The sequence below is a fragment of the Nyctereutes procyonoides genome, unplaced genomic scaffold (genome assembly GCF_905146905.1).
Source record: "Nyctereutes procyonoides isolate TBG_1078 unplaced genomic scaffold, NYPRO_anot_genome, whole genome shotgun sequence".
NCBI lineage: Eukaryota > Metazoa > Chordata > Mammalia > Carnivora > Canidae > Nyctereutes > Nyctereutes procyonoides.
In genome coordinates this window covers 32,727,380-32,799,468 of record NW_026575044.1, presented here as the reverse complement: position 1 = coordinate 32,799,468, position 72,089 = coordinate 32,727,380, and the positions used below count along the sequence as shown (strand labels likewise).

The following is a 72,089-nucleotide window of genomic DNA, read 5'->3' as shown; positions in this document are numbered from 1 at the left end:
TGGCGCCTGCCTTTGGCCCAGGGCACGATCCTGGAGACCCGAGATCGAATCCCACGTCAGGCTCCTGATGCATGGAGCCTGCTTCTCCCTCTGCCTGTGTCTCTACCCCTCTCTCTCTGTATGACTATCATAAATAAATAAAAAATTTAAAAAATAAAAATAAAAATAAAAAAAATAAAACACACTTGTTTTTCTCTCCTGAAATCACTATGAAGTTGAAAAATAAATGGCAAAAAAGGGGATTTTTTTTTTATTAAGCAAATCAATTATTGCTCTTTTCTTCCTGTATCAAATTGTTCTTTCCTATTCCATAATAGTATGTTCTTCTAATTGAGAACTTGGGCTTACAGGTCAGAGCTTAACAGAGGTCGAAATCCTGACTTTGAGAACAGTTCTCATTAAATAACTCCATGTCTTGAAAGTGTTTTCATATGATGTGCTTTCAATAAGTGGGAGTTATTATGGTTCTAATAATACTGTGAATGTCTGAGTCAAAGATTTTGTTTTATTTAGTCTGTATCTCAATATAGTGATGACACATAATAAGTATTCAAAAACATGTTTATTAAATGACTGAAATATTAAAAAACAAAAGAATCTGCCAAAGTGGTGTGATAATCTAATTAACATATTTGAACACTGTAAACAAGTGAGCTAAATGAGCTAAATATTTCTCTGTAGGATGGATATGCAAAATATAGGTACCATTTATTGTACATGTACTATATGCTAGGAATTATTAGATGCTTTGGACACACAATCTTATTTGATCATCCTGAGAAATCTGTGAGACTTATGAAGTATATATTTTATATTCTTTATTTTAAGGTAAGATATATTGAGCTTAAGAGAATTTAAATAGTTTATTTGCAATTAAACAAGTAAATATTGCAGAACTGGTATCTGAAGGCAAGTCAAAAGTAATGAAAACACCATGCCTTTCCTTATATACAATATCAATGAAAACTACTTAAATGTTCTAAGTGTTCTGGTCAATTGTAAGTAACCAAATTAGAGGGTTGAGGAATAATTGGCCTTATAAGCCATGGTTATGTAGACAATGCTTATACAATTCCTCTGCACATATTAGCCCTTCTGATTAGTCTTTGCTAATCTTACTTGAGATGTTTAATTATTGTTCGGATTAATAATGGTTATCATTTCAAATTCCTCTTGGAATAAGTTTATGATTATTTTAAATTGAAGATGAGTTTGCTCTTAGAAACTGTTGATCATGTAGAATAATCTTCCAGTCAATAATATTTGAAATACAATGCCAAAATAGAATTTCCGAAATGCTACTTAAACTAATTAGCTTTCTATTTGGTTAAGAATTAAAAATCCCATAGTGGCAAACTATTACTGTTACCCTAGAGAAGCTTTATCTCTCAGAAAAGCTGAGAACATTCATGCTTCATATTTATATTACTGTCTAATCAATAGTTTTATGGATATTTTATTTTTAGATGGCATTAATGATTCACAGACACATTTAATAACATGGAGAAACATTGCAAAAATCATTGTTGGTTAAATGATGGAGAAAAACAACAATCATTTTGTGGTCCAGTGATTTCATTTAAACAGCATTTTGATGCATTAGGTATATGTGTTGATTTAGTAAGTCATGGTATGGGGCTTCAAATTAAATAATATTAACATGACCTTATTTTTGGATTTCAAAAAGTTTAATTAAAGGCTTTATTTTTTTAAAGATTTTATACATTTATTCATGAGAGACACAGAGAGAAAGGCAAAGACACAGGCAGAGGAAGAAGCAGGTTCCATGCAGGGAGCCCAATGTGGGACTCGATCCCGGGTCTCCAGGATCATGCCCTGGGCTGAAAGTGGCACTAAACTTCTGAGCCACCAGAGCTGCCCTCATTAAAGGTTTTAATGAAAGAGTTTAAGAGCTTTTATTTCACGTCTAGGGTAAACAAAGAAAAAATAAATGACATAACTTAAAAGTTCTTTCCTTTGGCAGTATTAATATAACCATTATCTATAAGGAAATAAAATATAAACCTATATAGAATACTTTGCCATAGATGATAAGGTTTAATAAAAAAAATAAATTTGTAAACTTATATTCAAGTTATGTTGAAAAATAACAAAAAATGTGGTGGAGATTTCAGTCTTCTCAGATTGCAGAGCTTTGCAAGCTCCAACTCATCTTGGTCTTTTTTCAAACCGTGGTACTGTAGGAAGTGGGAAAATTTTTGTAGGATGTGTAATGGCAGAGAAAAGATTAGAGTCTAATGTAAGGATGTCTTGATTTGTGTCCTGGAAGTAGTACCTATTTTCTCAATAACCATAAGCTAGATGGTATCTTTGCACTTCAGAGTTTCAGATGACAAATAAAGATAATAGTAGGGGAGTGCACCTGGCTGGCTCCTGGTAGAGCAAGTGACTCTTGATCTGGAGGTCACAGTGTGAACCCCACATTGGGTGTAGAGATTACAAATAAATAAATAAATAAATAAATAAATGGTAATAGTAGGGTATTGGGGTAGAAAGAATAGCAAAAGGGAGCATAGATAATAGAGACTTTTAGTAGAGATTTTAGTAAATAATTTCAGTGAAGGACACAAATGCTGATGATTTGTGGGATTACAAATGAATGTCTGTTGCTGAGTGTTGCTTTCTTTTTGACTGTTTCTTTTATAACGGAGTATGGTGATGGGAAAGAAAGGTAGAAGGCTTATCTGATGACGTGAAATCTGGCCACTGATTAAACAACTGGATATAAGAAAAGGCTATACATAAAGCATTCTGCTTCCTACTGAGAAAGAAGAGTCATGACCAAGCTGTGTTCCTCATAGTTGTATGCAGTCACCATGACCTTATAGAGCAAGATGTGGAAGGTCTGAGACACAAACCAGAGGAAGCTGCACACAGCATTTGTGCAGTCCCGGGCTCCTCCCACAGACCGCCATACATATTGCCATGTTCTTTGTGTTAAAAATCCAATTGAAAGTCATTTAACTCCATCTTTCTGTCAAAAAAGCACTTTCATTTAGCTTTATGGATATTAACCATAAAGAACTCTACGCCTAACTATTGTTCATATGGGTTTATTGACTCATGCATATCTCTTTGCCTAAATCCAGCTCTCTATAGGTTCCTATGTTCTAAGTATGTCTAGGTCTTAACCACTTTACTTTGAATGAAAGCTGCCAAGGTGTCTTATGTGTTTAAATACAAAGAAACAGAAAAGAAAACTCACTTTTTATCTCCAAGCACACTTGCCACATGACATTTTCTGGGATCTCACAGTTCTACATGATATCATTTGGTCCATTACTTTAATAAAAAGATTCCTTAGAACAGCTACAGTTGTGCTTTTCAGATCTAATGTTTTCTCTTTGCTCATCTCCGTTATGAGGCTGCTCTGACCTTGACAGCTTCTGTTCCATTACTGAAATATTACGGCAATAATTCAGAAACACTATGGTTAATATAAAGTATATAAAGCAACATTTAGATGTCTAGAGATTTGAATGTTGGGACTCTCTACATTATCTTTATGGGTTTTAATAAATCTCAGTTCCTAGGATTATTGGCATCAAAATTTAAAACAAACAAATTAACAAACAAACAAACAAAATCAGATAGTCAAAACCAGAATCTGATTTTTCCTGGAAGAGAGAAATCTCTTTGTTTCTGCGAGGGCAGTGTGTATAAGTGTGGAGAATACACAACAGAAAATCATACCTGACTTCAATTTAAAGTGACGAACAAAATTTTGAAAAATAAGGTTGTATCTATACTAAACACACCTGCCATTTATTGAGACATTTTTCTTTCAGAGTTCTTTTTTTATTCCTGGAATAGAGAAATATGTAAAAAGCTCAGAATTATGTACAGATTCTAGTTGGAATTAAGGACACATATGGAGGGGTTGGGTTCCTAAATCTCTTGATCATGGTCCTTTTGTTGGATGATAGACTGAGAGGGTGTGGCTGTTCTTACAGACATCAACCATTAAACTACTTTTGATTTTCATATGCTTGTACAATGCAAGCATTTAGTTGTTAGTCAACTAACAATAATTTCTCTTTATGAATATCTAATTCACTCTTATTTCCAGTAGGGTTTCAGAAACTTTTCATGACTCTGTGTTACCCCTAGAAAATTAAATTATTCCTTAAGTACTCCTCAGTACTCTTTAATGATATCTAATAGAAGCCTAATGGAACTCAAACTCACATTTATGATAATTCAATTATAGTCTTCTGTTTCTCCTGCCCATTTTGTTCTTTTTTTTTTCTTTGTCACAGTCTTTTATCATAAAAGACTAGCTCCTTCAACCCACTACCATTAGAATGTAGAACATACAGGGCAGGGAATTTTGTCTATTTTTTCATTGCAGTATTTCCTGAACTGCCTGAAGCCTAAAGCAAACGCACAATAAATATTTGTTGAATGCAATATTTGTTGAATGCAAGAATAGTCCTTCTACATGTCAACGGAAGGAACTATGTGGCAGTTTCTTATGGCCTCCCGTCAGTGTCTGGCACATAATAGACATTAAATATTGTTTACTGAATAATATACTTGGTTCCTGAACAGATGAATAAAAGCAGTGGATTTTATGCCCTATCTTAGCCATGGACACTTGGTGTTTCATAACTCTACGCCTAACTATTGTTCATATGGGTTTATTGACTCATGCATATCTCTTTGCCTAAATCCAGCTCTCTATAGGTTCCTATGTTCTAAGTATGTCTAGGTCTTAACCACTTTCTCTGATTACCAATCAACAATTCTGGTATGCTTTTTTCTCATATGATAGTTAGTTATGTCAATAAGATGAGATTAGATTTTGCATTTTTCTACTCATTGCATGCATCAAGCAATCATTTACTTATTTATCCATCTCTTTTCAAAAAAGCAATAATCTCTTTTTTACATTTATCTATTCTTTCATTTTATTTTATTTTTTTATTCTTTCATTTTAATAATCATTTACTCAGTGCTAAATATCATTTATTAGCAATTTACCTGATTTAAAAAGTTGATTATCACCAAAATGAAAGAGTTTTCAAAATGCATTATTTCCGGAATCTTTAGCTATCTTGTCAATACTCTTATCCTGCTGTATGCCTATTTTTTTTTTTGTCCTGCAGAATTTGGAAAAGACATACTTTCCTTTTTGTTCTAGCCCAAATTTTCAGTTCATTGTAATGTAGAAAGAAACAAGTGTCCATCATTCTCAAATATATTATCACTGGAATTAATTCAGATAGCAATGTAAACATTTAAATATTATATACCCTCAAAAGAATAAAATAAAATATTTACCCTCGATTCATATCACCCCAGGTTTGTCCATTAATAACACAAAAGTTCAAGAAATTTAACTTAAAATAAAATGAAACAGAACAAACCCACTTGTACGACTGAGTCAGGTTATGGCATCTTTCCTATTCATTTTGTTATCTTTAGTATATAACATGTTGCTGGGACATGGTAGGTACTCGATAACTGTTGGTTTAATGGATCAAAGTATGAACATATTGCCTAAATGGACTAGAATTATTTTTATCTTATATAATCACATCTACATAATCCTGTATTTGAAAGGTATAAACTTGTCATTCTATAAAGATAAAGTGATGAAAGAAACTTCTATCATTCTATATCACCTCTGAAATATTTTATTGCCTATAATTATATTATACTGTATATTATATATTTGCATTATTATATTATGCATAATATAGAATAAAGAATAATACTATAATAATAACTATATATCATACAGATAGATATATCCTATTGCTCTATAAAATTTTATATAGCCAAATTAAGGAAAGAAACTATTTCCCCACTGTTGCTATTATAGATAAGTATTCTTCATGAAAACTCATATAAACCAAGAAGATTTTGTTATAGTGAGTATAATACAGAAACTAACAAACCAAATCAAAACATAAACCCTTTATTAAGAAGATTCATGAACACTGTGATAGAGAAATTGCAAGGTACTTAGACACAGTTAAGTGGAAGCAGAACTGGGTGCCAGTAATTTTTTCACAATTTTGAGTGGCATTTGGAAAAGCATTGCTTATGCCATTATTTTTTTCCTATATACATATATGGGGACAGAAACAGAGAGGTATTTCCCCTTTTCAACTGGAGAGAATTTTGGAGAATTAGTCATGATGAATGTCAGGGAAGACTCCTCATATTATTTAGTATTTTTGGTCCTAATACTTTTTTTTTAAAGTATCTAAACTCTTTTTTTTTAATTTTTATTTATTTATGATAGTCACACAGAATGAGAGAGGGAGGGAGAGACACAGGCAGAGGGAGAAGCAGGCTCCATGCACCGGGAGCCCGACGTGGGATTCGATCCCGGGTCTCCAGGATCGCGCCCTGGGCCGAAGGCAGGCGCCAAACCGCTGCGCCACCCAGGGATCCCGGTCCTAATACTTTTGATGGGATGAATAAATTCCACCTGTTGTCTATCCCTTCTTCCTCTGTTTGGGAGTGTGAATCTGACTGGTCTAACTTAGGTCTCTTACCTTGCCCCAGGTCAGTAAGGCAAAGAACATAATTAATAATCCTATCAGACTACATCTAAAAGCAAATGGGTAATTTCTCAAAAGAAAATTGAAATCTTAGGAAAGTTTATGGATTCTCTATGGTCAAAACCCAACAAATGTCCATTATGTTGACTGAATGCAAAGGTAAAGAAATTAGAGTTCTTTGTATCATATCATCTTTACTTCATAACTCACATTCTTTTTTTTTTTTGGAGAAAGTACAGATTTATTGTTGACATTTGTGATTCTGTGAGTAGCACAGGTTTTGTTTCTAGTTTACGCTACTGTCGCAAGAAAGCCTGGGTTACAGAGCATATATAAAAGAATATACATACCTGTGTTTTTAAAAAACTTGGATTACCTGTCTTAATGAAGTTATCAGTGTCATCTTTATATACCATGAATGATGTCAAGATTCATAGTATAGTAACATTCATTTATGACCATGAATTCAGGTGACGTGATTCATTTCTGTATTCTTATTCTCTCTCATCTTCTGCTTAGTTCAGCTACTTGTTGCAAAAAAGAGGGAAAAGCCAGGTAGAGAAAAAAAACAGTCAGATGTATGACAAAGCAGAGAATCCTCTCAACTCTACAATTATTCTAGCTTAGTATCTCTCTATCCTTAAAGAAAAAAATAAAGCACTAGAATTATTACATATAATCTGGCAATTCCACTTCTGGGCATATACCCAAAATGACTAAAAGCAGGGTCTCTAAGAGATATGTGTAGACCTTCACTCATAATAGCATTACTTACAATAGCCAAATGGTAGAAGTAATCTAAATGTCCATTGACAAAAGATAAACAAATGTGGTATATCCATACCCTGGAATTATTATTCAGTCTTAACAAAGGAAGGGAATTCTGAGAGGGGCTATAATATGTATAAAACTTGGACATATTACGCTAACTGAAATAAGCATGTCACAAAATATTATATAATTCTACGTACATTAAGTATCTAGAGTAGTCAAATACATAGAAATGGAAAGTAAGATTGTGGTTGCCCAGAGCTGGGGAAAGAGGAATAAGGATTTTTTCTTTAATGAGTATAGAATTTCAGTTTTTCAAGATGAAAAAATTCTGGAGATTGGTTGCACAATGATGTGAATATACTTGATACTACTGAACTGTACATTTAATAATCATTTAAATGATCACCATACTATTAAATAAATGAAATATCCAAGACTGTGTTCAAACACTATGATGAGGGAATACAAGCCTATTTCCATATTTCTAGATTCATAATGCCATAACAGTTTATTGGAGTCTTAACATTACCTTAATTACTTTAAACAGAAAATGTTTTTCCTAATAGTTGAAGTATTATTTTAATATTTTCATTCAACAGAGATTATTGTATACGATGTTTCCTAGAAATACTGGGACATGCAGATTCTTCTGGGAATTAATCTGTTCAGATAAAGGCAGGTATTTCTGGGGGGAAGTTATATTATGCATAAGATTATGCTCTCTTATACAGAATTCTTTTCCTTAGGGATAGTTTACCCTATAAATGCTTTCTTTAACTCTTGATAAACAGAATGAGCAGTCTCCAAATACCCTGATTGTCCTTCAAAAGGGCCTGGAGGAAGTGTCCATTGTCTAAATATCCTGGATGCTCTAGTTATTGTTTTGGCAAATGCTAGGTGCTTTTAGATGAAAGAATATCTCTGATCTTAGAAAAAAAATTAAGCTGATCTTATATTTGCTAGCTACCTAGTGTCTTTTAGAATCATTTGTTATAAAACACATAAGAGAGAAGACAGAATTTTGAAATACATTTTACCTACAATTTTCCATATTAAAAAGCAAGTATACACATACACACAAACACACAATTCATTACAGTCCATCATTTGCATCAATGATTAAACTAGTGTAAAAGGATAGTGCTGGTGGTAAGAAGTAGAACTCTATAGTAGAAAGGATTTTAAAATTACATCATGGAAAAGGGATAGCATTTGTCTATAAACATACAAGGAACACTGAATTTATTCACATAGCAAATTATATATATCCATATATCAAGAAAAATGTAAGATTTTATTTTGTAAAGGCACTACTAAGTAATCCACTAGTGTCTTCAGAGTGCTTCAGTGTTTAAACCTCAGTATGCTATGGTTGACCATATAAAGCTGATAAATGTGTTTCAGAAGGGCAGTGAATCAAGGTCATGCTTCCTTAGTTCCATATAGTCCAACCTTCTTCCTTCTTCATTGCCTCCAAAGTAGGAATGAAATAGAGAAAAATTATGTTACAGCAATACCTATAAAAACCGTGAATGCAATGAGATTTTGCTGGAAGAATATAAAATATGTCACAAGCAAGCAGCGTAGCCAGGCATGGGATTTCCAGCCATATGGATGGGTGTTGCTGCTTCTGGGTTTTTATTCCATACTATTTTAGGGGCATTTCTGAGGTATCATAAACTTCTCTGAATGAGAAAATACATATAGGGCATGCTCATTGAAACTTGAAGTCTCTCTGTCTACCTGTGTGTAAAGTAATAAAATGAGCCATTCTAAGGAATACAGCTATAGTGGGGATACAGCTTATCTTTTAAATGGTAAAAACCCTGAATAGGAATTTCCACTCTGCTGTACTTGCCATGTTAATATGTTAAGGATATTTCACACTTGTTTTGCTCATTACTGTCTGCAAAGTTTCATAGTGATAACATGGAAGATTATCTCCTCTAGTTATTTCCGTTTCAATTTAAGTGCTTTAAAAAAATAATAATTTCACCAACCATACTGTTATCTTTCTTTACTGCAGCTATACAGTAGATTAAGTTAAGGCTTTAAGGGATTCTTTTTAAGAAAGTTCCAAATCTCTTTTCATGATTAATATGCTGCCACACTTGCCCTAGGTAGAAATATTCCATCAGTCCATTTCTGAAAAACATGATGGCACTGTTTTATTGGTATTAAATTGCATTCAGTTTAAAGTATCTCAGAAGAATGTTAATACCTTTATTTTCAGTCTGGACATAGAGGTACACAACACATTAATTCAAATCACAAATGATACTAAATTGAGTGATGATATGAACACCCAGAGAACATGAGCAGATACTAAAAAGAGATCCAGAGAGAAATAACCAAATAGTGTTCATACTTCTTAATGCCATTTTAAGTATATAGAGAGAAACATCCAAACACTGATTACTAATAGCTGGGAAATATTTTCTGCATGAATACCTCACAAAGAAACATGTGGCTGACAGAAACAGAAACAAAATGGGCGCAAATTTATATTTAAATAACAGTATAAAGGAAAGTTTAACAAATGCGATTGGCAGATACTGAAGCACCCCATCAGGGTCTTAAGAAGTGATTGTTCCTTTCAAAGTAATAATATTTTCTAAACATGGCCCATCTGTTTAATTAAGCTACTGTATTAATGCAGGAAGATCACCAATATGGAGAGATATGGTCATCTGATAAAACAAGTCTTACCACTGCAATCAATAGGACAAGACTGACAAGGAAGGAGTGTGACAAAACTTATGTTTATGAATGTACTTCAGCATAATGGCAATCCAAGTTAAAGGAGATGCTTCATCACAAAACTATTGTAAGATATACATGAAAACCGGTATGCTGTAAGGAGAACCTAATTAAATGTGATATATGGAATACTATTACGGGAAGGTGATAATCTCTATAATTTAATAGCCAGTTTAAGTGGTAATTTCCATATCTGCCATTGATTTGTCTTGTTTATATTTCAATTTGGATATTTTTATCAGTCTATCACCAGTTTGTTGTTTTGAAATAAAATTATTATAGACCCTGATTAGAATTTGTTTATTAATACTATTATAAAATACAAAAGGACACCATCACATGTTTTCTGTATTGACCATTTCCGCTTGCTTCTGATATTTTCATATAATGCAAAAAGAAAAAAAAGGTGCAGCACCACACTTAGAGTCGGATTCTGAGAGTTAGGCAAAAAGACTCTTGGAGTTCATAAGAAAGTGAAATAAGCTGTAAAAACCAGGAACTCAGATAAATCATTCAAATTACTCTCCGGTTAAAGTTTAACATTCTCCATACTCACTGAACATCCAGAATTTAGCCATAATTATGAAACACAAATTTTTCTTCCAAACTCCAAAGAAACAAACTATACCTTCAAAGTTAATGAGTCATTTAGCATGTTTCATGAAAAAAGCACAAAAAAAGGAATGCCATTTATTCCTTATTTTGGGAAGCAGGACTAAACCTAAAATGTATTTCCTTGAAATCTTAGAGTATATTACTTTCCCCTTTCTTCTTATGGATATATAAAATCAATGTAATTTTTGGTATTTGAATTATCTATTTCTGCCTACTTATGGTAATCTGAGTCAACTTGTGAAATTGTCTTTGAAAGTGCTGATTTAGCAAATTTTTATTTTCCAGTTTTTAAGAATTGTAAGATGCCAGTGGGTTTTAGAAAGGGAATTGAAAGGAAAATAGAAAGTAAAGAAAATAAAAGGAAAAACAGAAAAGAAAAGAAAAAAGAAGAAAAGGAAAGGAAAGAAAAGAAAAGAAAAATAATTACTATATAAACCCCTTTATTACAGTTTCAAACAGAACCTAGATGTTTGGGCGGGTCAGCTCAGCCAATCCTTCCTGATAATGAATTTAATACATGTGATAGGATAGGAGTTGCTACGTGGAAAGGAGGATGGGAAAGGAGTTCACTAGGAAGGATCTGTGAAAATATGAAAATAAATATTTGTATTTTAATGTATCTGTTGTGGTTGAAATGAGACTTATTTATGCTACATTGGAGTCATTACATTATCCCAATATTCATTCCATCTCCAACATGTATATTGGATCCATTCACTTCTATTGTAAAAGTTTCTTAAATGATTTTCCTACTTCCATTCTCTCCCATCTATCAGTCCTCTAAGTTTCCAGATTTTTCTTAAAATATAAATTAAATCATATCACACCTGTGTTCAAAATTTTTCAAGGTCCTTTCATCACTTAAGCATAAACTCAGTGTCTTAACAACCTTAGAAATACTGCCTTGTCTTGGAGCTAGCAGATTGATATCTGTCTCATTTAACTTGCTCAGAGATCACAGAAATCCAAAGCAGGGAAGTAATGCCCGTCTGGTAGTAATTAAAAATAACAGACTTTCTTTTTAATTGAAAATAAATTTTTAAATATTTATCTCCTCTTTTCCTAATCCAGTTTTGGTTTTCTGTTGAATACAGCTTACTTAACTTTAAGTAGATCTCTAATCATTCGAAAGTTATTCTTTCACTAATATAAGCTATTATAAACACAGAGGTTAGATACACAAAGATAAAGGATATAGTTCTTACCTCAAAGAATTTATAGTCTACTTGGCTAGACACACACACAATTAAAAGAATATTATAATCCAGTATGATACATGCCATGATAGATATGAGCCCTGGGTGTTAACACAGTACAAAATAAGAGAATCCTACCCAGAATAGTGGGGTAAAGCTATAACTGGTGACACTTACTCTGAATCTTGAAATGCATGTACCAAGTCTAAAGACTGCTGGGAACAGATTATGAATAATATTTTACACTGGGCTGGAAAGTATTCTATTTGGGAGGGATTCTTAAAGTACAATGGCATGATGAGGAGATAAGAAGTTACATAGATAGACACATTACAGGTAAATACGCAGAAGATAGATGATGGATAGATAGACACAGGTTTTTTATTAAGAAATATTTCAAAATGAAATTATAATAACTAATTCAGTAATTATACATCCATGTATCTACCACTTAATTTTCTTAAATTATAAAATTTTACAGTATTTGCTCTAGATTCATTTTTTATTTAAGTAATATTATAGCTATTTTTGAAACTACTTGGTTACCATCCCCTATCTCATATTCTTTCCATCATGATAACTCATAATCATGGATTTGATGGATGGATTTTTAAATTCATATATATATATATTATATTCATGAATTTATAACACATGTAGTCTCAAATATGTGTGATTTTTTAAAAGTATGTAAAGCATTAATGATATTTTTCTTTCTTCCTTTCTCCATGTGACTTTTGTTTCTCTTGTCATACTTGCCTCCCCTAGGATCTCTGCTATTACAGTAAGTAGGAGTGATAGTAACACTCATTCATGTAACCATCCTGATTAATCAACTGTTTCTAATGTACCACCATTAAGAACATTACTGACTTCAAGATTTTGATCCTATATGAGGCTAAAAAAAGTTTCTTCTAGCATGCTGAATACCTTTTAAACAATCATGAACTATTTTCCTGCCTCTATGAGATGATCAAATGGTTTTTTCCCCCTTTAATCTATTAATGCGTTGATGTTATCCTTCCTGCTGTGGCTTCTTGCTACCAAGATAATGATAATGATGATACTCATTAGCAGGAAGGTACAGGAGGTGCACAGAACACCACATGATCCTGGCGATATCCCCCTCCTCTCACCTCAATGCCATCACTGCCAAGAAAACTTCAGGTGCTCCTGGCAAGCTTCTGCCACACACATGTTCCCCTTCTTATGACCATGATTTGCCAAAGTCCAGCTCCCCTTCCAGGAGCTTCCCCTTCCAGGAGCTTCCTCTTCAAAGTCCAGGGAGGTTATTATTAAAACTCATTATCTACTCCCCTTCCAGGAAGTGACCATCAACATGATGAAATTGATGGTCTTATGTTCTTTTTATATCAGTCACCACTACACCCAATATTACATATCTCTGATTCATATAGTCTTGTACATCTCTTTTGTCTGATGTACATTTCCCCAGCACTTTTGCATCCTTAAACACCTCTACTCTGGAACTCAAGAACTATCATCATAAAAATCTCCTAGCCTTTTTTTTGGAGGATCTTTTTATCTTCTTTCTCAGCATGAAATCTGGCTCTCCCCTGAGGACACATACTTTACCTGGAAATCTCTCAAGTATGGTCTCTCTCAGTCATGGATCATGGAGATTAGTGCAGTATCTTCCCTATTCTCCTGGCTATTTCTAGTATACCATCTCTAATCTACTCCATAAATCATCACTCCAGTTTTCTGAAACTTATGACATCAAACTTTGCCATCAGCACCCCTCCTTGTTTGGGTTATATACCAATATCCAAGTCATGTGCTCTGGTCTTGAAGATGTTAGTGCTTTTCTCAATGGCACTACTTCTTTCACAATTTATGGTGCCTTTATGACTCTTCTTCAAGCATCTTGACCCCCAGTTCCTTAATTTCTTCATCTATATGATGTCATACTTCATCATATTATGGCTACATTTACTATCAACCCACAGATACTTAGTAGATTACCTGACTATCAAGTTATCATCTTTCCTGCCTTCCATTAACAGTATCCTACCTTCTAATGCTGAACAGGGCCAATTACCTCTGCCAGAATGTGTCTCCTTTCTTTGCCTAGTTGTTTCAATGCATGAGGAACTTGGAAGTTGAAGAAACCTCCCCCTTGTAAGTAGGGCCAGCCCTAATCCAGAGGCAGCCCATCCAGTCTTCTTCCTGAAATTTTAGCAACTAAAAGCATTCTGTTTACAATAAGAAAACCGTTCCCCCCACACACACACCCTGATTGGAATGTCCCTGAATAGGTTCATGTTGACCCTCCCCAAAATCAACCAGGATACCATGCGACTCCCGCGGTTCTTTTGTCTTTAGGCAGTTTCTTTCCTTTTGCCTTTTAAAAGATCCCTGTAATTGCTAATCGGGGCTCTTTTCCTCCTCGGAGGCGGAGAGCCCATTTGCGCAAACGTTCAATAAACCCTCTTGCTAATTGCATCTGCCTGTCTGGGGTCTGGGTCTCTGGGGCGTCCACCGGGCCACGTTGGCACCCGTGAGCCAGGGTCCAACAAAGTGATCAGGTGGCATTTGAGGCCTTTTTTCTTGGGAACCAAGACCTCTAAACCTCCATGATTTCCTACTTATTGGAGACACAGTGCCATGTAAAATGACTGACCTAGAGTGTATACCATTAGGGATAATAACTTCCCATCCTTCAGGTATCTGCTTTAAGCAGGCTTTATTTTTTTTTTTTTAATGTCCTAATTCTTTATCAGGATAAGATATAACTCAGCTGGATCCTATGGTCATGTTAGCCCTCTTTGGCTATAATGTGAGTCCCTTGTTGCAATGCAATTTTATGTGGGATCCTATGTCAGCCAGTTATTTTTTTAATATTTTATTTATTTATTCATAGACACAGAGAGAGAGGCAGAGACACAGGGAGAGGGGGAAGCAGGCTCCATGCAGGGAGCCCGATGTGGGACTTGATCTCGAGTCTCCAGGATCACACCCCAGGCCGCTGGCGGTGCCAAACTGCTGTGCCACCAGGGCTGCCTCCCCCCCTTTTTTAAAGATTTTATTTATTTATTCATAGACACACACACACACACAGAGGCAGAGACACAGTATGTCAGCCAGTTAAACACACTGTAGGCTCTCAAGAGTGGTGCTGCCAGCAGGAAGGAAAGTCACATGCACAATATTTACATATCCCAGTCAAGATAAATCGCCGTGTTTTCCATGGTGAAAGTAATTAAAGTATCACCATGTGGTTATTGGATGTTCTTGAGAGATGGTTCCATATATATGGCTCAACATTGATTGGTCTCTGTTAGTAGTAGTTTGGGTATTTGACAGTGTAGTAGTCTTCAGTCAATGCTCCTATTGTGCTAGCTTTGGCTGATGATTGAGCAGGGAGTGGTGGCAATGATGGAGACTGGCTGTTGTCAACTGGAAGAGCCATTCTCTCTAATTGGTTGTTTAGTACCTCTTTTATAGTGACTATTTTGGTTGTCCTTAACCTGCCATATAAAAATTTTCATATTTCATAGCCTCTCTGTTTAGCCCTTCCACATACTTCCTCTTCTGATCCCTCGTCCCCAATCTAATCTTTCTCTGTACAGACTGTGACTAACCAGCCAGGCCATTTGCTCCTACCCATGAGATTTATACCTGCTTCTCTTCCCACACAAAGTAGCTGACTTAGTGGGAGAAGTTTTCTTCCTGCTGCCTATTCAGATCACTCCTGAAAGTATTATAGCAATAGTTTACTTCTGGTTTGCCCTCATATAGTTTTTCGTGAGTTAGACTTGACATTTCTACCTTTCAAGGTGGCCACAAAGGGTCTCCTCATATGGTCATAGGTATGACCTGAGGAGGAGGTACTAGTGTGGATATAGTAGGAAGCATGGGAATCTGGACAAGCTGCTCTTCAGGCTTAATTGTGCCCTTTGGCCCTGATTACATCCAGTTTGGGATATACTACATCCATTTTAGAGTGTACTGCTTCTAGGCCTGCTTGAATTTATGAGCGAGTGGGTTCTTACCTCATTGTCAGTACATGTCCCCTGCACTCTATATCTGCCAGATCCTAATATTTTTGTGGCTAACTCTGTGTTGCAGATGGCATGGCCTGGATCCCCATCACCAAGGATCAACTTTGGGACTCTCCTATTGGAGCTTACCACAGATTCTACACAGTATATTTTCTTCCACAGATACCTCTAATGATGTGAGAAACAAAGGCAGAAGGAAATGTAGATAAAACTAAACGTCCATATAACCTACAGCCCATTGGCAAATACTTGAGGCAAGCAGAGTATCCTGTTCCTCCAGGAAGCTAGCAAATGTCCTAATGCTTTGCTAGAGAGAAAAACAACCTATGCTTGACAATAGCAAGGCCTCTAGTATCCTGTGAGTCTTCTTTAGCATATGAAAATCCTTTTGGAACTTCCCTTTACTTCCTCCAACCCCAAAGTATATAATCAATTGTCCCTCACAGTCCTGGGGCAACAGCTCTTTCTGCCCACAGGTCATATCCCCATGCTTTAATAAAACCATCATTTTGCACCAAATGTTTCTTCCTTGACCATTGGCTCTGGACCAGATCAAACTTCACCAACATTCCAAAACTACATCACTAATACTATAGGATCTTCCATGTTGTATGACCAAAGTAGCAGAGTAGCAGAGTAGCTTCCACCACAGACTAGATCCACTAGATCCACTAGATACTACTCAAGTATGGCAAACTTCCATGTTATTCAGAGAAGTAATCACAAGCAAGAAATTTGCTGCTTCCAGAAACCATAGAGATGTATGAAACTTTGGACTTTCCTTTTTTTAAGCACAGGTATAAATTTAAATAATTTGTTCTTTCCTTTGGAGTAGACATCCTCTGATATTCCTGGGCCCTTATGAACTTCAATGACGTGTTAGATCCTTGAATATTTATGTAATTTATTTCCCACCTTTTGGAACTCATGTCTCTTACCAAGGCTTCCAATATACATACCACTTCTTGCTCTTCTGGCCTAATATAATATCATCAAAATAGAGAACTAATGTGATGATCTGCAGAATAGCTAGATAGTCCAAATTCAAGTCCCTTTGGACTATATATGATAGTGAGTGGGAATGTTAACATAGCCCATGAACAAAACCATACATGTATATACTTTAGTTATTCACCCCAAGTGAATATGAACTATTTTTGTTCCTTCTTCCAGACTGGGATAGAACTAAATAAGATCAAGCTTATTAATCTGCTCTAGCAAATGCATCATAGTTGGCACAGCAGCTACACACAGTTTGAACTACTAATTAGTTATATTTGCAGTAATACAATGCTCTCTAGAATTCATCTCATATTTTCAGGGATCAGAATGAAAGAGACATATAATATCACCAGCTAGCATTATCTAGACTTTAAAGAGAGATGCTAATTCCTGCCATTGTTCCTGGAGAGAAATGTTTTTTAATTACTCCTTGTCTTGATGTAAGGGCAGATTCTGAAATTTCTATCTGACCTTCCCCACCCATAGCTTTTATTCCAAGGCTAAGGAATAAATGTGGGAGTTGCCCTGGATAATTCTCATGTTTACCTATGATGAGGACATACAGAGACACTCCAAATTCCCATTCATTGTCTCATAAATGATTGCTGGATTGTTTGTTCTTATTGATCAATCAGAACAAAATGCTTATTGACAAAATTCTCCTTTACAGGATCTTCACCCTTCAGCCTACATGAGCACTGGAAATGGAAAATCTCTCCTTAACACCCTCCTTCACTTGTCCTGTCAACTGAGCTCAGGGGAGACATCAACTGTCTGGTCAAGCCATCCTCTAACCCCAATCTTCCACACTCAGTTCCTTCTAGCTTTGTTTACTCGTCTCTAGAAAAAGAAAGCTCTTTTCTACTTGAACTCTGAGATGCTTGTAGATCTCATATTTGGAACCTTCTCCCTATTGTAAATTCTTGTACCCTAAAAGCAAGAATGCCCCTCCTCTTATGGAAATGCACTTGTTGAATACAGTGTCTTTTTTATTTACATTTGGATTTTTTTATTTGACACCCTTATTTTTCAAATGGTTCCAGGTCAGAAAGCTGGTCCATAAAATGGACAAAAGATCATGTCACCTTAGTGGCCCTCAGTTTCATGATCATCTACCCTTGATTCATTTTTGTTGTAAACAAAATATCAATATATTTGTTGATACCCCATTTGTTTCCCCCAGAGAAACTGTGTTCTGTTATCTCCATAGCTCTCCTGGGTCAGGGCCATCTGGTTAGAATTGTGAACTTATCACTAATTACATAATTGCATCCACCTTACTTGTGATGATTACATGGTACCACCTGCCCTCTTCAGTTTTGACATCCTGTCATTGCCATTGAAATCAGAAAGGCAAGTTTTCAATAGCATCTCTCATCATTTGCCCTGAATTAAGATGACAGGTACTGCTGAGCTTGCATTGATTCTGAGGCCCTTTTCCTGGGAGCATTCCTTATTATTTTGGTAAACAGAATGTCCTACAGGCCTTCCATGAGATGTTTATCCACTCTAGTATGTCCAATTCTCCGAGATTTTAAAAATCTCTTCTTCTACCATATTTCAAACAATTCTGGCATTTCTACTTCATTTAGTCTGGCACTATTGCTTCTAAAAGTAATCTAGAGCCATAGTAGTGGGTTCATTGCAAAGGTATAGAATTCTATATCAGAACAGAATGCTAACATACTGACAGGATTTCCACAAGCAACTTTATATTTCAACACCTTTGTTCCAACAGCCTTAGTATTCAGTCCTATATATTCTCTTCTAGCTACTGCTGGTATTTATTGGCTAGGTGCTACAGCTCCTTTCAGTTATAAATCCTCTCTTTTTATAGCAAGCCCATCCCCAACATTTACCTGGCTGGACTGTGTTATTGGTTTTGTGGACAAGAAGAGGATGAAAGCAGAAAGGAGGCATGTGTCGTCTTTCAGGGTAGTCACTGCCTCACCTTCAAGCAAGGGAGTCACCACCCTTTAACAGAGAACAGTGCACAGAGAATTCAGGGAAATCTGAGCATTCAAGACTTTCTAGTATGTCCATCCAGATGTTTCTATTCCAAATATTAGCGTCTCACTCCTTTCCTATTCTCACCTTAGTGGAGCAGCCTTGCCTAGGTTAAGATTTTAATCTTCTCTGGAACTCTCCTAGAGTTATGTGCTAGACCCTTGGCTTTCTATTTTCTGCCCTCTAGCTCCAAGAAGTGAAAGTTATGTTTTGTGCTTCCAGTGAGGCATGTTGGTGCTCACAATTTGCCCTAAATTTACAATTAATTACTCTGAGCCTTTCTTTGTCTTTCCCCTATAAATAGCCTTGAACAATAGACATCTAATTCCATAGTTCTTATAATTACTACATCCCCCATATCTCTCAAATGCCTGAGATAGTGAGCCCTCCAGTGCATCCTCTACAAAAGACTGACAAAAATATGGCATTAAAATTAGCAAAAGCTTTAATAACTGCACAGGAGCATCATATCAGAGGCTTCTGATGCTCCACATCTCAGCAGCGATGTGGTTCTCACTACTAGCTGGATGGTGAGTGTTCAGCTGAACTCTTAAAGTACAACTTTTTTGTTACAACATACTATAAGTTTGAGTCTTTGGGAAACAGCTACTAACACAGAGTCCCTTGTGTAAAGGTGAATTGTATAATTTACTGACAAAACACACATTCTGACAAATTTAAAAGTACAGAACTCATATAAAGTATATGTTCTCACAACACAAATAAATTAAACTGGAAGCTATTAAGAGAAGGATATCTGGAAAATCCCCAAACAACACATTTCTAAGTATCCCTGGATCAAAATCTCAAGGGAAATTAAATATATTTTGAACTAAATGTGTTGAAAGTAGCAAAAGCAGAGCTTAAAAGAAAATTTATAGCATTAAGTGCATATGTTTGAAAAGAAAAAAATTATAATCAATAACCTCAGCTTCCACTTTAGGATGTTAGAAAAAGACGAATAAATTAAACTAAAGCAAGCAGAAGAAAAGGCATAATAAAAATTAAACTAAAAATCAATGAAATTAAAATAGAAAAACAATAGAAAAATGTAACAAGTTAAAACTTATTCTTTTAAAAGATTATTAAACTTGATAAACCCATAGCCAAGCCAATCAAGAAAAAGAGAGGGCACAAATTACCAATAAGACATGAAAGAATGGTCATCACTACTGATCCAATGGATAGGATGATAAAGAAATACTCTGAACAATTGTGTCCACAAACTTAATGTTAAGTGAAACAGACTAATACCTTAAAGGAGATAAGCAACAGAAATTTTCAGTACAAATGATAAGCTAAGTAGGAATTTTAACATTAAGTAAGCTGAATTGATAATTAATAATCCTCCAAAAAAGAAAGCATTAAACTCAGTTAGTTTCACTGTTGATTTCTACCAAACATTTGAGAAAGAAATAGTATCAGTTCTCTACAATCTCTACAATCTCTTCTCATCATTATTGTAATACCAAAATCATATATAGCATTTATAAGGAAGTACAGACCAATCTCTCTGAACAACGATGCACAAATCATCAGCAAAATATTATCAAACTGAGCATAGTAGTGCATTAATAATAGAACACATCCAAGTAGGATTTATTCCTGACACAAGGCTGGTTTGACATTCAATAATCAACCAACCTAATCAATCACACTAACAGGATAATGAAGAAAAATCATAGGGGATCCCTGGGTGGCGCAGCGGTTTGGTGCCTGCCTTTGGCCCAGGGCGCGATCCTGGAGACCCGGGATCGAGTCCCACGTCGGGCTCCCGGTGCATGGAGCCTGCTTCTCCCTCTGCCTGTGTCTCTGCCTCTCTCTCTCTCTCTCTCTCTCTCTCTGCGACTATCATAAATAAATTAAAAAATTAAAAAAGAAAAGAAAAATCATAATCTCACTTCAGTTGACTAAAAAAGATTGAAAATATACAAAACTCATGTATGATAAAAACTCTCAGTAAACTAGAAAGGAAACTGAGAAGAGAGGAAACTTCTTCAGCTCAATGAAGAATATCTATAAAAACCTCCAACTCATAATTAATATGAGAAATTAGATGTTCTCCCCCTAAGACTTAAAATAAGGCAAAGATGTCCTCTCTTATTACTCCTATTTAATATCATACTAGAAGTCCTACCGAGTGATTAAAACATACATGCATACATAAATTGGATAAAATGTAAAAAAACTGTGAAGAAAAATTAAAATTATCTTTATTTGCAGATGGCATGACTGTCTAGGTAGAAAAATATAAAAATATATATAGACAAATTCCTGGAACTAACAAATATATTCCTGAGTATACTATCTCAGTGTACAATGTCTATATAGTAAAGTCTATTACTTTCCAATACACTGGCAATTAGCAGTTTGAATTTTAAGTTTAAAAAAATCAATGCATTTAAAATAGGACTTAAAAAAATAAAATACGTATTAAGTTTAACTAAATAAGTGCAGGTTTTGTACACAGAAAATTATAAAACATTGATGAACAAAATCAAAGATGATCTAAATAAATGAGATACTGTGTAATATAGATGGAAAGACTCAATATTTATATTCATTAAGTAATTTACTGTCATATTCATAATAGTGAAATTTGGAAAGCAACCAAATATTTGAAAGAAACCAAACAAAGGATTAAGAAGGAAAATGGTTCAGGTATGAGACTTTCATGTTTGCCAAGAATTCATAATGGCAGGATGAAACATCATAATTAAAGGGGAAATTTACAAAATTGTACATCTTCTTGGGATCTCAAATGATGCATTGAAAAAATATGTAAGGAAATACAGAAAAAATATTAAGACTCAATACTTTTAAAATGTCAGTTCTCCCTAACTTGATCTAACAATTACATGCAACCCCATCAGAATCCCAGCAAGCTATTTTGTAGATAGTTTGTAGATTGCATAACAGCAATCTAGTTAGTAGAGAAAGGATAGACTTATAATGAATGGCACAAGAACAATTGGATATCCATATACAAAAAAAAAAAAAAGAAAGAAAGAAAAAAGGAAGGGAGGGAGGGAGAAAGGAAGGAAAGAAGGAAGGACCCTACAGTCCAGCAATTCCATTTATAAGAATCTGAAGCAATCGGGATCCCTGGGTGGCGCAGCGGTTTGGCGCCTGCCTTTGGCCCAGGGCGCGATCCTGGAGACCCGGGATCGAATCCCACATCGGGCTCCCGGTGCATGGAGCCTGCTTCTCCCTCTGCCTGTGTCTCTGCCTCTCTCTCTCTCTCTCACTGTGTGCCTATCATGAATAAAAAAAAAAAAAAAAAAGAATCTGAAGCAATGATGTCCAATCCTGGAATTGTATCAGAATGACTTGATGAACTTATATAAATAGCAATCTTCCATAACATCCTATTAATACATAATCTCTGATCATGGGGATTAGTCATTAGAATTATTTAATTTTGATGTGTGAAAAGAGACAGGTATTATTGTAGCATTTTGATAATGCTGAAAAAAATGGAAAACAGATGAATGTCTAAATATAAGCAATGATAAACATAATTTTGGTTTACTCAGTCACTGGGGTATCATGCATCAATTAAAATAAGTGAATGAAAGTTACATTCATCAATGTGGCTAACTCTCAAAAATGTAACATTAACTGAAAAATGTAACATTAACTGAAAAAAATGAAATGTAACATTAACTGAAAAAGCAAAATATATGTACCATTTATTTGTTTATTTTAATTTCTAAAAAGATTTTATTTATTTATCCATAAGAGACACAGAGGGAGAGGCAGAGACATAGACAGAGAAAGAAGCAGGCTCCCTGCTGGGAGTCTGATGCAGGACTAGGCATCCTGAAATGTACCATTTACTGAACAAAAATATTTTTTGTGGATACTATATATGTATAAAATAATAAAAACTAGTCATAAAATTTTAAAAATGGTCAGAATAATAGTTATGTCAGAATAACTATTACACTGGAAGTATAAGGAAATATAAGAATGGTAATCGATACAGTACACAGGTGATACTACTTATTTGTAACATTTTACTAGTTTCTAAAAAATTTAATGAAAATTTGAAAAGATATTAAGGTTCAACAAATCTAGATGCTAAACACAAGAGTGTACTTTATATCTGTTACATAAAGGTTGGTAATAAACACACGGCATTCTTTATATTTTGCACACCTGAGTGTTTTCTTGCACACACACACACACAACCACTCAGATTCAACACAAAGTTTCTGAACTGGATAATGAGACAAATATATTTGGTGAGGGAATGGCAGGTGGATAGAAAATGGGTTACAAAATGTTAAAGCTATCATTAGGGAGGCATAAGTGTACAGTAAAGTGAAGGAAAATCAGAGCCTTCCATAGAAATCAGGCATTTGTACCATTTTCTAATAACCGAAATAGCAATCAGCTCTCAAATCAGAATAGATGATAATATATATACAAAGTAAAATCAAGGAAAAAGTTTATGTTATGCAAACAGTACTATTTAGTGATTTTCTAGTAACAGCTCCAAAGAACACTAAACAGAGTGAGATAGCTAGATATTTCAAACAAAGATGAAATCAATGACTATTGGTTGAAAGGAGAAAATAAAAAGTTGAAATCTGAATTCTGGGCAGCCCCGGTGGCCCAGTGGTTTAGCGCTGCCTTCAGCCCAAGGTGTGATCCTGGAGACCCGGGATAGAGTCCCAAGTCAGGCACCCTGCATGGAGCCTGCTTCTCCCTCTGCCTGTGTCTCTCATGAATAAATAAATAAAATCCTTAAGGGGGAAAAAAAAAGAAATCTGAATTCCTTAAATCAAAGGTAGATTTTTGTCTCAGAATAACTCAATAATCTCATGGTAAATGTTCATAAAACACAAAAATTGAATAATTTTAAACAAGAATATTATGTATTTCCTACCACTGAAGGCTTTGAGAATGATTTACTCTCTGGTTTTTGTTGTATTCTAATGACAATATTGAACATATCTTTTAAATAAAAAATACTATAATAATAAAAAACTCTAATAATGAAATAGACGAATACATAAGAGAGAAGTAAAAATTAGGGGCTAGAAAAATATCTCCCTAACAGACTAACGGGAAAAAAGGAGGTTTTCAGATGAAAACATTAAAGAACTTTAAATAAAATAACACACAGAAATGGTTAGTAGAAAAAAACCACAAACCTAAGACAAAAGCTTCAGTGACTTGCCTACCTGGAAAAAACCCAAGCACAGGTTGCAACTTCAGATACTGTACATTAATATATAATTTTAATATGCAGCCCTATGGAAACTAATTTGCATGCTATAATTACCTTTCAAACTGTCTTTCATGAGATAAATACTCAGCCATTAACAAACTTTAATGTATCACATATTTTTACTAAATAAATTTGCTTTATGATATTGCTTAATCTTTCTAAGGAAATGGCAAAACCCCCTTATGCTTCATTAAGCACAAAGAATTGGGAATATTTAAAGTTTTGATTCCAGTGTGAAATAATACTTCATAGCAGTAGCTAAATTAATGACATTGCTTTTCAAATAGCTTCTACACAATAACTCTCATCTTATTAAAATTATTAACTTTAGTTAAATTAGGTCTTGGCTTATGTGAAGCTAGCTTTGTGATAATCAAGATGAGAAATGACAGGGACACAGGAAGTGCGTAGGGAGATTAATGTTTATACTGGAGTCATCTTCTGATATTTAGTCCCTATTATTTCTGAGAAAGGTAGAGAATCAGTCCTTTTATATATAAATAGAAATGAAAAGTAATTACATTCCTCAACCTTTAGAAGAAATTCATAAACTTTCAGATATATATATATATATATATATATATATATATATATATATATAGGAGAAAAAATTAAAAAAATGTAAGCCTGAGTGAAAAGTTATTTTCAAGAGGCACAAATGAAGGATATTAGGACCTTTAGATATGAATATAAATGACAAGCACCTGGCATAAAATGTAAAAGGAGCAATATTTTGACAAATTCTTGCCTGCCTGATATGTGATCTGCTATACAATCTGATGTCTTTGCTTTTCCACGTGAATCTGTACTACTGAGGTCCCAGTACTGTGATCTGTGTGCTGGCTCAGACAATGGAACCTCTATTGACAATTAACTAACATGATTCCCACCTCCCATCTTCACCTTTGTGCTCATATGACATGATCCTCTCCACTTTCTTCACAGGGTGAAGTTTTCCTATACTCTAATGTTGAACTCAAATACCAATTATTCTAAATGCTTTTCCAATTACTCCTATGTATAAGAAATCTTACTTTCCTGTGGATCGTAACAATTTGTTTTTATTTACCTTATTATTCCTGTCAGCCACCAGGCTACTGCACAGTATGTAAGTGTTAAATAAATAAGTTTTAATAGAATGAGGTATTTTAATTAGCAAAATATATTTTTATTTGAGGTTAAAAGTACAAAAACAATACATAAAATCATTTTCTGCATGTACCCCAGAATTATAATTGTTTTTATATAGTATAAATATATTATACAGAAGTTTACATCTCCCATTGACATAAACTATTAAGAAGTATTTGCTCTTTCACATTAGTTACAGCTTATTAAATGAATAAGAAGGAGCAGAGAAACTGAAGGTAATTTACAACAAATATGACTTTACATTTTATACTTAAGAAATGATTTGGTTAAGCAAAAAGCAAAACAAAACAAAACAAACAAAAAAAAAAAAACAAAAACAAAAAGAAAACCAACCTGTGTTTTTAGGTCAATCATTTGAAGATAGTCATGAAAAGTGAGGTCCATCTCTAATTTTTTTTGTTTATTTTGGCTAGTTTGTCTCTATTTATGCTTTAAGGAAACCAGCCATTGGAATTGACTTCAGAATCTTCAATAAGCTATAGCTTTGGGGAGACTATTTTCTTTTTTGTATGACTATATATTTTAAAAATCTACTTATTGGGCAGCCTGGGTAGCTCAGTGGTTTAGTACCGCCTTCAGCCCAGGGCGTGATCCTGGAGACCTGGGATCGAGTCCCACTTATGGTTCCCTGCATAGAGCATGCTTCTCCCTCTGCCTGTGTCTCTGTCTCTCTTTCTCTCTGTATCTCTCATGAATAAATAAATAAAATCTTTTAAAAATAAAAAATGAATAAAAATAAAATAAAAATAAAAATCTACTTATTAAAGCAAAGAGTCAGAGGAAATAAGGAATGTAAGGAAAAGTTCAGTACTACTTCTCTTTAGGTACAGAAAGGAGAAAGAAAGATGAAGAGATTTCACAAAAGATATACCCACCCAAGTTGTGGCTCTACCTAAGATCCTGGATTCCCCCTGCAGATCATTTCTGTAAAGAGATGCTTTTATTAATTTGCTTTTATCCACTTTTATGCTTTTTCCTTCATTTTTGAAGGGTAAACTGTTTCACACTCAAAGCTATCTAATATCATGGTTATTTCTTCTACACTATAATAGATGAATATAGTACTGAGATTAATAAGGGAGATCCTGGAAACATACCACCTACATTGATTCCTGAGTGTGCCCACTCCAGGTCTGTGATATTACCCAATAATGATTTAAAATTGTGCCAAAATTAGGGTCAAATCTTCTACTGATCTCCCTCCTGCTTCAAGAATGTTCTTTTAAAAATTTATGTCTGATATCCAGTGAAGATATAACAGACAATTCATACTTTGATACCCTACTTTGCCTCAAACACTTAGCAACCATATATAAAATATGAAAAAAAAAACAAAGAGGCACAGATCATCATAAACAAATAAAGGTAAATGACTTCTGGTATTGTAAAATGGACAAGGATTGCAAAGCACTGAGAGGGATTCATGGGTCTCCTGGTTTTCAGACATGACAGCTGGCAACAAATTTGTGTCTATTATTGATAGTTACTGAGAGAAGGACTTCATAGAAAGTTGTGGCAAAGATATTGATCCGTCCTTACAAATGGGCATTAAATAAAGCTCCCGACTAGTTTCTTAGCCATTGTTTATATCTTCAGTATAAGCACAGGACAGGAAGCTACAAATACTCTTATAAGATCTGACTCTATATTGGAATTGGAGATGTAAGATGAAGGCAAACAAGATAATCTGAAAAATCCTCCTACTTTAACAATCCCCAGAAATGCTGGATTACTACATAACATATATCCTTCAAAACACATCTCTCTCTGTGTCTTTTCTGTCTCTCTTTCTTATATACACACAAACATGCACACACACACACACACACACACACACACACACACACACACTTGGAGATCCCCAGGAAATGAAATAGAAACATAGAGATGGAAATCAGGAGAGTAGTAAAATTATTTGGGAGGTGATACTCTGCTTTTTTAAAAATAGTGTTTAAATTGCTATATGATCTATATATTATCTTTTTAAAATTTATTTATTTATTAGGGAGAGAGAGAGCAAGCATGAGTGGGAAGGGCAAAGGGAGAGGGAAAAGAAATATCAAGCAGACTCTGTACTGAGCACAGAGCCTGAGGCTGGGCTGGATCTCACAACCTTGAGATTAGGACCTGAGCTAAAACCAAGAGTCAAGTGCTTAACAGACTGTGCCATCCAGGCACTCTGTCTATATTCTTAGTTACATTGACTACAGAAGAGGTAGGGAGAAAGGCTTATACCTTCCTAAAATAGACACCAAGAACTGAATTTCCCATATAAAGCTGGAACACCCCCCCCCCAAAGGTTTAAATCCTTAGGTTTGAATAAATTCCCTAGATGAAAAAATTAACCACCAGGAAAGACATTGCAACTATTTTTGTCTATCTTGGTCTAGGCTTTGTATGAGAAAAAGATCTCCAAGAATTAATAAACACAAACTTCAAATAGGTTTGTGGATTAGAGTTATACTACATGCATGATCAGAAAATCCAAAGCTGAAGACTAGCTTGACAGATACCAAAATTTATATTTGCAAATTCCTTCTGGAAGAGTATGTTCTTACTTTAGGTCTTACAGACTTGACAAGATGGATTTCAAAAGAAAATAAGTCTGAATTCCTACACAAGCCAATCTAAGCAGGTTTCAGAAGAGACAAATAACAGAATTAAAATATTAAAGAATTGTATTATAGTAATTAGATATAATATTAAAAGTAGGTTAAAATATTATTTAAGGTTACACATGAGGGGAATAGCATACAGATAAAAAGATACAGGGATTTTCAACTAAGGGATTTGAAAAATAATCAAATATAATTTTTAGGAATCATTAAAAACCAAAAACCTGTTGGTTAGCAGATTAGTCATTGCTAAAAAGTGAATTAGTGAAGTCAAGGAATAAAAGATAAACAATGCTACAATAAAAGACAAAAAAAGAAAGACATATGGGAGGAAAAATTAACAAGGCCAACAGAGTAATACAGTATAAAATGGGTCTCATTCAATTAGTAAACAAAAGAAATACATTTAAAATAATCACTGGTAGAGAAGGATTTGCAATTTTGTTAGTTACTTTCTGCTTGTTTTATAGTTATTTTGTCACTCATTTCCCCTTTTGTTGACTTCCTTTTGTGTTTCATTGTTTTTATATTGATATGCTTTAATTATTTTCTTTTTCTTTTGTTAATTTGTATAGATACACACACAATGGAATATTATTCAGTCATAAAAAGGTAAATCCTGCCATTTCCAGCATAGATGGAACTTAAGGACATCATGCAAAGTGAATTAAGTCAGAAAGAGAAAGATACTGTATAAATCTCCCTTTGTGGGAAGGTTGTGTCAGGATGTTGCACTGGTTTGTGTTACTAAAGCTGGGTATATTCTGAAACAAAACCATTCCAATCCCTCTAAAAGTCCCATAGGCATTTTCCATAAAGACAGAAAAGATAATTCCAAAACTTATATGTAATTCAGAAGGCCACTGACAGAAAACAAAACAAAACAAAACAAAAAAAAAAAAAAAAAACTTAAAAAAAAAGAATAAACCTGGAAGCATCACACTTCTTCAGTTCAATATCTATTTTAAACTATAATAATTTAAACAGACTGATGCTGGAATAAAGTAGACATTTAGACCCACGGAGCACAAAAGAGAGCCCAGAAATAAAGTCATGCAAAAAAGGTCAACTGAAATTCACACAGGTGCTAGGAATATGTTGGGAAAAGGAAAGTCTCTTATGGATATTGTTGGGAAAACTGGTATCCACATGTGAAAGAATGAAGTTGGACTCTTTACAAATGTATACAAGAATTAATTCAAAACAGATTAATCAGTTAAACTTAAGATTGAAACTGTATGACTTACAGGAGAAAACATAGGGGGAAATCTTCATTTCATTGGTCTTGACAATGATTTCATGGATATGATACCAAAAGTACAAACAACAAAAGCTAAATAGATACATGAAACTATATCAAACTAAAATGCTTCTGCATAGTGAAGGACACAATCAATAGAGTATAAAGGCAACCTATAGAATAGGAGAAAATATTAGCAAACCATAGATCTATTATGGTGTTAATTTCCAAAACACCTAAGGAGCTCCTACAATTTAATAGCAACAAAGTGAACTCATTTGGAAAAAAAAATAAAAGTGAGGAAAGGGACTGAATAAACATTTCTCTAAAGAAGACATACAAATGGTCAACAAGTATACAGGAAGATGCTCAACATCACTAAACATCAGGAAAAAGAAAGCCAAGTCACAATGAGATATCACTTCATACCTATTAGAAGAGCTATTATCCCCAAAACAAAAGACAGTGAATGTTGTTGAAGTTGCAGAGAAATTGGAAATTTTATGCACCATTGGTGTGAATGCAAAATGATGCAGCCAGTCCGAAAAACAGGACAGAGATTCTTCAAAAAATTAAAAATAGAATTGCCATTTAATCCAACAACTTCACTTCTTGGCATTTTTTCAAAAAAAACTGAAATCAAGATCTTAGCACTCCATGTTCATTGCAGCACTATTCACAATAGCCAAAATGTAAAACAATTTAAATATCCACAAACCAATGAATGGATTAAAAGCATGGTATATATGTAAGAGGGAATATCATTCAGCCTTGGATAAGAAGGAAATCCTGCCATATATAACGACATGGATGAAGCTGGAGGCCCTTACACTGAGTGAAATCAGCCAGTCATAGAAGAATGAATACTGCCTGATTCCATGTATATGAGGAATCCAAAATAGTCAAACACATAGAATCAAAGAATAATCGTAGTTATCAGGGTGTGAGGGAGGGGGAAACGGACAGATGCTAATCAATGACCACAATATTTCAGTTATGCAATTATGCATGTCTGCTGTACAGCACTGTGTCCATGGATGATAATAGGGCGTTTGCAATTCAAAAATTTTTGAGAGGGTAGACCTCATGTTTAGTGTTTGTACCACAATAATAAAACAAACTCTGCTATGAACACTGGTGTACTAATTCCTGTGTGGAAATAAATCCTCAGTTGCAGAGTGCAGCTAGGGATTTGTAATTTTGAAATGAACAATTTTCCAGAGCAGCTGTACCATTTTACATTCCACTAGTAATATATAAATGATACCATTTTTCTACTCTTATCCAGCATTTGGCATTATCACTATCTTTCATTGTAGCATTCTGATAGGTGTGAAGTGATATTTCACTGTAGTTTTAATTTGCATTTCTTTCATGGCTAAAGATGTTGAACATCTATTCATGTTCATTCATGCATCTATTCATGCATTTGACATCTGCACATCATGTTCAGTTTAATGTCTATGTAATGTGTCTTGCCCACTTTCTGGTGGGATTGCTTGTTTTTTTGAGGGTTTTAAAAATATTATTTTATATTCTAGTCCTTTGTTGACTCCATAGTTTACAAATATTTCCAGTCTTTTCTTTTCTTTCTTTTTTTTCTTTATTTTTCTTTTCTTTTCTTTTTTCTTTTCTTTTCTTTTATTTTCTTTTCTTTTCTTTCTTTCTTTCTTTCTTTCTTTCTTTCTTTTTTTTCTCTTTTCCTTTCCTTTCCTTTTCTTTTGTAAAGATTTTATTTATCTATTCATGAGAGACACAGAGAGAAGGCAGAGAAATAGGCAGAGAGAGAAGCAGGCTCCTCACTGGGAGTCCAATGTGAGACTCCAACCCATGCCCTGAGCCAAAGGCAGACGCTCAACTGCTGAGCCACCCAGACGTCCCATCTTTCTTTCTTTTTCTTTCTTTCTTTCTTTCTTTCTTTCTTTCTTTCTTTCTTTCTTTCTTTCTTTCTCTTTCTTTCTTCTTTCTTTCTTTCTCTTTCTTTCTTTCTCTTTCTTTCTTTCTTTCTTCTTTCTTTCTTTCTTTTTCTTTCCTTTCTTTCTTTCTTTCTTTCTTTCTTCCTTTCTTCTTTCTTTCTTCTTTCTCTCTTCCTCCTTCTTTCTTTCTCTCTTTATTCTTTGCTATTTTGATCATGCAGTGTTGCATAAATGACTACAAATTGTATGTTCTGTTTAACAAAACATTTCAGAGTCTGTTTTAGTCAAGATACTATAGTTTAGCTGCCTACTCTCTAGCTACTCCTCTAATGCCATACTCTTAAGATCTTGAACTAAATGATATCCCTGAGTCTTAGGGCATACAGCCAGCATTTTGTCCTATACCATTTCTAAAGAATGAACTTGGTGTGTATGTTCTCTTGGTAGATATATAGATAAATTAGAAAATTATTTATCAATTTTATCTCTTCCAGTGATGAAACGGGTTACTCAATCCATAAAATGAATGTGATAAAAGGTTAAGATGATTTATATTTCAAAATAATGTAGACAATAAGAAAACTATATAATAGAATGAAATTACTAGTCAAAATTATGTAAATGGTTTTCCTAGTTACTTTCAATAGTAGTGAAAACATTTGAGGGGTGGGAGTTTCTCCATACAGTAAGATACAGAAGAAATTAAAAAGTGTCTAAAGATGATCCTACCACATTTTAAGCATAAAATATTGTTTCTTAGTCTACTCAAATTGATGGAATTTTAATTCAGCAACAAAAAGTATATTAATTTTAAGCTATCTTGAAGAAAACAGTCAAGTATTAGTATTTAGCAGTTATTTTATAATTTTTAGAGCTTGACCAATGTTTATTCTAAAATAGAATTCATTAAATAGACATATTTTACAGGTGGCTTACACTAGCACACTTACCAAAACAAATTAAAGTATTGTGAACATTTGTGAAACTCCCATGATTCACATAAATATAAGTTTATTTTCCAGTCCTTCCCTGGCCTTATTCTTCATAAGTGAAAAATTGACACATCATAACTCAGCCACCGAGAAGAGAAATGGAGCTAACAAGACCATTTCTGACTTTTATTTTCTGTATTCAGTATAAAGTTAATAGTGTGTTTTTGCTGAATAATCTTTAAACAATAGCTCAATTAAAACCATAAGTTTTATAGATGTCCTCTTAAATATATTTGTACTATTTAAGAACACAAGTGTTTGCATTCGTCTAGGAAAGTTAGTACCAGCTTTCCAAATTAATATATCTAAACCTGAGCTGATGGGTGAGTTAAAACTTATATATCAATTCTTACTAATTGATAGATAGTGGAGCTTTGTACTGAGAGGTTCATACAAGTATTGGCTAAGGAAATAATATGTCTGGAGCATATAATGAAGAAAGATTGGCAGAAATTCATTATACAATTACTGATTATAAAGGAGATTTATTTAAAAGTTACATATATGTGTATATATATATAAATATATATATATATACTAAATGTGGGAATAATGCTGATTTTTTATTATTACAGCTACTAAGATAGTTTCTTCAAGGAGGCAAATGTTGTTTTCATTGTTACCCTTTAAAACAGCTATATTTAAGCTATGTTTAAGGCTAAGCATTTAAAAACTCCATAGAATTTTCCAATAAAAATTCTTAATTTGAGATTCTGAGCTTCTTTTCTAATTAGAGTAATTATTTATTTGCTGTAGGTTTCTCTGTGTGCATAATAAGTGGGAGCTTTTGGGTGTGTGCATATATGTGTAAATATACGTTTATATATGGGTATGTACAGACACACACAAACACATACAGACAGGTACTTTGGCCATGACACAACTATGTTTGTCTTAGTGCATCAGTAATTCTCATAGCAGCGGAAAAAGATATGTGGTTATGCAAACTATTAAGACCTACTACAAAAAAAAAAAAAGACTTACTACATATGTTCTTTTCCTTTATTAATCCTTTAAGGAAAATATATTGAATTTTTAAGAGTTGAGGTAAACTATTCCATACAGATGGCCTATAATATTCCCATGGCTCTTATAGTTTATATTATTTTAATAATATCATGAGTTATTATAGAACTTTATTTCATTTTATTTTATTCATTTCCTTACTTTCTTATAAAATTCATTTCTGCTAAACCAAGTCTAAGTTTGCTTTAAGTTTATCTACTTTATATGATCCAATGTATTCCTACAGAAATTTTCTTCAATTTTCAGAGCAGCTTGTATTCAAAGTCTTGGTCTACCAGCCTCAAACAAAATACAATTTTGGGTAAACTACTTAAACTTGTATCACCTAATCTAGAAAACGTGGATTACCATCATTGGTAAATGTTCTCAACCCAGAAGCTGTTATGAGGATTAAATCAGATAGTCAAGGGGCACCTAGGTGGCTCTGGGGGTCAAGTGTCCTATTCTTGGTTTCAGCTCAGGTCATGATCCCATGGTCATGAGATTGAGCTCACCGCCCCCCTTTGTCTCTTCTCTCTATCTCTCTGTATCTCTCTCTCTCTCTCAAAAAATATATATGCATATATTTGGTATATGTGTATATATATATATGTATATATTTGGTATCTCTCTCTCAAAAAAATATATATGCATATATTTGGTATATGTGTGTGTATATATATATATGTGTGTGTGTGTATATATATATATATATATATATATATATATATATATATATACCAAAACAAAAACAGACCATTAAAAAAATCAGATGGTAGTTGCAAACTAGTAATCAGAAAACCTGGCATATAGTCAACAAAGATATTTTTGAAATTATCATAAGGTCAAAACTTTCTAACTCAGAGGGAAGGCAGTAAAGTTTTTTCAATATGAAAATTTTGAATGTAATTTTTTACATATTTTAAACTTGGTGAGAACTATAACTAATGATTTAGCCCCAGACATCAGCTTCACCCTCACATTTATTTATCTTCTTCTATGCTTTGTGGAATGAATATTTCTTATCATGTTTCAAAATTATATTTCCCCCAAACTATACTGCATAAGAACAGAGCAGTGAAATGCATCACTATTTACAAAATTATATATGGCAGAAAATACTATCTATAGTGTATAAGTTGCTTTACAGGCAGTTTCTGAAATACTAGAAAGTTAACAAGTTTACATGATAAAAGGTTATACATTAATGTAAATTATTTCATTTGGTTTTAATGAACTATTTCCCAATAATCCTTGCTTTCATATTCAGAACTGGGGTCCTCTGAGTTTTCAACACCCAGAAACCTTTGATTAATGATTTTCCAGTCTTATCTACTCATAAACACACCTTAAGATTATCTTTTGACTTATCTGTCCTTCTAGAGGAAGACAATAAAGCATTCATAGTGGCTTGCTATGGCTATAAAAAGGTTCTAAATCCTTTAAACAAATGGTTACAATCTCATTGTCTCATCTACTTCATGGTGCTATAGCCTCCTGTCATTGAGTGCTGTTGAACTTGTAGTGTCTCAGAGTCACAGATAAGCTTTAAAGAGTGGAGATAACTTTTATTTGTTACGGACAATAAAACCAGCATCTTCACTGACTATCTGACAAGGAGGCATCTGATGATGCAGATCCAGTCAAGCAGAACACAAATCGAAATAGTGTCTGAAGGGCAAGGTAGTAAAGGCATACATAGTATAAAATCTACACAGTGAAATTATATGGCAATGACAGAAAATTAGAGAACAAGGAACAAAGGCTAACACAGATTCCATCATGGGAAGATGTAATAGTAAATATAAGTCTTCCCATCAAGATCCTCTGATGATGTCCACTCAATTCATTTTTAATAAAAGAAAATAACTGTTTAGCTTTATATTTCTCAGGCCTCTCACTCCTATGTAAAAGTCCTAGTGTGTGTGCATACGTATTCAATTTTTATGAGTCTAGTGTGTAGGTATATTCTGAATTTTCCTGCATAACGTGTTAAATTCCATATTTTGGTTTTGGAGATAAACACATCTATATGCATTGCACTTCATATGATTTAATGACTATTATTATTATTTTTAAATTGTTGCTTTTTCATTAATGATGGGTTCCATTTTGCCCTTGTAACCATTTGGGTGAGGGCTGGAAGGGACCTAGAATGTTGAAGCACAATTAAATCTTCATAAAAGACATCACAACATGATATCCCCAGGTAATCAATTAGAGCAATTAGCAACTTCCACCATGAGGATTTCTTTGGATATCCCCCTCAAATGCCCTTAAATTAGCTCACTCATAATGTGTGGATGGTTAAGGTGGTTGTTAATGTTTTGAATTTTTTTTTTTCTAGGAGACATAACTGAAGACATGCCAAGAAGAATTAAGTATGGTTGCTTGAGAACAAAATAGTGGGTCAATAAATATATTAAATATATGTCATGTTAATGGCCATGGTTTTACTTCAAAAAAAACCTGATTCTTACAGAAGATAAAATATAATTATATTTATAACTATAATATTAATACACAAGTATTAATCTTTCTTAAACTTCTTTAAAAATATTTAATGTGAATGCTTCCACTGCACATTGTAGAAAAAGGCAAGTGAAAAGGATCTTTGCTTTCTTTCTAAGCCTTTCTTATAAAATCCAAGAGAGTAAATGGAAGGTACTATTAGCTTGAAGTATTAAGATAACCATTTAAGTTCTCAATTTCACCCTGTGAGATTTGGCACAGAGTCACTAAGTCTCTTTATTATTCCATTTTCCCTCAGTTTCTTTGCTATGACATCTCTGGCTTTCTTGACTCCATTATCTTCCAGTGACACCTGACTGTGGGTGGAAAGGACAATGAAAACATAAACTTCTGGAGGAACTATCGACAGCAACCTGGAGCTGTCACCTGTCCATGTCTGCTTCCTGGCTCCATGGTAAACTGTTCTGGCTGATGACTTTAATTATTTCCTTACCCTGCTTCTTGGGACAACTTCCGTGTTACCTCTATAAAGAATACTCCAAATAACTCACATCTGTTTCCCCTGGTGTGGGTGCAAATTAGATCCAAAAGATCAGTGAAATCTAATTTCAAGTTTAAGTCCTAAACCCTTGGCTGGAAACTAGAACAAATTTTTTATTCCTTTCTTGTCTTTGACTATGCCACTCAATATTTCAGCAGAGTAAGTGCTTTTCTTTTCTCTTGCTCTCTCTTTTTTTTTTTTTTTGGAGAAGGGGTTAAATCTGATTTCAAAATGTGCAAATTCTGTTTTAGTTCTTAGATGCTCAACTCTTCAGGACTCTTCTTGCACTCCCTGTTAAAATTTGATCTCTGTGAAGTCTCTGAATATGTCATTTTTGGTAATGAGAATTTCTTTTTTTTCAGTCCTCTTTCAAGCTGACCCCTCTTAAGGAGAGCAAATATTTTAATTAAGATGAATTTTGCGTGGAAGTGTCAGTGTTTCCTTTGGTGATATATTATCCTGATTTTGTCCTATCCTTTTTATTTGTCGCTCTCTTTTTTAAATGCCTGGATAAATAATTACTCTATAGATTATATATTTATATACTATATGATATAGTTATTACATACAGTGTACTTGCAAACATAATACCTTTAAAAATCTATCTTTTATGTGAATTATTTTTTCAGTGAGAAAGAAAAAAACAGAAATTGTTCTGAACATTCATATTCTTTTTCTTGAATGTAACAATGGGGATCATCTTCTGAGAATAGTGTTCAGATCATCTAAAATCTTATCTAACCAGACGTTGCAGCCTTGTAACTCATTGCATTCTTTCTAGTTTCTGTGCCTCAGACATACTGAGCTACTCAGACATATCACACATTGTCAAGATTCCATATTTTGTTCATGCATTTCTTCATTTAGGCCCATTGTTCCCTGATAATTTATTTGGTATTTAAATAAAACGGAAGGGGGATCCCTGGATGGCGCAGCGGTTTGGCTCCTGCCTTTGGCCCAGGGTGCGATCCTAGAGACCCGGGATCGGATCCCACATCGGGCTCCCGGTGCATGGAGCCTGCTTCTCCCTCTGCCTGTGTCTCTGCCTCTCTCTCTGTGACTATCATAAATAAAAATTAAAAAAAAAAAAAATAAAACGGAAGGTCTCTAATCATAGATTATTGGCAAGTTCTCAGACTGAGAAAATAAGTTTATTTTTTTATTTTTTTTTATTTATTTATGATAGTCACACAGAGAGAGAGAGAGAGAGAGAGAGAGAGAGAGAGAGGCAGAGACACAGGCAGAGGGAGAAGCAGGCTCCATGCACCGGGAGCCCGACGCGGGACCCGATCCCAGGTCCCCAGGATCGCGCCCCAGGCCAAAGGCAGGCGCCAAACCGCCGCGCCACCCAGGGATCCCAGAAAATAAGTTTAAACAGGCGTCTTTTTTTTGCAGGGCTTCCCAAAATTGCAATAAACTAATATGTACTGTGACTATCCAAAAAGGAGATCTGATACTGAGCATTTCACACACATATTTGTTCCATGTACTTCTTTGCTCTTTAATGAATATCTATCAACAACTTCAGGACTTCCTGCAATCAGGGAAAGACACCCTGATATTGGCATTAAGGAATCACAATGGAGGGGGGTCTGAATTGTAAATAGATTGCTGCAGTGGTATTTGGAAAGGTAGAGGGGTGCAAGGAATGAATTTTTATTGTGGAAGTCCAAAAAGGTATGGCATTAAACTAGGATTGTAGCAGAAGGGATGAAGATAGAGCATATTGGAGACATTTCCAGGTGATAAAATCAATAGAAATGTGTAGCTCATTGAATGAAAGGGGAAAATAAACTCAAGAATGACACTCAGCATTCTAATTTATGTAAATTGGTGAATAGTGGCTGTCAATAATGAGACTGGCAGAAATTTGTTTTGAGAAGAGAAAGGTCACTTTGGTTCTGGAAATGTCAATTTTGAGCTTTTAGTGGAAATCCATGTGGACATATTCAGTGGATATATCTTACTTAAAAGTGAGATTTAAGACTTAGGAGTTTGGCAGAGTGATGTGGGCTAGAAATAGTGTTTGTGAATCACCATGTACCTGTGGAGTTAGAAGCTATATGAGGTTACCAAGTATTAAAATGATGTTTCTTTTGGTCCTTGGTTTAAAGGTATTTATCCTTCTGTAATAATGACAATCATGGACAACTAAAATTGAATTAAATTGCATTTCTTGAGGAATTTTAAAAAATGTTTTTGATTATTTTCATCTTAGAAACAAGAAAAAAAGAATAATACTTTTTCTGGATTCTTGGAGGCCAATATAAACTCTATGAAGAAAGCCAAATAATCACCAAAAAAGAGATTAGACTTTATTGAAGACGATAGCAGGTATCATGGATTAAGACATCTATGGCTTTTCATCCTGCTTGTATGGATCATACATTACATTGAGACCTAAAAGCGCATCATTAGAGACCCTTGCATGACAATGAACATGGAGCTAATAGTAGCCAACAATAGTCAAATGTAAATGAGTCCTGACATACTCATTACCAGTCATATCTATCCTAAGGGTAAATATCTATCCTCAACTGTGATCCAAGGGTGATAAATTAGTGAGAGATGAGTTACTGGTACCAACACTTCTTCATATAGTACACTTCTTAAAATATTTAGAAAATGTTTAAGTGGGTAATTTAGATTAGACTGGAAATTTGCAATATATATATATTTTTTCGCATCTCCTGATTTCTACTTGAAAACATCATTGCCTTCTGGAACTAGTATGTAAAAACTGACCTAACATTCTCTTGGATTCTTAACATTAATTTTATTATTGACCTGAATCTATATGAGAATAAGTAGCAAAAATTTTGTAATTTATTGGAGTTATTTATAAGGATTGTAAAGCTGTTTTTCTTTTATATTCATGTAAATAAAGCATCTATAAACTTGGTGCTTTGTATTATAACAAAAGTGGTATGTGGGGGGAAATCATTCAATGTGAATACAGAAACAAGTAGAACTAATTAGGGACTGAGATTAGTGAAAGCATTTTATTTTTATGTCATTTTTAGAACAATTCAATTTATTTACTTATACTATAAAGTGAAATATTTAAGGATGGAAAATGGCTCGTTACAATAGATAACAATACATTCAGGTTTTTTGGCAAAGAATTAGGGGGAAAGAGAAAATGATTGCTTGGAAATTACATGCAGGCAGGGGGAAATTTAATGCCATGAGGTCCATTGCAGTTAATTCTGAACAAGACGGAGAATTAGCATGAGCTGTTGACTAACTCCACCAAATCCAAACACAAGAAACAAAAGTGAAACTAGGTTTCTCATAGTCAAACATAAAGCTATGTGTCCCCACAAATTTTGGGGATAATGAAGGTGGTTATGTCACACTGTGAAGAGTTCTAGGGCCAAACGTAACTGAGCATAGATGTTGTACTTAGACTGGGAAGGTGGCATTTCTGGTTGTGATATTTTCTATTTCTCCATTACTTTAGGAAGATAACTAATGGCCCCATTCCACTTTGGGGCAAAAAAAATAGCAATATCCTAACATTAATCAGAGAGTTGGTAATTTGGGGCTAATGTAGCCTGGCTGGGATAAGGAACCTACAGTAACAAGCACAGATTGGTGCCCAGCCTTGAGTGTTTCCTCCACTTATGTAATCAAAATATTTAATAATTGTCATTAGGCATAGTCACTGACTAGTCAGAACAAACAATGGCTACGGAGGTAACCCATGAAGAAGTGTACTATAATCTACTCCTGACTGATACAAGTGGTATCTTAGAGTGGTGGTTATCGAAATCTCTTCTTTGCCAGCCACTATCTCTTTACTTATAGAAAAGTAGAGTGACAGGTGCAAATGGGGAAACTCAAAACAGTAGCTTTTAAAAAAATATTTTCCCAATCAGTATAGTTGTTGTGGTGTATGATAGCTAAATATGAATCTTACTTCTGTGTCAATCCAACTCCCCTCAAATTCCTATTAGTAGTCTAGTAAATCCCAACAGATGGAGGCTGCACCATCAAAGATCAGTGACTATAAGGAGTTTCTGGGAGGTTTGCTGCAGGGTAATTTTGTCTTGTTAGGTGTCACAGAGTCAAGGAATGACTGAACTCAATTTGATACCTCAAAGGGTCTCTCCAATTCCCAACCACTCCCTCTAAGGAATTCTGAGCTGTTTCCAAAGGAGGAATGGGTAAAAATATGTTAGAATATTAGAATCAATGGAATATGGTACACGTGGTGTAGGAAGTGTGTATATATTTTCATAAACTATATATAATGATTGTACCTAAAACAATTTACTGAGGAGGAAGATCAATCCAACATTCTCCTGGCAGATATCTAAAATAAATATATTTTTAAAAGTGAGACAAGAGGGATCCCTGGGTGGCGCAGCGGTTTGGCGCCTGCCTTTGGCCCAGGGCACGATCCTGGAGACCCGGGATCGAATCCCACGTCGGGCTCCCGGTGCATGGAGCCTGCTTCTCCCTCTGCCTGTGTCTCTGCCTCTCTCACTCTCTCTGTGACTATCATAAATAAATAAAAATTAAAAAAAAAAAGTGAGACAAGAGATACAAAATTTAGGAAACTAAAGCAGAAGGGTCAACATGTCTATAATAGAAGTCTCAAAAGAGACAAAAGTCATAAACAAAAAAAGATGTTAAAAGAATTAAGTAGTTCCTTCAATTAAAGAAAGATACTGCTTTTCAATTGCAAATTGGTGTAGAGTCAAAACATGATATTATTTAAAAAAAAAGAAAAAAACATTACAAAAGTGAAAATATTATGGGGAAATGAAGATATAAAAAGGGTAAATTCTAAAAACAAAGAGAATTGATTGCTCTCAGACTTTTCAGCAGCTTACTGGATGCATTATGACTATCAAGTAATATTTTCAAATTGGTAAAGAAAAGGAATTTTATGAAAGGAATTTTATAGGTTGATAAACTATCATCTAAATCTGATAAAAATAAATGTATTCTCAACTTAAACTTAACTATCCACATTAAGTTTGGTTTTATCTCCCAGGTGAAGGCTGGTTTTGAAATCTCAGCAAATAAAGAATGTGCCAAAGTTTTCTAGGGTTTTATTGAAACACACATATATTAATAAACATTTAAAAAAAATCACAGAGGAGGGGTGTCTGGGTGGCTTAGTTGGCAAGAGGCTAATTATTGATTTCAGCTCAGGTCATGACCTCAGGGTCATGAGATGGAGTCCTGCATTGGGCTCCGACTTGAGATTTCTCTACCTCTCTCTCTGGCCCTCCACCCACTTGTGTGGTTTCACTCTTGAAAATAAATACAAAAATATTTTTTAAAAAATCACAGAGGAAATTAAGGGTATATTTTAAAGATTATTTTAATTATATAACAAAACTTTGACTAACATATTAGAAGGTAGGAAACAATACAACATTAAGCACAAAATAAGATGGGAGAAGTAATTTCTAATATAATAGGAATACAGGAACTATGGGTCAAATCAGTAAAAGAGAGACCTCTTGGATACAAATATATAATCTAATATTTAGCTTAGAAAATCCTATTTAAGCAGGCACATAAAAAGCTTAAACTAAAAGATAGGAAAATGTGTGCTAAAAGACATTAGGTTCAAAAAGCAAAATTAAGATAGAAACATCAGGGGAAAAACAGAGGTGTTACATTGGTAAAAAGAATGCAGGGGAGTAATGCCTTCCTCTGCCTTATGGTCCTTCTCGCTGGACTTAGAATCAAATTGACATGAGACAGATTAATAGGAGAAAAATTTAAGAGGTGTATGTACGGGGAATCCACATATGTGCAAAATTCCAAAGAAATGAGGCAACATAAAACTTATATGAGCTAAAGAGAGGGGTAGTGTCTGAGGAGATGAAGAGGAGGAAGGCTAAAGGAGATGTTTGGGAAAACAAGGTTGCCCTATTATGTAGTTATGTTCCTTGGGTAAAGGTGAATCTCTGTTAATAGCTCTCTTCCTGATACAGGGTCTCCTTTCCAATGTAAATTTAGGCAGTAGAGGCTGAGATCAGGTGTGGGGGTAAACAGAGAGCTTTACCTGCATGTGCTGGGTTTTGGGTTTTTATTATTGTTAATTCAAAATAATCTTTATGCCAAAGTGGCCCATCTTGGGGCAGCCTACCCTGGGTCTCTACAGGAAAAATAAATCATGGTCGTCTATGCCTCTAAATTTAAAAATAAAAAAATCTAGAACTCAGAAGAGGAGCCAGAATTATATCAAAATGGATAGTGGGAGATTTCAATACCTCCTGTCAGACACTAAGAGATTACTATTATATTTGATATATAAAGATATCACAGATTTGAACAAGAAATTAAGCTTGTACTAATATATATGAATACATGCACATTAAACCCAACACATATGGCTATTCTTTTGGGGGAATCGATGGAATATTCAAACACACACACAAACAGAGTTGGCTATGTGTAGGCCATTTGCAAAGGAAGCCTGATATGTTTCTTTTTCTTTCTTTTTTTTTTTCTTAATCTACAATAGTCACAGAGAGAGAGAGAGAGAGAGAGAGAGAGAGGCAGAGACACAGGCAGAGGGAGAAGCAGGCTCCATGCACCGGGAGCCCGATGTGGGATTCAATCCCGGGTCTCTAGGATCGCGCCCTGGGCCAAAGGCAGGCGCCAAACCGCTGCAACACCCAGGGATCCCCTGATATGTTTCAAAGAATCAATACCATGTAGACAATATTTTTAGAACCTACTGCAAAAAACTATCACATTTATATCCAAGTACATAGCAGTCTGCAATAAAAACGTTACAACTGCATGCTAAATATTTCTCCCCCCATCTTTTTCTATGCATACAGTTTACTCATCACCAAACTCTTCCCTCAACTCTTCCTTCTGATCGTGTCCCTGCCCTCCTCAGTCATGCTCTGACACGCTGGCTGACAAAAATCTCTCGGGGAGAGTGTTCTCTTGGCATCCTGGTGACTGTGATTCTCTATCTTATTATAGGTGGAATTAGAAGCAAAGGACTAGCGAGGCTGGGGGTGTAGAAAGGGTGGACGTGGGAGAAGGAAGTGAGGGAGAGAGAGAGAGAGAGAGAAAGAGAGAGAGAGAGACTTTATTCCTTTGCCTCTACTATGTATGGTGCTTACACATTTTGTGCTTTTCTTTCATCCTTTCTTTTCCTTTTTATTGAGAGAGAGAGCGCTCTTACCTGTGAGAGGAGTGAGAGTGGAGGAGAGGGGCAGAGGCAGAGGGAGAGGGAGAGGGAGAGAGAGAACGCCAAGCAGGCTCCACATCCAGCACTGAGCCCCATGAAGGACTAATCTCAGGACCATGAGATCATGACCTAAGTGGAAATCAAGAATCAGATGCTTAACCAACTGTGGAATTCAGGCACCCCTCTTTCACTCTTTTTAAAAGAGCCTGTTTTATTGGCAGCAAATTCTACATCACTTAGAAAAGAGGTGGAAGATTTGGAGCCTTGCAGTTTTCTCCTTGACTTTGCATAAACTAGAGACTTTTGGATTGGTCTGGAGGTTTTCTGTGATGGGGTGATAGGTATGCAGTTCAGGAAGCATTCACACAGAGAACTCCATAGGATATCAAGATGGTATATCTGACTGCAAATCAACTACCTGATTCTTAGAATGGTGGGATAATTGGCTGGGGATTTTATCTGTTCTTGTGGCTGATGCCAATAAGCAGTGTGTTTATTAACAATTTATTTACAGAACATAGATTGATTTTGCTAGGGCTGCATGACCAGCCACTGCAAAGAAGAAATAAATGATTTCTTCCAGAGTATTTAGGAATCTCCTGTTATAACAGAGTCAGTATATATTGAAAATGAGTATCAGTGTGTAATAGTAAAGCGATGAGCTTTGCAATATAGAACACAAAATGAAATCTGTCTAGAAAACAAACTAGAATAGGTTTTGATTTACATATAGACAATATAATCTCCACCATTCTGAATTAAAGGAAAGAGGGCATAGATCAAATAGATTTAATTACCTAATTATGCAAATTATATTGAGGATAATTACAATGGGATTGTGCAGTGGTACAAAGTAAGATTTGGTTTCATATCCCTTAATTAGTGAGAGTGATATTAGTGAAAAATGAAAGGGACAAATTAGGAGAAAACACTATTTGAGTGTATAATTTATACAATCTGAGTAAAACAAACAAAAAAAATTACAGGATCAGGATCAAAAGATACAGTATTTTAATTGTCTGATTAGTTTTAATCAGGTGTAAATCTGAAGCTTATTTCAGGAATCTACACTTAAATATATGAATATACAACTAAGTCATTTTTTCATCTGCAACATCATACTTTCAAAGTTTGAGTTACAACCTGATTTTAAAAACAAAATAAAAATATAACTTATTTGGGATGCCTGGGTGGCTCAGTGGTTGAGCTACTGCCTTCGGCTCAGGCTGTGATTCCAGGGACCTGGCATCGAGTCCTGCATTGGGTTCCCCGCTAAGAGCCTGCTTCTCCCTCTGCCTATGTCTCTGCCTCTCTCTGTGTCTCTCATGAATAAATAAATAAAATAAGATCTTTAAAAATATATATAGATGTAAAATTTATTTTGTGAGTATTCCAAATACTGGAGGAAATAGAATGGATATCTAAAAATACAATGGAAGGTAATGACAAAGTAATATATAAAAAATATAGCTGAGTATCTAGTCACTATTTTTCCCCTGAGAACATGTTTATACTTATCCTGGGAAATATGGAAAAGTAAAGTATCCAAAAGTATTGATAATTTGGCCTGAATTTTCTTTCATTTTATTGCTAAAATGAATCTCCATAGTTCTTTTTTGATTTTTTTTCTTTTAGTTCTTTTCAATTAAAACTATACAGATGACTTTAGGAGATAATTATGGCATATAAGTTTTGGTTATTATCAGGAAATTACTAGGGAAGGACTACTGTTTTAGCAATTCAAATTATGAGAATATAGTTCACTTTTGTTTCACATTGATGTTTATAAAGATTTGAGCCTTGAAAATAATGTCATCCATGATATTTACTGTAATTCACTAACTGATCAAATTGTAGCTGTAAAATCTATACTCTTGACTCTTGACATAAAAATCTTTCAAACCCTGATCCATAGGTGTTTTTGATGATATGGGATAGCAAAGTATTGCATTTGAAGAGAGTGTGAATTTTCTGAAAATTAAGCTGAATTAAATTTTCACTCTTGCAGTTTTGTAGTATTTAATAAATATGAAAATGCATGTACTCTATAACATGGGGATTCCATTTGTAGTTATTTTAGAGGAACTTGTGTGAATGTACATAAGGGCACAAATCATTTTGCAATACTGTTGATCATAATAAAAAATCAGAAATAACTCTAACTTCCAGTGGTTGCATAAGTCATGGTGTATCCTGCAACTACAATGAATGATTTAGATCTGTGAATTAAATCTACATTTATCATCAGGGCAACATCTCAAAAACAATGCTTATTAAAAAAAATAGTTATATGTCCCTTAAGTCACCTATGACAATAAAAGAATACACCCCTCAGGAGTGCCTGGGGGGCTCAGGCACTTAACCAGTCAGCTGGTTAAGCATCTGACTCTTGGTTTTGGCTCAGGTCATGATCTCAGAGTCATGATCTCAAGGTCATGAGACTGAGCTCAGGGTCAGGCTCTACACTGGGCATGGAGCCTGCTTGATTCTCTCTCTACCTTTCTCTTTGCCCCTCCCCTCCCACTCACGTACACACATGCTCTCTCTCTCTCTTTAAAAAAAAAAAAAGAAAAAAAAGAAAAAAAAAAGAATACACTCTCTAAACAAGTTTTTGTGGAGATAAACACAACACACACACACACATACTGAAAGGACACAACCAAATTTATGATGCCGGGTTCCTCTTAGGAGGGAAAATGAAGGGAATTATTTTATATGTAAAATATTTTGCATCTTTATTTTTTTTAAGATTTATGTATTTATTCACGAGAGTCAGAGAGAGGCAGAGATATAGGCAGAGGGAGAAGCAGGGTCCCTACAGGGAGCCCAATGCAGGATTTGATCCCAGGACCCTGGAATCATGACCTGAGCCAAAGGTGGATGCTCAACCCTGAGCCACCCAGGTGCCCCTATTTTCATTTTTATTTTTTATTTATTTTTTTTTTTAAGAATTTTTTTTTTAATTTTTATTTATTTATGATAGTCACAGAGAGAGAGAGAGAGGCAGAGACATAGGCAGAGGGAGAAGCAGGCTCCATGCACCGGGAGCCCGATGTGGGATTCGATCCCGGGTTTCCAGGATCGCGCCCTGGGCCAAAGGCAGGCACCAAACCGCTGCGCCACCCAGGGATCCCTATTTTCATTTTTAATTTGAAAAAGATGAGCAGCAATGATGAAGAGTCAACATTGGTCAATTATAAGTCATAAAAACATGAGAATTCTTGACTATTTAAATATTTTGAAGTATTTAATCTATTTAAGTATTTTAAAAATTGCTCTTTTAATCACCATTCACAATGCAGGAGTCTGGGTCTATGCCACATTATGAGTTACAGGGCACAATATTATGAAATAGTACTGATATTACAATGAAGATTATAGTGTTGTGTTATGGAAGCACCAGAGTAAATATTTACTTACAGCCATTGAATTTATAGTAATAATAGAAATATCTGAAAAATGATCTAAAACTGGATAATGTATAATTCCCAAAGTTAAATTTTACGGAAATGACAAGTCAACCTTGACATTTTGAAGGAGGTTAAAGAAATAAACGTGGAGTTAGATTAGCTGATATCTTGGCATTTTGTACTCCTAGAATTCCAGTCGTGCTTTGGTCTGCTCCATCTAGAATTATATTTTCCTGCATTAGAAAATTGAAATATAAATCCTTGTAGGAAGATAGATAATTCTGTGTTATTTGTCATGCAAGACAAAGTTGAGGAATATATGTCAACAAAAATTATTGAGAAAGGATACTTTTGAAGCTGTTGTTGCTTGTAAATTGGCACTCTTCCCACCTGCATGACTCTCAGAACATTTGAGGAAATTCTGTGTCCATGTCCTAAGAAGCAAATAGCATTTGCAATGGAATACTCCAAGATTCTATTGGAGCAAAGACTAAATGTGACATATACAACCCTTGCACCTATTTTTCCCCACTTCCAAAATTCTAAGGCAAAATCATAGAAAGGGTGGATATTAAGGGGAAGGGGAGGATGTGTGAGTGTGTATGTGTTTGGGAAAGAAAGAAATGGTATCATCTTGAATGAGGAATGAAAATGCCAAATAAATAGTCTCCTCCAGAACAAGTGGGCACTACTGCTAATTATACCGAACAGACCTTAGAGCTTTCTGGCTATAAATTTGAGATGGAATGGTAAAATTAATCATGAAGCTGAGTTTAAAAGCCATAAATGACTGGATTACAATTCTGACAGGCATAGTAGTTAGTGATGTAAAGATTATGCATTGTTTCTGTGTTGCTTGGAAAATCTGATCCTGATCCACTTGCTGAAGACATAGTATAACCTAGGCAAAGGTTGATGATTCAAAACATGTATTTTAATCTGACAGCATTGGCTTAAATTTATGGGGAAATGAAGTGTCAGGAGTGGTTACTCTTGCCTGATGCCCTGTTCTTTCTCAGCAGCATCTATTGTATTTAACAATTCAAACAAAATATTCTTTCCTCACTGAGTTCTGTGGGAATTCTACCAAAAGAGTAGAGCTATTTTCTTTTGACTAATTCTAATATTTTCCAGAATTCAGTTCTATATAAAATTATGTCGAATTGATAGAAGAAAGATTACACATAAAATATATCATTTGTCTCATTTTAAATAGGCACATGACTTTTTGAACTTTCTCAATTACAGAAAGCACATTACAAATTAAACTTTCAGTTTATTTTCTTAATTGAATTACTATAATGAGAAAATAAATGTTATTTTATTTTTCTCCAAGATACCATTTGGCAAAGTATTAAGTAAGCAAGTAGAGATGTCTGGGATGGGTCACTCTAGATTCTCCATTCTCACATTTAATAATTAATTGTTTTCCTCAACGATTCCATTTTTAGGACCTAATATTTGATCTCACTAATTGCTCACTTCACTGTGTTTTATGTATTTATTTTTTTAAAAAATGAACTATATTATATTTCTCCAACAGGATTAAATTTCAATCAGTGTTTGGAGGAGTGAAGACCCAGAGTACTGCGAGTATGACTATGAAGGAGAAAATGATTACCATCCCTTTCCTATCTCCTCATCATCTTCTTTATTTTGTTATGTTTCCAGGACAATTAGGCAAACTGGAGAACTCATATTAGCATTATCTGTAGATAATGGAAGGTTGGAGTGTCTGGGTTTCCCCTGGGGCTTTTCAGAAGCCCTCTGGAGAGAGACTCCTACTTTTTTCAAAATGTCAGGCATGAAGAAAGAGTGGGATCTCAGCAGGTAGATGCAAAGATATACTTATGGGCAGCTAACACCTTGCAGTTCTCAATTCCTAAGGCTGTGTTACACAAAGACTGACTCCTGGAAAGATCTTGTCTGTCTCAGCAAAATGATCTCAGCCATTCTTTTTATAAATTTTTTTTAATTAATTTATTTATGATAGTCACAGAGAGAGAGAGAGGCAGAGACACAGGCAGAGGGAGAAGCAAGCTCCATGCACCGGAAGCCCGATATGGGATTCGATCCCGAGTCTCCAGGATCGCGCCCTGGGCCAAAGGCAGGCGCCAAACCGCTGCGCCACCCAGGGATCCCTCAGCCATTCTTAATACAGTGATGCTCATGTTTAGGAAGAAGCTGGAGGACACTCATTTTGTAAGGCTTAAAGCTAACTTTGTCACAGGCATTTGTTGGATATTTTAACCCAATGTTTATTTTAGATAAGGAAAATTAGCTATATTTCTGTGGTACCACAATGGAGCTTTTAATCTCTTTTCAATTGATTATTTAATTGGCACATTGATTACTTAAACAATATTAAATATTGCACAAACATTTATGCATCTAGGGATTTTTTTCCTATATCCTACATTCTACATTATTTCAAGACCATTTGGAAGCATCTCAAGGTTTACAGTGTAGATGACCTTCATTCAAATTCTGTAGTATATCTCATAGAACCTGAGGCTAAAAATATTATTTGTTATAAAGGTAAATTCAAAGAATGCCCTTATAAGTTTGGGACATTATTTTAACCAAATGACTACAGTATTTGTCCTTTGTTTCTCCTCACCCACCAGGCACTATTAATGAAACAGTAATTTTTTCAAGTGTGTATGTTTGTGTGTGTGTGTGTGTGTGTGTATACATGCATATAAATGAGTCCATGTGTTTTATATATTTATACATACAGAGAATTAGAGTTTTGAGAATCAATATACTGTAACCCTTGGGCTTTCACCCAGTTCTTACTACCAACTTCAGTTTCTCCAAACTCGGTACTGATGTTTTCAAGATACTTGCTGTGAACCTGCCCACAGGTCCCTCCTTACTCAGGCCTGAAAGCCCACCAATTCTGCTACAGAAATTAGATTGCATTTGGTTCTTACTCCAATTTTGCATTACATATGAGTTTCCCTCTGGATAGGAAAACACATTGCAGACCAACCTAAGCTTCATTTCACCTCATGGCATCTGCATTTGCAGATCATCCCTCTGGCTCTCCTACTCAGTCCTAGCCACTTTCAAAGAGGCAACTGACTCATTCCTGTGTTACCTTATCAAGCTGCTGCCACTCTACAGTCCTCAAAGGTCAAAAAATGAGGACAGAAGTGTAAAGACTAGAGTTTCTTCAAACTTTAAAGTCCTTAGGAAATTTGAGGATAAAATTAAGGACAGTAGGGCATCATAGATGTCTTACCAACTTGCTTGAGCTCCTCACCTCACAAAGTGAAAACACTTTATTATTTTTTAATATATTTAATTCCAGTTAGTTAACATGCAGTATTATATTAATTTCAGGTGTACAATATAGCGATTCAACACTTCCATATATTACTTAGTGCTTATCATGACAAGTACATACACTCCTTAATGCCCATCACTTATTTACTCCATCCCCCCACCCACCTCTTCTCTGGTAACCATCAGTTCTCTATAGTTAAGAGTTTGCTTCTTGGTTCATTTCTCTTTCTTTCTTGATTTCTCTTTGCTCATTTGTTTGTTTCTTATATTCCACATATGAATGAAATCATATGGTATTTGTCTTTCTCTGACTTGTTTCACTGAGCATTAAACTCTCTAGCTTTGACCATGTTATTGAAAATGACAAGATTTCATTCTTTTTTATGGCTTAATACTATTCTTTATCCATTCATCAATCGATAGACTCTTGGGCTGCTTCCATATCTTGGCTATTGTGCATACTGCTGCTATAAACATAGGGGTGCATGTGTTCCTATAAAGAAGTGTTTTGGGGGATCCCTGGGTGGCGCAGCGGTTTAGCGCCTGCCTTTGGCCCAGGGTGCGATCCTGGAGACCTGGGATCAAATCCCACGTCGGGCTCCTGGTGCATGGAGCCTGCTTCTCCCTCTGCCTGTGTCTCTGCCTCTCTCTGTGTGTGTGTGTGACTATCATAAATAAATAAAAATAAAAAAAATAAAGAAGTGTTTTTGTACTCTTCAGGAAAATAACTCATAGAGTATTGCTGGATCATAGGTAAGTTTTATTTTTAATTTTTTTCCACAGTGACTACACCAAGTTGGCACACCCATCAACAGTGCAAGAGAGTTCCTCTTCCTCTATATCCTCACTGACACTTGTTGTTTCTTATGTTGTTGATTTTAGCTATTCTGACAGGTGTGAGGTGATACCTCATTGTAACTTTGATTTGCATTTCTTTGATGGTGAGTGATGGTGGAATAAGCACCTTTTCATGTGTCTCTTGGCTGTCTTCTTTGGAGAAATGTCTATTCATGACTTCTGACCATTTTTAAATTGGATTATTTATTTTTTGGGTGTTGTATATGTTATTTAAATATATTGATTTTTTTCTAATATTTTATTGGATATATCATTTACAAATATCTTCTCCCATTCTGTAGGTTGCCTTTTCATTTTGTTGATTGTTTCCTTCAGTATGCAGAAGCTCTTTACTTTGAAGTAGTCCCAATAGTTTATTTTTGCTTTTGTTTCCCTTGCTTTAGGGGACCTATCTAGAAAAATGTTGCTACACCCGATGTCAAAGAAGTTGCTGCCTGTGTTCTTTTTTAGGATTTTTATGGTTTTGGCCTCACACATTTAGATCTTAATCCATTTTGAATTTATTTTTTATAGAGTGAAATAAAGTGGTCCAGTTTCTTCTTTTGCATGTGGCCGTCCAGTTTCCCCAACATCATTTGTTGAAGAGGCTGGATTTTTCCCACTGGATATTCTTTACTGCTTTAATTAATCCTGAAGATAATTGACTATATAATTGTCAGTTTATTTCTGGGTTTTCTATTCTGTTCTATTGATCTATGAGTCTATTTTTGCGCCAGTAGCATGGTGTTATTATTATAGCTTTGTAATATAACTGGAAATTGTGATGCCTCCAGCTTTGCTTTTCTTTTTCAAGATTGCTTTGGCTACTCAGGGTCTTTTGTGGCTCTATACAAATTTTATGATTGTTTGTTCTAGTTCTGTAAAAAATGCTATTGGTATTTTGATAGAGATTGCATTAAATGTGCAGATTGCTTTGGGTAATATAGATATTTTAACAATATTTGTTCTTCCAATCTATGCTCATGGAATGTCTTTCCATTTTTTTTTTGTTTCATCTTTAATTTCTTTCATCAGTGTTTTATAGTTTTCAGGTCTTTCATCTCTTTGGTAGGGTTATTCCTAGGTAACTTATTTTTGTTGCAATTGTAAATGGCATTATTTTCTCAATTTCTCTTTCTACTGCTGCTTCATTATTGAAGTATGGAAATGCAACAGATTTCTGTACATCAATTTTGTATCCTGTTACTTTACTGAATTCATTTATCAGGTTTGGTGAAGTCTTTCAGATTTTCTATATATAGTATTGTGTCATTTGCAAATAGTGAATTTTAACTGCTCCTTTACTGATCTGGATGTCTTTTGTTTCTTTTTGATGTCTGATTGCTGTGACTAGGACTTCCAGTACTATGTTGAATAAAAGTGGTGAGAGTGGACATCCTTGTCTTGCTCCCACCTTAGGGGAAAAGCTCCCAGGATTTCCCCATTAAGGATGATGTTAGCTGTGGATTTTTCATGTGAACTTTATTATGTTGAGATATGTTGCCTGTTTTTTTTTTTATCATGAATAGATGTTATACTTTGGCAAATGTTTTTTCTATGTCTATTGAGATGACTATATGATTCTTGCCCTTTCTCTTATTGATGTGACATCATTTTGATTGATTAGTGAATTTTGAACCACACTTAAAACCAAAGACTAAATCCCACTTGATCATGGTGAATGATTTTTTAAAATGTATAACTGGATTTGGTTTGCTAATACTTTTGAGGACTTTTGCATCTATATTCATGAGAAATATTGGCCTGTAGTTATCTTTTTTTGTGGGGTTTTTAAGGCTTAATGTCATTTTTTTTAAAGATATTGTCAAATGTCACATGTGATTTTTCACCTACACATAAGCAAACCATAAAATACTGTGCAATGAAATCAGTGATGAAAGAGCCAAAGGTTTGTATGAGCAAGGATTATTCCCAGTTCATTGCAAGCCTCAATCACAATTTTGTCAGCAGCAGAACCAGAAGGAGCAGCAATGTAGGCCACACCACTCCTTTTAGCTCTGTCTACATTATCCCTGAAAGGAAAGAAGGCATCAGAGCTGATAGAAACTTCACTAAGTTTGTCGACCCATTCCTTCTTCTCTGTTTCGGTTAATAATTGAGAGACTTCCTCAAACAATGCCTTCCACTTTATCAAATCTTCATTCTCGTTAATCGTTCCAGTAACATACTCATCAATGGCATTGGAGATTTCTGCTCTCTTTACTCCAGTCTTAAACTTCATTGAAAGCACTTGTGGATGATGTCTAAGCCACCAACAGTTTGCCTTTTCCCCTGCAAGGCATGTGCAGTGGATCTGAGATTGCTGTCCTGCTCCAGGGCCAATAACCTGGCCATTCTTGGCATAGCACACATAGTTAGACTGCGTGTAATTCACAGCAATGGTGGCTACAATGAGGACTCTGAGTGCAGACTCTGGCAAATCTTTATTCTTGGTCACAACATTGCTAAATAATGACCTGTCAATAACACCATTATTTCTCAAAAAAAAAAAAACAAAACAAAAACAAAAAACACCATTATTTCTCTTCTGACTTAAACAAAGACCAGAGAGTTCGAAGTTCATTTTCATCTGGATGTAAGACTGATCCATCTGAAGAACACAGTAGTTCCCATTTTTCTTTTTAGAAAGTATTTCCAAAGCTTCATCTTCATAGCCTGGGGCAACAATACCATCAGATACCTCTCCAGATAATTTTGACAGAAGGGACATTACAAACATCAGATAATGCAATAAAGTCACCAAATGAAGACATCCCATCAGCCCCTCTTGCTCTTGCATATGCAAGAGTGTAAGGGCTTTATACAGATCATAGACCATGCAGACTTTGGCCTCATCTTCACTGAGTGGAATTCCAACAGCAGCACCTGCTGGGCTGACATGTTTGAAAGAGGCAGCGAAAAAAGAAAATAAAAAATAAAATAAAATAAAAAATAAAAATAAAAAAAGAAAAGAAAGAGGCAGCGGTTGGAATGACTAAAGCTTCTTTGATTTCCTTCACCAGCTGCCAGGCATTCAAAGCATTACACAAGTTTATAAATCCCGGGGCCCCATTTAGAACTGTGACGGGAAGCTTGGGCTTCAGTGTGTATAACTGGGCAGGAGTTTGATGAGGGTTCATTCCATACCTCAAGGGCATTTGTGATATTCCTTTACTATACTGTCTCCTGAAGTAATCTGAAATTGCTACACCATATTGTGCCATATGAGTGAAAGCCTTCAAGGCTAACTGGCATCTGGTCTCCAAGGAGGTGTCTTTACTGTTGGAGCTCTGCATCTCTTGGACACAGCCACATAGTCCTTGGGTTCACATACTACTGTCACTCAAGCATGGTTTTTGGTTGGTGCTCTCAATAGGGTTACTCCACCAATCCCAATCTGTTCAACAGCTTGCTCAACAGTTACATCTGGAGAAGCCACGGTCTTCACAAAGGGTTACAGATCAGACAACAACTCTTATAAGACTAAAATCAAGTCTGGCCATGTCAGCATTATCATCTGGGATATTACAAGCCAAGATTCCATCATGGACTGCAGGATGCAAGGTTTTCACACGCCCTCCACCCCCCTAACATTTCAGGAAATCCTGTGAGCTCAGAGACATCCCTGATTGCCAGCCTAGCATCGCGGAGAGCTTTTGCTGTCCCTCCAGAAGCGATGAGATTCAAACCAACAGAAGTGAGGCTTCTGGCAAATTCCACCAGGTCGGTTTTGTCAGAGACACTAAATAGGGCGAGCTGGGTGGGTGCCATGGCAGCGGGCAGCAAGGTCGGGGCGGGCGGGGCTGGGGCGGGGTGGCTGCAGCAACGCCACGTGGGGAGGGCCCTTTTGTGGGGTTTTTATCTGGTTTTGGTATCAAGGTAATGCTAGCTCATAGAATGAATTTGTAAGTTTCCTTCCTTTTCTATTTTTTGGAATAGTTTGAAAAGAATACATGCTAACTCTTTAAATGTTTGGTAGAATTCACTTGTGAAGCCATCTGGCTCTGAACTTCTGTTTGTTGGGAGGTTTTTTTTTTTTTTTTTTTTTCTGACTAAATTTTTTTGCGGGTAACCAGTCTGTTCCAATTTTAAAGACACTTTATTTTTAAAAATAAGTTAGTGAATGATTTTTCAAATGTAGTCCAGTGACTATGTACGTTTCACATTCTCTATTTAGTTTTCTCCACTTAGTGGGGCAAGGTGGAAAATACTAAGGTGGGGCAAATAAGAATGATAGAAAAAGGAATATTTGATTTAATTTTCCCTTTGCATCTAGAAGGCAGTCAAGTTAGTGTAAAGCACATGAAATCTGGGGAGAGCTAAAATCATAAGTCAATCAAAAATGTGTAATTTTTAAACCTGAACTTCTTTACAGAGGCAGAATCAAGCATATAACAAACAAGCAGGCACACAAAGGTAAAGACTCCAAAAAATTAAGGAGAGATACTTGATAAATTCCAACTCTGACTCTTGTCCTTTTGTTCAAGTTAGTAAGATCTATGAAGTATCACCAAGTATAGCAATGGTTACATTCTGTGGCATTACTTTTTTTTTTTTTTAAAGATTTTATTTATTTATTCATGACAGATGGAGGGATAAAGAGGCAGAGAAACAGGCAGAGGGAGAAGCAGGCTCTCTACAGGAGCCCAATGTGGGACTCGATCCCGGATTCCAGGATCATGCTCTGACTCAAAGGCAGAAGCTCAACCGCTGAGCCACCCAGGCATCCTGTGGCATTACTTTTGAGGGGAAAACACAAAATATCACCTCTGAATTACAGAGTAGCATGCATATTTTTTTCATTATATGATAAAAACTAAAATAATAGATTCTCAAAGACATATTCAAGACTGAATATTGAAATATATTTTTTTAATAATAAATTTATTTTTATTGGTGTTCAATTTGCCAACATACAGAATAACACCCAGTGCTCATCCCATCAAGTGCCCCCCTCAGTGCCCATCACCCAGTCACCCCCACCTCCTCCCCTTCCACTACCCCTAGTTCGTTTCCCCGAGTTAGGAGTCTTCATGTTCTGTCTCCCTTTCTGATATTTCCCACCCATTTCTTCTCCCTTCCCTTCCTTCCCTTCACTATTATTTATATTCCCCAAATGAATGAGACCATATAATGTTTGTCCTTCTTTGATTGACTTATTTCACTCAGCATAATACCCTCCAGTTCCATCCACGTTGAAGCAAATGGTGGGTATTTGTCATTTCTAATGGCTGAGTAATATTCCATTGTATACATAATCCACTTTAAATCCTTTAACGAGGTTCCATTGGAGGGAAAGTGTGAATATTGAAATATTAAAGAAACTAAGAAAAATACCAAAATGGTTTCCTGTATTTCTACTCCTCATTGCTTACCTCCTCATTCACTTTTCCACCCTCTCTAATCTGCCTAAAATTCTGGTTTTTATTAGGATAATTAATGAACTACCTCCTTGTCTCTAAATTTGGTAAGAATCTTCTTGTATTGATTTCAATTGACCTCCTAGAAACATTCAATATTTCTGAATTATCTTGTTTTGAAATTTTCCCCTCATATTTTTGAATTTCTTCTGACATTTATGGTCAATCTTTAGCTTCTCTTTTGAAAATGGTCTGTTATACGTAGTCATTAAATGCTGGGATTATTCAAATTTTATTCCTGTGTGCTCTTCTTTTTTCATTCCATATTCTTTCTCTAATGAATTATATCCGTGTTTCTTCAATTCTTCAACCAACATTGATCTACTCATACATTACAATCACCATCCTAAAATTTGAATTTATAATTTCAACTTGAATTTTTCAAAGGTGCTTCAAAATTAAGGTATTGAAAATTAAAGTCACCCCACACCCCCAAACCTGTTAAAGTCATACTCATAGGAGTGATACTTAACATATCCATCTCCATATCCTATAATCTATGCATCACCATTATTTATTAATGTTATTTTCTAAACCTATCCAAATCCATCCACTTACCTGGATCTTATCACTACCTTAATGCAAATAGTCATCCTCTTTAAATTAGATTGGGGCAATCTCTTCCTAAGTAGGGTGCCCACGTTAATTCTTTTTCCCACTTTTAAATTCTGTTACCCACCACAGCTCACAAGACTTTAATATCTTTCCTTAGCTATTAAGATAAATACCAATTTCCTTAAATGTTGCTCAGGCACTATATTAACTGGTCCTTATCCCATTAGCCTCATTTCATATAGGCCTTTCACTCACAGACTGTATTCCCCGATAAAGTCATATATCCTTATGTCTCTGATTGGAAATCTGTACTTCTACACACTTTGCCTGATTGAATACCAACTCATCCTAAGCTCTCCCATCAGTTCTTACTTCCTTAAGTCAGCTTTCCTTGACCTCCATTCTCTAGTTATCTGGTTTCTTTTCTTTTCTTTCTTTCTTTCTTTTTTTTTTTTTTTTTTTTTTAGTTATCTGGTTTCAAGGCACCCTGCAACTCTCTTCTGTAGCACATATTATAGGTACAGGCTGAGCTAATTAAGGCCATTCCACCTTAAGTTCAGCGTTAGCACAAGTACAGCCATCTCAGGCCCTTGTGAATAAGAGCTGAACTTTACCTTACTTCAGTTACAGGAAAAAAAACAGCTTAATGCCCTTGAAAGCCCCATATCAGAATGTAAACAGAGCTTAAGAAACTCCTCCACCCCTTCTGGAAATTCCCTAGACCAGCCCATAAAACTAAGCTGGAACTCACCTCGGGGTCCAAGTCCCTGCTCCGCTGTGTCAGGTATACTTGGACCCAAGCTCGAGCTTCTTAATAAACCCTCATGTACTTGCATCGGTGTTGGCTTCTTGGTGGTTTCTTGGATTCACAATCTTGGGGACAACATATATATATGTATATGCATATTTATATATATACATACATATATATGTGTATATATTTATACAAATATACATATATATATATATATATATATATTTAATTATATTTAAGCCATAGGTGCTTAGAAGTCAGAGACTCAAGCTGATACTACTTGCTACTGTGCTATTTAGTACCCGCATAGACCTGGCACTTGGTATTCAAATATTTGTTGATAATGAATGGCATAGGAAAATATACAGGTAAAATACAACATGGAGAGTATGAAATGCTAAGAATGGAATGGCAAGGACAGCAGAGCAGATTAGTAAATAGACAAGAGGAAAGGAATGCGGGTCTCAAGGAGTAGAGATGATGAGTTAATATCAAGTTTATCTATATATTTGTTTTGGTTATACTTGTGGCTTTTATACAGATATATATTGTTCGATGTTATAAAGGATATATGTAGTATAACATATTTCATAGAAAGAACTTAGGTAACTTGTTTAATAAATCATATATCAAGTATACTTCATACACAATGAGCAATCCATTTTTAAAATTGTTTTTTTAAATATATGAGTGAAATATCTTTTCAGGATTTGTGGGGAGTTCTGGCATTTATACTGGTAATTTGGGCCTTTAAAGTGAATAGACTTCATATGGAATATCTATTTCAGAGTGATGTACTAACAATTCTCTCTTTCTCAGTTCAGGAACTCGATATAGCTGAGCCACAGTTATTGGTTTTCAGGTAGAAATTGTAAATTTCTGCCTCAGAATAAACTTCATTTTAGGTAAGCTTCAGTAATAGCATTGTGTTGTCATTGAGCAGCAAGAAAATGTTGAAGATATGTTCCACATTTTTATTTTGTATCTGCACATTTTATTTCTCTCTTACAACTGCTTTTTATGCTATTGTCTTATAGGCAGAAACATAGCATGTGCTATATTTCTACCTGTAAGGTACATTTTCCTCCCTTCTCTTATTGTTAAGTTCTAATAACAACAATAAAAAAAAAAAAAAGACTTAAAGACAAAGGGAAAAATGGAGCAAGAGGATATGGCTTTGTTTAATTTAATGGTTTTTAAAAATCATTTTAAATCTATTTGTTCTTCTTTGTATTAGCACAATGCATAATGACAGTACTTGGAATTAATGTACATCCACGTGCATTACAATGGGTATTCACTGTAACTTAGCAACAGCTAAGTGTGGCTTCTTCAGCTTGTTGATTTCCATTGATGGACCTGGGAGGCCATAGAAAATTCAATTTACTCTAAATTTCTTATGTTGGCAGTTAAATGTTAAGCTCCTGTTTACAGAAAGCTCTTTTGTGAATTGCCAGTTAGAATGCAGAAAGCTCTATTCCACACAGCAGGAAGTATTAGCCATTTTCTTTTGGGGGAAGGGTAGTAAACAAGTTCCTGCTATAACTCCTTCTTGTCCCTATGATTTAACCAGGATAGTTCCAAAATAGGAAAAGCAGGTGAGATATATCAGCTCACAAAATTTAAAATGAGCTTTCAATTCAAGGAAAGGTCATAATTCTTCATGGAATAAATATGAAGAGAAACCCTTTTATTTATGTCAGTAAAAGAAAAGCTGAGTTACAGAACTTCTAGGTCATTATTAGTACCCTTCACCCTTGACTTACCTATAGACCCCAGATTTCCATATATTTTGATTTTATGGGTGGGGGACACTTGAGGGGATGCAAAGGATTGCCAATTTCTATTTTAATGAATGGGTGCATTAAAAAAAAAAAAACAACACTTATATCAGCATATCATCACAGCACAATAAATGTTTACACACCAAAAAAATGAGGGAATTAAATTAGAAATTTAATAGGTCCTCTAAATTGAATACAAAAAATTTAAAAATAAATCCTGTATTTTGTCCTTGTTTTACTTGCAGAACAATATTGATCTGTGACTCTGAATTGAGGAAGGCTTAATCCAAAGGTCATTTAGAGCTGTATACATACATATCCTATTCTATTCTTCCAAACTGATTAAAGAGTTTAGAGGAGAACTGTCCGAAAGTCTTTTCCCATAACTTCTTGAGGAAATAAATTTAATCTGGTTATTTCCTCAAATTTTTTGAACCTCTTTTAATCACTTTAAAATATGGCAAAGAAAGATAATAGGAAAAAGGGTAAGAGGGAAGTCAATAAGATAGCTAGTGATGAAGTTAGGGAGATAGTGATACAGTAAGAAATTTTTCATTAATAAGATAGCATAGAAAGTTTAAAAATAACCCTAAAATTGTAAAAAAAATATCAAAAAGCATACAAAAATATTATCTGATTACTGATGAGGGAACAGGGCTAGCTGCCAAAGCACAGCTGATATCCCAGAAATGAACCCCACCCAGAGTGGGATATGTGTGACATTTCTTCAGGAAGTTTCCAGTTGTCTTAATGTTAATGCCTTGCTAGAGGGAAAAAGCAGTCTTTAACTTGACAATGGCAAGGCCTACAGTATCTTGTAGGTCCTCCTTAGCATATGAAAATCCTTTTGAATCTCCCTTTTTGCTTTCTTCCTCCAGCTCTACAAGTATATAATATGCCACCCTTCCCAGGCCCAGGACTGCCAGTCTTCCTGCCCATGGGTTCTGTCCCCATGCCTTAATAAAACCACCATTTTGCACCAAAGATGTCTCAAGAATTCTTTCTTGGTCATCGGCTCTGGACCTCACCTACATTCCAAAACTTCATCAATTACTATGTAATAAATTAGAAATGATAGGGACACCAAAACACTCCCTTCATCTGGAAAATGTAAACTATTTTACCAACCACCCAAGAAATGGAAATAACAAAACTCAGTAGCCAAAGGAAATGATGCTTCTAAATAATAAAAAGGATAATCAGAACAAGAATTATTATTTTTTTGAAGATTTGATTTGAGAGAGAGAGAGAGAAAGAGCACACATACGAGAAGCTCGGGAAGGTGCAGAAGGAGAAATGAAGAAGCAGACTCCCTGCTGAGCAACAGCTTTATACAGGGCTTGATCCTAGAACCTGAGATCATGACCTGAGCCAAAGTAGGGATGCTTAACCAACTAAACCATCCAGGCACTTCTAGAACAAAAACTATTTAGAAATCAACACAATACAATCTCTGCAAATAAGACCGTGTGGGATGTTGCCCAGAGGAAAATTTATTAGGAGATAAAAACATCAACAAATTAGGCATTCATCTTAAAAAAGCAAACAAAACGGATCCCTGGGTGGCACAGCGGTTTAGCGCCTGCCTTTGGCCCAGGGCGCGACCCTGGGGACCCGGGATCGAATCCCACATTGGGCTCCCGGTACATGGAGCCTGCTTCTCCCTCTGCCTATGTCTCTGCCTCTTTCTCTCTCTCTCTCTGTGTGTGACTATCATAAATAAATAATAAAAAACATTAAAAAAAAAGCAAACAAAAGTAGTAATATGAATCCATGCTAAGCAGACAGGATTTGATTTAAATTAAAGTAGATGCAAATTTTTAAAAGATCAGTAAAACAGGAAAAATGGGGAAAAAATGAAAAATAGAAGAGAAAAGAGAATGTAAACAATGTTAGAAATGAGAAAGAAAGCATAATCTACTCAGGGAACAAGTGTTCAGCAACCACTATGTACTGGATGTTGTTATACATGACAGGAGTACACCGGTAACAAAACAGACAAAATCTCTCTTGTCATGGAACTTACACTAGCATGCAAAGACAGTAAATCAGGAAGATGAATTATTAAACTGTATAACATATCAGATAGTAATAAGTACTACAGAGAACAGTAAAGTAAGAAAGTGGGTTGCAATTTTTAGATAGGATGGTAAGGCATGACCTCAAAGAGGTAAAATTGAACAAAATCCTGAAAGAAATTTATGAGTATGCCAGCCACATATTGATAGAGTAGGCAGTTATTTAGACATGAGCTGTAGGCAAATGCAATGATAAACTGGTGACACATTAGAAATCTGAGGGCATGGCATCCTGACTGGCTTTTAACATCTTGGCCTTATGGCTTCCCACACTTCAGGGCTGACTGATCAAGAGTCACAGGTGCAGAACATGCACTGTCTTATCCAACTTCTGACCCAGGATAACCTATAGCTTCATTAAAATATATTTACATTGTGGTTTTGAACTACCACCCCCACCTCCACTCCTTAACATGGGAGAAAATTAGTGGCCATGACCATTCTGGTAGGAACCTTGTAGGGCTAAAATTCTTCCACTCCCAGCCAGTAGCAATCCTTTGGAAGATTGGAAACAACCTCAGTCAGAGGCCACCCTACTTATGACCCACACCTATGAAAACATAAAAAGACAAGACATCCCTAACCCTGCTTTGGTTGCCACCTCTGGGCCTGCTGGCTCTTCCATCTTTAGAGTACATATTGTCCTTAATAAACTGTGCTTCTGGCTATCTTCATTCCACTGAGGATCTTCCTGTAAATCTTTCCTGGGGAATTCAAGAACCAAGACCTCCATTCACATAGAGAAGACTCTCCTATGAGCTTACAGGTTACAAAATCTTAGGGAGAGTACTTTATGCAAATTGAACTGTTCCCTGAAGTAAGTAAGAGTTCATCTGGTATGTTTGAGGAAAGGCAGAAATCCCTAGCTTAAAATTGAGCAGAGGATAAGGAATATAGAAAATGAGGCCAGACAAGTAATAAAGCACCTGGTCCTTTGGAACCTCTTAAATCATTTTAAGGATTTGAGGTTTACTTGAAATGAGATAGGAAACCATTGGAGAGTTCTTGCAGTAGAGAAATGTGGTCTAAACAAAATTCAAGTTTGGGTGCTTGTGTAGAAAACAATGAGGAATGGCAAGATCAGAAGAAAAGAAGCCAGTTGAGAATCTAGTAAAAACAGTGAGGTAAATGGGGCCTTCTCCAAAAAGTGATAGCAAATGAGTAGTTAATCCTATATAAACTATTAAAATAGAGCTCATGGAATTTTCTGTTTGATTTGAAGTTGTGTATAAGATTTGAAAATATAGTCTGATTGAATTTCTAAGAATATAAACACACATATATTTGACTCAAAAATATATGGGAAACCTAACTTATTAATTTGACAGAGCAATAGCACTTAAATAATTGACAAGGTAATCAAAGATAAAAAAACAAGAAGCTATGTCTGGAATATTTTATGGCCAGGATCTAACATTCAAAATAAGTGTCCATCAATAGAGAACAAATACACTGTGGCACATTTATGCTAAAAATAATATGTAGCCACTGGTAGAATGAGGTGAATTTGTGTAACTTGAACAGTGTTTTTGTGTAATGTGAAAGATGATATATTTCTGAGTAGGACAGTACTATCAGAACAATCGGTATAGTATGTTACAATTAATTTTGTTTGCTTGGTTGTTTCAAAAAATACACAAATAATCAATATCTTTCTTTAGGAGATACAATAAATTTTGAAATTAGATACTGTATTGAGTATAAGTTTGAATTTGGGATGGAAGAGATATTCATATTTTTCAATGCAAACATTTATTGATATGAAATTCTTTTTACCATGTATGTGCATATTGCTTTTCATGATAGGCCCTAATAAGTCAAAACCCCTCTCACTATATATTCTTGGTATATGTATATATGTAAATGCTTCAAAATCATGAGAAAGACAGAGATGACATTTAACCGAGAGTTTTTTTGGGGGGGAAAAATTATAAACTTCCTTGAAATTTAGCTTTACTTTCTTCAATAATTTGAAATATGTGATTTTGTAAAAAGATTAGTCAGTCTACAATGAGTTATCGTTATAAATAATATAGCTATAAATTACATTTTTTCTTATAATATGTTAGAAGCACAAATTAATTTTTTAAAGATTTTGATTTATTAATTTGATGGAGAGCAAGTGAGAGAAAGAGAGAGAAAGAACATGAGTGGGGAGAGGAGCAGAAGGAGAAGGAGAAACAAACTTCCCATTGAGCAGGGAACCCCTTACAAGGCTTCATCTCTGGACTTAGGGAGCATGACCTAATCCAAAGACAGACACTTAAAACCAAATGAGCTACACAGGTGCCCCAGAAGTAATTTTTTTTTTTTTTTTTAAACTAAGGTGATGGGCAGCCCTGGTGGCTCAGCGGTTTAGCACAGCCTACAGCTCAGGGTGTGATCCTGGAGACCTGGGATCGAGTCCCATGTCGGGCTCCCTGTATGGAGCCTGCTTCTCCCTCTGCCTGGGTCTCTGCCTCTCTCTCTCGCTCTCTCTCTCTCTCTCTGTGTATCTCTCATGAATAAATAAATAAAATCCTTTAAAAAAATAAGACTCATGATCTTTAAAAAAAAAAAAAACTAAGGTGAATGTAGGAAGCAATTCAGCAGAATAGTAGTATTTAATATAATAACGTATTAGAAATTTAGCATGTAAAATACACTTTCAGGTATATGAACCTTGTTTGGTTATAACTTCAAGCTTTATTTATTTAAAGGAGAGGTATTTTTAAATTAATTTTTATAGTTATTTAAATTTAGTTCTTTATACTTGATAGTTTCATCTTCTGTTTCCAATTTTTTCTTCCCTTAGGTCATTGGGCATTAACTGTAAAATTTTTTAAAATACTAAAGCAAAGGCTGCCATTTCTCTTACTGCTCTCATTAAGTCAGAAATGACTTTGTGTATGTATGTTCACACACATGCATTGGATTTTCCAGTAAAACAGACAAAAATGCTGCCTTTGTGTATCACCGTATTTCATTGTATATGATATATGTATATATACACATATATATAAATGTTCACAAATAGTGATGTTTATCTTCATAATTATTGGCCTGCCAAAATAATATTTTAAGTTTTTAAGAATTTTTTAACTACTGAAAATGTCACTGAATATTCCATAAAAGCAAAACAAAAAAAATCCATGAGTAAATATGGCAGTTTTTTTTTTAAATTTTATTTATTTATTTATGATAGTCACAGAGACAGAGAGAGGCAGAAACATAGGCAGAGGGAGAAGCAGGCTCCATGCACCGGGAGCCGGATGTGGGACTCGATCATGCCCCGGGCCAAAGGCAGGCGCCAAACCGCTGCGCCACCCAGGGATCCCAAATATGGCAGTTTTTAAGAAACAATGCACTTAATGGTGGTGTGATTATCCTTCTTCATTTATTTTTATCATGCAGTGATTCATATTACTTATAGAAAAATGAATATAAAACTAAGTGAGGAAACAGAGTTTTGGAGGAATGCTGCAAATTTACAAATGGGGCATTCTAGAGAACTCGCCTTCTCTTTCAAGGCTCATAGTGTCTAAATAAATTGATCACTATCTAATAGAAGGTCCCAACATTTCAGCTCTTGGATTTTATGGACCAAGGGCATAGTCTACCTTGGCACCTTGATTCAGCAAACCAGCTAGACAATTTAAATAGAAGTAAAATGCAAAATTCTTCTAGTCCTGGAACCTCAAAGTAGTTCAACCTCAGTTCTGCTTCTTTAAGAGTCTACTCCCATAGTGGTACCCTGAACATAACTCATAACTCTATGGCCACCCTCTCCTATTTTTCCATGTCTTTCCATGGCTTTATGTCCTATAAATCTCCTTTGAAAAATCATAGTTCCTCTTAAGTTTCCCTACCCTTGATACTGTTTCTCATTCTGAAAACCATGATGACTCTTTTCAAATATAATATTTTATCTTAATTTCTCAAGTCCTTTCTCTTCTCCAACACCCTGATACTGCTACAGGGTGAATCAGAATTCTATGGCTTAGTATATTGAACTATAGAGTTCACACTCTAATTTAATACAATCACTACCACTGGGCAATAATAATACTTGTCCCAGGTAAAGTTCTTGTAATGCATTTTACATTTACTAGTCTTGTCAAATTTCCTAACACCATCATCTACATTTTGCTTCTAACAAGTGCTTTCTATTTTCCTCTTTAATAAGGAAATAGATACCATGCTTTAAGTTAATTTCTTGCCTTCACTCATTTATTCATTCAACATAAGGGCTTACCCTGCCTTCTGCAAAATATCAATATTTTATATTGGAAAAACAAGAATATGTCTTTCCCCCTTGGAAGATTCAAAATCTGGTGGAAAACCACATATGTAAGCAGTAATATGTGAAATCATGGTAATTGCTTTGAGGGGCTATGTACAGGAATGGAAAGTAATTTTACCAGAGAAGGCCAAATGAATTATGAATACATACTGGCACACATATTGGAAAGAATATTCCTAGCAAAAACATCAGCTTGCAACAGTTTTGCAAATGTTAAAAGACACATAGTGTCGAGGAACACATAGTGTTCGAGGATAGTTAAGTATGATTAAATCAGGAAATCCACATTTCAACTCTATGTTTGAAAAGGTTAACTTGAGGACAGCCCCGGGGGTGCCGCGGTTTGGCGCCGCCTGCAGCCCAGGACGTGATCCTGGAGACCCGGGATTGAGTCCCACATCAGGCTCTCTGTATGGTGCCTGCTTCTCCCTCTGCCTGTGTCTCTGCCTCTCTCTCTCTGTCTCTATGAATAAATAAAGAAAATCTTTAAAAATATATATTAAAAAAAGTTAACTTGAACAACAGTATAGTGTGGCTCAGAGTGTGAAAAATTGAAACAGGGAGAGAAGTTTGAGGATTTTTACAATTGTATTAAATGGGATAAAATAATGATGTCTAAAATGAGACGAAAACACTGGAAACAGAAAGCTTATAAAATAGATACTGAGGAGCTAGAAATGAAGGAATTTGGGGACTGATTAGATATAGAAGATAAGGAAGAGAAATTGATCAATATTATTATTCTTAGAGAATTTGAATATAGGAAGGAAAGACAGTTTTTGAAAAAAGATATTGAATTTATTTTGGCCTATTGAATTTGAGGTACATTTTAAACATTCAGGAAACTTGCAAGCATTCAAATGCCTTATATCCCTAAATACAGTAAGAACTTTACTACCCTCACAGTCCTCCCCTGCCCCAAATTCTCTAAAAGCAGAACTATTTGAAGAGTATTTGAATTCCTTCACCACATTTTTCTTATTATGAGGATATTTTTTCAATTACTTTCTTTGGAGCATTAAAGTAATGCTGAGAGAAGATACATTAGCCTGAAATGACTTCAATCAATGTTAATTTGGAAAACTTATAGAGGTCACCAATAGAAAAGTAAAAAAGGAAGCAAGGAAAATTAGCATCAATTAGTCCTTATTCCTGAGAGTGTGACCTCACAGATTTAAAGGCCACATGTCACTACAAACAAGCTTGTTAAATAGTTTAAAGAAGCAATAGAGAAAACGGTTATGTACCAGAGATCACAAAGATATTCCAAGAGAGTAGGAAAAAAAAATGTTCTGTTACACAAATGATTTGGTTGTGCTTTGGGATAAAATTTGCAGTGACAGCATAATACATGGATTCAACATTGGCCACCTTTCAGACAAACATAGACGGTCAAGATGATATTCTGTAGAAGTGTGTGTTATATTATTCCAAACAGTCACTCTGATAAAATGAGAGTCTCTAATGTTGAAAATTGAAGTTCAAATAAAATAGCTTCATTATTATTTTAGAGAATATAGGAATTTAAATAAGTATGTATAGTAGATTAATTATAATTATACTTTTTGCATATTTAATCTATAATCTGAATGTAGAATATATATTTAAAATTCCCTTTGGGAATTTTATATTTGTGTTTACTTTATCTTTCAGCATATACATTAACTGGATCTGGAGTTCCCAAAATTGTCATGTACCATTTATATGCCAAATAAAGAAGTGAAGGACAAACACTTGTGCATTAAATTTCAGCCCTTCTTATCATATAACTTTTACCCTACCAACTGTGCTCAGTCCATGCAATTGAAATATTTCAAGGTTTTCTTTTTCTTCTTCAGTTTCCTATAAGAACTTAAGCTTAGCTTTAGAATCAGATAATAGGGCCTGAGTCTGTAGTTCCTAGCACTTTATAACCCCATAACCAGAGTATTATATTGAAAGCTATAACATTTGCAGCTGCTAATTGGTATTCTGCATTTTCACTAATGTGTTAGATATATCCCCTCTGGATGCAAAATACTATTCCTCTCTTAATGCAATGGTGGCAAAGTCAAGAAACCATTGCTGCTGTGCTTTATTCACGAATTAAAATCTTCCAGGATTAAGGCGGTCATTGTAGTTATATGATGAAGAATGAAACTTACTTAAGGTTTTGTCAACAATTGTCATACAACCACAATGGGGAGCCAACTGGCACCATGGAAGTAAGAATGGTCAGAGACAGAAAGAAAATGGGTCCAAGAACCATATTTCACAAACTTTCAATCCAAATCCTGAAGACTGCTTATGTTCTTGCTATGCAAGCCATTACTTTTTATTATTTAAATTTTGAGTTGTTACTTTTCTATGTAACCCAATTTAACTTTATCAATATTTAATAAAAATCTACATTCTGCCTTAAATATAGTCATTTTCCTTCATTATAAAGGAATTTTCCCTGACCTTAGTACCCATATCCAGCACACTTATTAGCTGAGCTTGTGTGAGTATTTATATGACATCTGTTGACACTGCCTCTCCTTAGCAGGTCTAAGCTTCATGTCATTACATTCAAGGTCTTTACAATCTAGTTCCATTTAAATTCCTAGAGACATCCTTTGTCACTCCTTGTAACACTGACTATGCTTCAGCCATGGTTCCCTGAATGTATTTCTTTTATACTTTGTGGTTTAAATATGTGGACCTCTGTATCAGAATGTCTGTTACTCACTTCTCTAACAGGTAAACATCAACTCATCTTTCGATTCCAGTAGGATTCTGATTTTCCCATGTAGAGTACATTATTCTCCTCACTATGTTTCCTTCCATTGAAGTTTTGGACATCTCACTACTGATTAATTATTGATTACTGTCTTTTTTCTATAAATGTTTATTGGATTATAAGATCTTTGATGGCAGAGATTTTATTTTATTCATCTTGTTTTTCCAGAACCTGGTATAATACTTTGTGGATATTCATGTACAGGAGACAGAATAAATCCTAGATGGAAAAAAAGGATGACATGAAAGAGAAAGAGCAAGAGAGAGAAAAGAACATAAAATAGCTCTAATGGAAGAAGAAAATCTGAGCATAGAAGACAGCTGCAAATGAGGAGTAGAACTGGTACTAATCATACATAATTCCTTCATTCCTTCCTGCCCTTCCTTCCTTCCTTCCTTCCTTCCTTCCTTCCTTCCTTCCTTCCTTCCCTCCTTCCTTCCTTAGATTTTACTTATTTATTCCAGAGAGAGAGAGATGAATTGGAGGAGGAGCAGAGGGAGAGGGACAAGCAGACTCTAATCTGAGTTCAGAACCCAAGGCAGGGCCCAGGCTTAGGATCCTGATATCATGATCTGAGCCCAAACCAAGAGCCAGATACAACTGACTGAGTCAACCAGGCATCCTGATAATTGCTTTCTAAGAGATGATTCACGATGTAAATGTTCTTCCACTAAGAATCACAAGTAGAGTTCACTATTTCATTTATTGCTTGATAACTATCTTATTTATTCAAGGGTAATGAAAAGCAATTTAGTTTTAGATTAAAGGTCAAAACATGAAGATAACCTAATATATAACTTTGAATAGCAAATTTGATCAAATAACATACTGTTAGCCATGCGTGAGGAAAAGCAAGTGCATGGATTAATAAGATTCATGTAGCTACTCTGACAGAAGATGTTTTCTCATGGTAGCTGTAAGAATTTGCAGAAATCAGTCCATGAATTTACAGAGAATATTTTGACATAGAAAAGCAACAAAACTTTCCAGGGGATCTTAGTTAGAAATACATTTTTCAATTAATTATGAAATATTTTTCAGAAATCAATACCCTTTCTCATTGTGGGTAGTGGATGTTTCTTTGGATGATTTTAAGATTTTTAGTGTTAATCTCAGACCACAAATGTTCACCAAGTGAATTAAAAAAAAATCTATTACTTTGGGAATACCTTTAAACCATCCAAAAGACAGCTGGATTAATTGGACCCATGGATATCCTTACCTGATATAGAAAACTAATATTCAAAGGAAAATACAGGAGAATTGATTAATAGTCTGGCAGGTGCTATTTAACTTCTCATCAGTGACTATGAACATCTCTTTATTCAGTCTGGGAGCATTTTCCCCTCTAAGAATTCAAAGCCCCAGTATGGTTGGGCCTGCTTAACTGAGTAATATGTAATCTCCTAAAGTCACTAAATTTGACATTATATAAGCACAATTCAGTTAATATGTGTTCTTATAAAAATCAATTATAATCAAGTTTCAAGTGTATACCTCGTCCGGTAATTCCTATTTTGATAAATGACATTATTTTCCAAAAAGTCAACCAAACCAGAAAACAAAGTCAACCCTGGACTCCTCCCTTTCATTCATTTGCCAATCAATAATCCTATTATTTGTACTTACTAATTATCTCTCTACTCTTTCTATTTAATGCCTTTATATTTTTATTGTCACTTTGTTAAATCTCTAAACTGTTTTCCTACATCCATTCATTCTTGTTTCCTGAAAATCTATTTTCTACAAGTGATATTCAGGCATCATCTCAAACTCAATGGATCAAAGAAAAAATTCTATTTCCACACACTCCAAAGGTTCCATCCTCAATTTTTTTTTATCTTATTACATGGTAACAGCATTTTTTTCTTACTTCTCAGTTCACAAAACTATCTCATACAGCATCAAATGCATAAAGACATCATATAGGTTCAATTTCTTTAATATACCTATAATCAAGTATTTCTCACTACCTTTTTCCACAAATATGCTTGTCCAACCCACAGTTATCTTTTGCTTCATTTGATTGGAAGCCTTCTAACTCTTCTGCCTGCTTCCATGCTTGCACCACTGCAGTGTATTGTCTTTTTTTTTTTTTTAAGATTTTATTTATTCATGGGAGACACATTGAGAGAGGCAGAGACATAGGCAGAGGGAGAAGCAGGCTCCATGCAGGGAGCCCGATGTGGGATTCCATCCTGGGACTCCAGGATCACACCCTGAACATGAAAGCAGACACTCAAACACTTGAGCCACTTAGTTGCCCCTGTATTCTCCATGTTGTGTCTAGAAATTATTTTCTTTAAAGATTTCATTTATTTATTCATGAGAGACACACAGAGAGAAGCAGAAACACAGGCAGAGGGAGAAGCAGGCTCCTCCCAGGGAGCCCGATGTGGGACTTGATCCCAGGACCCTGGGACCATGCCCTGAGCCAAAGGCAGACACTCAACCGTTGAGCTACCCAGGAGTACCTAGAAATTATTTTTTAAACATAACTCAGAGCATGCTACTCTCTGTTCTAAATTTTCAATGGTTTTCCACATCACTCAGTCTTAAATTAGGTTTGTAAGAACTTACATAATCTTCTACCAGCTGCTTTTCTAATCTCACTTCCTAATAGGCTTCCCTCTGCTGATTTCATTCCAGCTACTTTGTCCTCTTTGCTATTTCTTTGTAGATGCCAAGCATGTTCCTTTCTCAGGGTCTTTGTACCTAATATCATTTTAGCTTGGAACACTCTTTCTTAAGATAAACACTTGACTTACCTCTTCACATCGTTTTGATCTGTACTCAAATATCACTTCATCAAAAAGGTCTTCTCTGATCACCTTCCTAAAACCACTCTTCTCTCATTTTGTATCTTCCTCCCGTTTCATTTGTATTCATAGTACTTGTTTTCATCTGATTATTTATTTGCTGATTAATTTCTTTTTCACTAGAACATCATCTGTTTTGTTCACTATTGCATCTCCAGCTTAACAATGGAAAAGCACTTGGCACATAGTCAAAATTAATTAGGTATCTTGATTTTGTTAAATCCTTTAAAAATTACCTTTGTAATATATGCATGCATATATAAAATAGATACATGTATATGCACATATATATTTGTTACTCTTCAATTTCAAAACAGTCAGTGAAACTATCAGCACAACAGTGGGAGGAAATTTTTGACCTAGTCTCCAGTGGAAACTGGTGAAAGTCCTTAAAACACAGACAAATGATCATTTGGAAGTGGTCCTAAGGGAAAGCAATAAATGAATAAACATCTATTCAGTGAAATTTATGAAAATACAAGAAAAGCAAGAATATGGTATTTGAACAACAACAAAATGTTTCCTCCTTCTTATCCTAGCTCAGTAAGGTGAAGACAGCACTCCAGATTGGTGCAGTCTAGAAGACAGGGCTTTCCCCCACCAAATCCCAATCAAAGGGCTTTCTTCTTAAGAAAAGTAAGATATCAGTATTTCTCATCCTGCACCCAACAGCATGTTGCTAAAGCTAACTCCCAGGATGCGGGGTGAAAGTGAGAGCTCCATTTTTCAGGGCAGCTTAAACTCAACTCATGGGATAAAGGTGTGGTGTGCTGAAAATCCTGAGCCCTGATTACCCATGCTCTGGATCATAAAGTGCTGGCTCCATGACAAGAG

At 35.1% G+C, this 72,089-nt stretch overlaps 1 pseudogene; it reads right to left on the bottom strand.

Annotated features, from left to right (window-relative positions):
* Positions 1-52,690: 52,690 nt before the first annotated feature.
* Positions 52,691-54,573, bottom strand: LOC129509044 (bifunctional purine biosynthesis protein ATIC-like; annotated as a pseudogene).
* Positions 54,574-72,089: the final 17,516 nt, after the last annotated feature.